The sequence below is a fragment of the Rhea pennata genome, chromosome 2 (assembly GCF_028389875.1).
Source record: "Rhea pennata isolate bPtePen1 chromosome 2, bPtePen1.pri, whole genome shotgun sequence".
Taxonomy (NCBI): domain Eukaryota; kingdom Metazoa; phylum Chordata; class Aves; order Rheiformes; family Rheidae; genus Rhea; species Rhea pennata.
Genome location: NC_084664.1, coordinates 142,007,497 through 142,079,585, shown reverse-complemented (window position 1 = coordinate 142,079,585; position 72,089 = coordinate 142,007,497). Strand labels below are relative to the sequence as shown.

General features: G+C 38.5%; 2 protein-coding genes across 2 annotated transcripts in view; both read left to right on the top strand.

The window, feature by feature from the left end:
• The window catches only part of LOC134136640 (uncharacterized), a 162,196-nt gene extending 145,366 nt beyond the window's left edge, over positions 1-16,830 (top strand). The window contains 3 exon segments of the mRNA XM_062568556.1: positions 16,346-16,428; positions 16,430-16,726; positions 16,728-16,830. Of these exon segments, the coding sequence (XP_062424540.1) occupies positions 16,346-16,428; positions 16,430-16,726; positions 16,728-16,830 (483 nt within the window).
• A 30,235-nt stretch (positions 16,831-47,065) lies between these two features.
• Positions 47,066-71,386, top strand: CIBAR1 (CBY1 interacting BAR domain containing 1). The gene is made up of 9 exons (XM_062568360.1): positions 47,066-47,165; positions 49,049-49,283; positions 51,064-51,132; positions 55,799-55,900; positions 58,310-58,315; positions 60,033-60,137; positions 61,245-61,358; positions 63,842-63,961; positions 70,535-71,386. Exons 1-9 carry the CDS (start codon positions 47,134-47,136, stop codon positions 70,640-70,642), a joined length of 891 nt encoding a protein of 296 aa, XP_062424344.1. The 5' UTR covers positions 47,066-47,133; the 3' UTR covers positions 70,643-71,386.
• The last annotated feature ends 703 nt before the right edge of the window (positions 71,387-72,089 follow it).

The window sequence follows — 72,089 nt, the reverse complement described above, 5'->3', positions numbered from 1 at the left end:
ACTCGGTCTCCCGCTCTCTACTCAATAAATAAACGTCTCGAGAGCAGACGGACTGCTGTTATTTATGCAGATTTCCATCGGAGTCGGGGACCGTGTCAGAAGCGCTCTCTGGCTTCCCCGTCAGCCGGCGCGGGCGTTTCTTCCCCGGCCACCGGGAAGCTCCGAGGTGCTCCCGTAACCAGCCCCCGTTCGGAAACACATGCAGGAAGGAGCCTCAGCTCGCCGCTGGGAAAGCTCGGAGAGCAGGAGTGCAGCAGCGCCTCCGGCCGCTCCGTCTTTCCCTGCTCTGTCTCCTGCCTACCGTAGCTCAGGGCTCCGGGCTCTTGTCCGGGAAGAAGGGAGAGAGGCGGAGGGAGGTCACAGAGGACGTTTGCAGGGACGAGCAGGAAAATGCTCCAAGCACGCCCCAGACGGAGGCTGAGTCCTCCTTCCCAGGCAGTCACCGCTGGAGCACCCTGAACCTCAGGCCTTTCCACCCCTTGCTGAAAGACAGGTCTCTTTTTTCTAGTCAGCAGCTTCTTCTGCTGGGGCAGTCACTGGTCATTCACTTCCACTTACAGTCACTGTAGATGTTTTCTGCTGCTCTGCCTTTGGGTATGGTTGGCCAAGTCCTCAGTCTTTGGGCTAAATATATGACAGAAAGCATTAGATTTCAATAGAAAGGCCGCTCAATCACATTTAATGCAAAACTTTTAAAAGTTTTTGGAGACATAGTCATACAACTGAAAGAACTGACCTCATGTAACACGGAATATCCTCAGTTTACCATTGTTTTTGGAAAACTCTTTCTAGGAAAGTTATAGATTTGAGCTAAAAATGCAGATCTTACAACAGAAAGACGTTTATTTATTTTCTGTTCAAATTATACTCTCTTTTTATTTAAATAGGTTCTTAAAATAATAATGTTGCTTTGAAATGCCAGGTACATAATAGCTTAACAGTAAAAAATAATTAAAGAAAAATTATAATACACATAATAAGATACAATCTTTCAATATCAGTAAGCATTTCAATCAACAGAGAAAACTAAAACTAAGATTTCAGTATGCATAAATCTGCACGTGTCATACTCTAAGCTCCAGTTCTGTATGCAGAGTACTACATGATCAGGATTTTATAAGATCTGAAAATAGACCATTAATTTCTACAAATGTTGATATGATAGGGAAGGAAGTGATTTTTAAAATGTACTAGATTTTTCTCCTCCTTGAACTGGTGAAAATCAAGACTAACTTGAAGCCTATTTCATCATCCAGGACTTCAAGTGCAGCTGGCAGCAAAATCTACCCAGTTCTGTTATCTTTTCTCATCACTGGAGATTTTTTAGCATTTTTATACTTGCCTATTCTGCAAATATGTATTTTTCCTCATTTATAAAAGAAATTTGAATAACATAATACTTATGGTTTATTGGTTTATTTTTCCATTAATATTCAAGCATAATCACTGATGGTATCTCTACTGATATTCTACATGAATAACATCATGTTTGGTCAAGGATAGAGTAGCGCTAAGATAATTTTTCTGCTTTTCACCACAAAATAACAAAAATATTTAGGGACAATAGAAGGTCCCTGGGAACCAAAAGCCTGACCTCCTCCCTGGGTGTTTCTGTCTACAAAATTCTCTGATGTGATTAATAACAGGCCCAGGCTGGAGCTTGTAATGAGGACAGCAGGTAACGAACACTAAGAGAACGTGCCTGTGAAGTAAAAAAGTAATTCCGTCAGTGTATTTCTCAAGCTGCACACACCACACCTGACCAACAGCTCGTAAGTGAGAAGCTTCAGGAGAAGCTGCCTTTCTAATCCTAAGAACACCGGATATCCTCACAGTATCTAATTCTCCCTCCTGTTCATCCTCATTGCACCTTCTTCGTAAGATCCAAGCTCCTTCCTTTCCAACAACCAGCCTCTTCAGCTTACCAAGATTCTTCCCTTCAGCTGCCTTTCTCAGTTATCCAGTCCGCAAGGCCCAGGTAGCAGCCTTTGAGTCCAGTCCATAGGTGGTTCCTATCTAACCTGCCATATCTCACCTAGAAGAGACAAGGACGGAGGCTCAGGCTGCTAACACTGCCTGAACAGCAGAAGTTCTCCTTCTGCAACTGCCTAAGTGTGATACAGAGAGCTGCAACGATGATGTAGTAGCAAATGTGGTTGTGAAGGAGGCCAGCTCTTCTCAAATAAGAATTGTACTGAGTTTGCTTTTCTTGAAACCATGAAACTCCAAGCTCAGCTTATTGCTAGGGAAGACCTAAAGCACAGGGCAAGAAAAAGGACCTCCTGATCCAGGAGTATGTATAAAGTCATTTGGCTTTTCTATCTCCACGTTCCCTACTGTGTCACATAATGCTTGAGAGCAAAAATTTCCGCTGTGTCAAGACTATCCTAACACACACTGGTAGCCAAAGAGAGAGATTTGTGAACAGAAATAGATCCATAATTCCCTGATTCTGTCACTGACCTCTGACAGTGCCACTCCATCGTATCGGTTATTACTAGCAAAAAAAATAAATACTAATGATGTTCCTGTACAACGAAGTCCCAATTTTTGTTGCATGTAAGTGAACTGTTGCAGTTGCATTCCACTTTGGACAAATGAGTCATTATCATAACTTTTTCTCTTTTTCATGTTTTTGGGCAGGAATTAAAAATGGCAGGTCAAAGAGGAGACCAAATTGAGGATTTGGTAACAGAATTCAAGGAGCATACTTCTGAAATAAGTCAAGATTAAAATCTGACCTCTGTTTTTTATTTCTTACTTAAATGACTCTCTACTGCAATTCCATTCAACTATATTGATGCCAAATTGTCACCTTTCTTCACTCTGTTTCACATTCTTTTCCTAACTCTCAGTCATGATAATATCATCTTCTAGCTGATGTCTTAATAAAACACAACTCTGTCATTCCAAGTATATCTCCCATTCCAAACATATGTTTCTAGTTTCAGTGACCCTGGTAAGATTCTGGCATCTGTATAAAACTCTTTCATTGTAAAACATTTTTCCTTCTTGTTCTCCTTTTTGTGACAGGTAGCATTTGGGAAAACTGTCCAATCTCCCTGGTCAATCCTAATAAATTTTGATAGCCAAGTACTCCTCCTGCATCCCTGCGTTAAAATTGATTTCTTTAAGCTGTTATATACATGCCTATCTATTCTGCACTTAACAGCAATGCTCCCCAGCAACTAGACCATAATAAATCCCATTTCCTTAATCAAAACCCTGCTTTCTATAACATTTGGATGTCTCTGAAGTACTTCAAAAGGCCCCAATGACATTTTGTTTGCTACATTTTCCTTTAAAGATGCTTGATCCACATCTTGAATTGTTCGTGCTCCTTTCCCTTTAATATTTTTCTCTTCCTGTTTAATCCCTGCTACTTTTTCTACTCTCTAAATCAATCCATTTAACAATATTCAGATTCTGGCATCAGTCAAATAGATCATATTTATATTAACTTTATTTCATCAGGGAAAATATCTGTCTCTAAAACAGAACCCAATTGCTTGCTACCTTCCATCTTCTTTACATATGAGCCTTACTAAGATTTTATTATGTACTCTAGAGTCACCACTTTAAATTCTGTACCAATGGTAGTAGCTAATAACAAAAATTAATGAAGTCATCTGTTTAGTGTTCCTGGCTTATACAACATGAAATGGGTAAATTCTATGTTGCCCACACTAGTGGAAGGTAAGATCTGTTAACTGGTATTTATTGTGATCTACAGTACTGAAATTTCCCAGTGCTTGGAACTGGACTGGTAGCAGTAGATTTTTTTGCCAAAAAAGTTGCACAATGTTTAGCCTCACTTTTTTAACTCTTTGTCATTGACCTCATCATCAGTCTCTTCTGCGACATTTTGCTACTCAGTTAATTGTTTCTTCTCTCATTTTTTTTAACTTCTCAGGACAGTTTCCAGGCCTCCATCTTCATACATCTTCCTGAGTAAATCTACTTGTCTCTCCAATCCAGCTATTTCTGATTTTGAATTTCCTAAAATGCTCCCATAAAATATGTATAACAGCAACCTTAGTAATCTTAAACATTTCCCATTACATACAATAGTTTAAAGCACATTAGTCCCTTAGGACATAGAGTAAATTGCTGTTTGCACTGTGCAGATGCCTGGATCACTCATCACTTTCCAACCAAACTGTATTCTTTTTCATTCATGGATTACTCATTTTCTTTCTCACCCCTGTGATGCTTCACTTCTAGTCTCTGATAGATGATTTATCTTTTATAACTTGCAGATATAACTTTCGTGCAGTTGCTAAGCTCATTTTTCAGTCACCTTAATCTGCAGTTCATGCTTACAGATTTCCAACCGAAAACTTAGTCAAAATTATTTTCAGGACTTCTGCTTTAGAATTATAATTAAAAAACTAAAGTATCTGTATTATTCCTCGCTGTTACTTAAAAATTCATTGAATTCACTCATACTTGGTGTCATACAAATACCTTTAAGTGTTTTAGAGGCTATTTTCCACAAAAAAGATACAATTTCTTAATTTCTACTTACTGATTCAGTAATAGCAATAACAGTTCAGAGTCTTATTTGCTACACTGAAAAAAATTAGTAGATTTACTCTTAGTTTCATCACTTGAACACAAATCACAGCCTGACCTGAAGTATGTAGCATCTCAGGAGGATCTATAACACAAAAAATCCAAAGATGTGCTGCCTTTCATCCGAGAGGGAAGCAAAGTACCAAAAGAACAGGCAATATTACTGGCATTAACATATTTATAGATATTTTATATTCTCAGCTGTGTCCAGGATCTGCGGGGTATAGCTAAAGAAAAGCTACTGCAAAGAAGCCAGTTTTGACCCTCAATTCCAGATCTAATTCCACCCCACTATCAATCCCAGCACTGATTAGAAAACTCTTAGGGCCACTCAAATTTTATATTTGTCAAGTGTAAGACCTTAGAGAACATCTGGTAACTGAGGGCAAGCCAAGCACAGCAGAGCCTCTTCATTCACGAAGCTCCCATAAGCCTGTTTCTGGAAGTGGTGTGAGGTTGGCCCGGAATAGGACACGCTTATCCTATGTCTCTAACAATAACTCTGTCAGGTAAGGGCCAGACCTTCTTTGCTGCTTGGGTAAAGCAAGAGGTCCAGACTCTGGTGAAGGAATCTGCCCTGAGCTTGCAGCTGACAGTACAGGTAGTCCCTCAGCTGGGTCACAGGGGATCAGGAAAGAAGTAACCAGTCTTAAATGTTGTACAGACATGAGCTATTGCAGCACTTCCACACTTGGGGATAACAGAGCACGCTCATGCCTCAAACCTCTTCGCAGATCCTGAGGGAATCTACACTTCTCACCACTCAACTCAGTTCCACATATCAGAAATACTAACCATGTTCTGGAGCCTGCAGGCCATGGGATAGGAACCACTAGATTAATTATTTTTCATTATGTCTGTCTGAGGGTGAAAATTCAGAATCGGTTTTATTTCTCTCAGCAGATGTTTGATACTGGAGGCAAAGAAGAACTTAATTACTTGCCTGAGTCCAGAATGAATGGGGGTTAGGCTGTGGTTAGAAGCCAGGCTGATCCAACTCTTCAGCAGAGTTAGCTTCATGTCTCTGAAACACAGGAACTCTAGTTATCACAGCAAGCAACGCTACACTTTAAGCTACACTTAAAGTTATGTCAATAAAAGTATTTATTGACGTATTTGATTAGTTCTTTATGATCATGAAAAATTACTATTATACTTAAATCCTCTAATTGAAAAACATGTTCACGACTTCTGCAAATATGTTTTACTTCATCCTCAAAGAGGGGATGTAATGTAATAAATCAAATATAGACTTTTGAATAGTCTGTAGTGGTTTGAAAAATGAAGTAGCAAAATTATCTGAAGTTTGAACTGGGATAATCTCTGAACTTAAAATTCCTAATTATGCCATTAGATAACTTAGATTCAAGAAGACCTGTTATCACATATTGTGTACACAGCATATAACTTTCATCTGAAAAGCAAAACCACTAAATTCAAACAGAAAAGCATTATCCGGAGAGATGCACAGCCTTCCCCTACAGGACAAAGGCAGGAAAGGGTTTCCCATAATGACTACAAAAGCACTTTTAGTTTGTGGCCATTATCATGATGACTTTTAGCCTTGAGAATTTAAACTGGTCTGTTTGTCCATCAGTCCTTTGTTTCGTCTGGTCTTCAGCAGGAGTCCTAAACAGACTACTATTCTTGCATAAGTCTCTATAGGAAGTGACATGAGATGATCTGTTTTATAGTTATCTGACGACAATAATTTCCAATAATCTAGAATCTGCATTTGAACAGATGATCTGCAGACAAAATTCTCTGTACTCCTTAACTCTGTAAGACAACTAGTCTCCTAACAGATTTTAACATGGTGTGTACTTTCACCCTCTAAATGCAGGTTAACTCCTGTAATGTTCAGTGGAAGAAAACAGGCTTTTCAGGAGCACTACTTAAACCAGAAGTCTAATTTTGTGTTTTAAGTTATTCTCAAGGAATACTGTTGTTTGGGAAACCTCAAGAGATTTTCCAGCTATTCCAGAAGGGCTCTGTGGCCATTCTTTGCTGGACTTGCTTCAGTATGTCCATGTCTCTCTCATACTGAGAGCCTACAGCTAGATACACTACTGCAGGTGCTGCCTTATCAGGCCTGAGTAGAGGTGAAGGATCACCTAGCTTGACTTGCTGGTAACGGTCTTCATAATACAGCCAAGGATACTTTTGGCCTTCTTTGCCATGAGGGCACTTTACTGGCCAATGTACAACTTGCCCATCAGAACTCTCAGGACCTTCTCTGCTAAATGGCTCTCCAGCTAGTCAGCCCCCAGCCTGTGCATGGGATTATACCTCCTCATGTGCAGGACTTTGCATTTGCCTTTGCTGAACTTTGTGAGATTCCTCTCTGCCCATTTCCCCAGCCTGTTAAGGTCCCTCTGAATGGCAATACAACTGTGTAGTGTATCAGCCACTCCTCTCAGTTTTGTGTCATCTGTGAACTTGCTGAGGGTGCATTTAGTCCCATCATTCTGGTCATTAATGAAGATGCTAAACTGTATTGGCCCCAGTATCAATCCCTGGGGAAGACCACTAGTAATAGGCCTTCAGCTGGACTTCACACTGCTGATCACAACCCACTGATTCTGGTAGTTCAGCCATTTTTCAGTCCATCTCACTGACCACTATCCTAGACCATACTTCATTAGGTTGTCTACAAGAATGTTACAGGAGATGGTGTCAGAAGCCTTACTAAAGTTAAGGCAAACAACATCCCCAGCTCTCCCCTCATTCACCTCTCAATCATCTCATCATAGAAGGCTAGCAGGTTGGTCAGATATGATTTTGCCTCTATATATCCATGCTCACTACTTCTGATCACCTTCCTAGCCTTCATTTGTCTAGAAAAGTTATCCAGAATTAGTTGCTCTATCACTTTTCCAAGGAACAAGGTGATGCTGACTGGCTTGTAGTTTCTTGAACGCTTCTTTTTGTCTTTCTTGAAGATAGGACTGACAGGACTTGCTCTCTTCTAGTCCTTGGGAACCTCTCATAATTGCCATGACCTTCCAGAAATAATTGAGAGTGCCTTCCTAATGGCATTCAGCATCATCGTGGGTTCATCCTATCAGAGCCCATGGACTTGTGTATATCCAGCTAGTTCAAGCATTCCCTAACCTAATCGTCCTCAGTCAAGGAAAAGTCTTCAATACTCCAGACTTCCCCACTGGCCTCAGGGCCTTGGGATTCCTAAAGACTAGTCTTACCATAAAGATTGAAGAATAGAAGGCATTTGGTACCTCTGTCTTTTCTATGTCCTTCGTCACCAGGCCCACATTTTCCCCAGCCTTCCTTTTACTGCTTACATACTTACAGAAGTTTTCTTTGTTGCCTTTCACATCCCTTGCTAGTTTCAACTAGTTTCAATGGGTTTTAGTTCTTCTAACCCCATTACTGCATGTTTGGACCATTTCTCTATATTCCTCCTGGGTCATCTGTCCCTGCTTCTACCTCCTGTATGCTTCCTTTCAATGTTTGAGTTTAGTCAGGAGCTTCTTGCTCATCCATGAAGGCCTTCTGCTGCCTTTGCTTAATTTCCTGCTTGTTGGGATGCACCATTCTGTAGCTTGCAGAAGGTGATCCCTGAATACCAACCAGTTCCCCTGGACCCCTCTGCTCTCCAGTGCCACAGCCTACAAGATTCTTCCAAACAGATCTCTAAACAGGCTCTCCTAAAGTCTAAGGTTGTGATCTTCCTGTTTGCCCTGCTCCCTTTTCTCAGGATCCTGAACTCCACCTTGCAGAATGACGCTTGCAGTCACTGCAGCCAAAGCTGTCCCCAACCTTCCCATCCCCAACCAATTCTTCCTTATTTGTAATATGAGGTTCAGCAGAGCACCTGTCCTCATTGGCTCTTCAATCACCTGTGTTAGGATGCAGTCACTAATGCACTCCAGAAACCTCCTGGATGGCTTGTGCCCTGCTGTACTGCCCCTCCAGTACATATCAGGGTGCTTAAAGTCATGAGGACCAGGGCCTGTGAATGTGAAGCTTCATCCAATTGTCTGAAGAAGGCCTCCTCTACTTCCTCTTGATCAGGCAATCAGACACCCACAAGCCATTTAGGCTTTGAACATGATATTTCATCCGTAAGTCATAACTAATTATAAAGAGCTCTAACAAAAGGCTAGACTGCAGTGACTCAGTACCCTATGTACTAACACCAGTGGTGAAATTCTAGATCCACTAACGTCAGTAACTTCCCTTTGACTGAAATGCAGCCTTGCGCTGAGTGAACTAAGAAAGTCTTCATGGTTAAAAAGGTATCAAATTCCCAAGTCTGAAACTTAGGGTTCAGGACATGCACAGAAACCACATACTCATGACAACTGTGTACAATTCTATAAAATTACAATAAAATGCACCTTTGCAAATATTTTTCCAGAGAATAACAGAAAATTCATACAAGTTATTCCAAACTTTCTCATGCTTAAATTGCATAAATGTGAAATAATTCCATTGGAATTCATGAAGCTCCAGGCCTGTAAAATCTGTATCAGTGATCGTAGACCTAAGCTTACTTATTTTGGGGCATATCCATCAACTTTTCTATATCTGACTAGACTTCTAGGTGTAATTTAACCGAGAGAATGAGTATTACTTGAATTTGTAGACTAAATGATTGCATGTCCTGGGAAATACTTCTGGCAGGTGTGCTTTCTTCTAAAAGAGATATAGCTGGGGCATCATTGCTGAGATTGTTGGCACCTGGCTGTTTATTATATAACAATCTAGTAAGAATTATGGCAAAAGAGAGAATCAGTTTTGGAGCAGATATATGCATTAGGCTCTAGGTATGTGTAAACCCAACATTATCCAGCTGCATTCTAGTCATTAAAGAATTATATATGCCCACTGGAAGTGTACCACAGTTCTGGCAGAAGTTCAAGAATCTCTGAACTTATATAACCCCCAGAAGAGCTGTTTAATAACCAAAGAGAAAAGAAGGTTAGCATCTCAGTAACTCTTGCTCTTGTATAATAAGGCCTTTTAAGCAATGAAATCTTGAATATGAAATCACTAAATTAGTTTTCAAAGAGGAAACTTGCAGAAAATCCAGACTGAAAAATCCCAGAAAGAAACTGGTCTGCAAGACAAAATGAAAAATGAATGAGTTAAAAAAGAGAAACAAATACAGTTATGGATATAATACATATATTTTAGAAGGGATGAAACCAAGTGGAAGTCAGATTGAAAAACTGATAATAGAGATAAAAATTAAGTATAAGAGAGTCTAATGCTGAATTTGTGTATGCAATAGGTTAACAAATACTTAATTGCTATAAACTTCATTCGCAGTATGTCAACTGAAATGAAGTGTATGCGGTGTCAATAATTCATGCCAATTTAAATATGCTCTTTATTCCTCAAAAGTTAGTAGAGCTGGCACACCGCAGATTCTAATATGACTTATACTGATTTGACTTTGTATTTTCCCACTGACTTAAGTGTCTGTGAGATCGCAATCAGGCATTGTTCTTGAAGTTGTAAATCTAGGCAGCAGGCCATTCACAGCAGAGACAGACAGACGAATTTCGGGATACATCCACTACTATGCAAATCCAAGCAGTGATCTGTAGCAAGTTCTCACAAATCTCTTAGCCAAACATCCTGGGAATCTTGGGGGCCTGACAATGGCGCCCCTACACCTACAGGTGGAGTCAACTTCTTTAAGTTCAAAGCATATCCTGGTTCTTTGTTCTGGTCGCTTTTTAAATTTTTTCCTTTTTTTCTTCTCTGAGGCTTATTTCAGCAGTTCTTTTCCTGTCTTAGCTATTACATTACTTTCCTTACCAACGACTGGTATTCTTCACTCTTTTAATTCATTCCAGTATCTGTCACTGTGATATAGAATTATCAAGATGATTTTGGCTGCTTCTGTAGCCTTTTCTGATAGTTTCTGTAAATTTGCATGTTCTAGCATTTTTTTTTACAGGAGACAATTTCATATCAGTTATGGTTGGGGTTATATTTTGATACAGGTTACTGTTTTTAATGAGTAACCAACTAGAAAACACAGGCAGTTTAAACAAAAAAAATCACAGCATCCAATAGCTATATTGGAGCCATTAAACATAGTTTGATTATTAATTCCATTAATTAAATCATATTTACATATTGTTCTGAAACACACATACCCATTTCACTCATAAGCTAAAGCTGTTTGTTATTCCTCTGCAGACTGATCTCAAAATGACATACCATTTCTCTGGAGTATCAAACTAAACATTACTCACTTAAAGGTATTCAGAGGCACAGATTTCATTCAAAAATACACACTTGATTACTAAATCTCGACTACCATTTCTAATTGGCACTCTTGCCCTCATTCTGTGGTCTGCTGAGTTCACACCACAGAATCATTCTCATTAATTGCCAGTGGATACATCCTTTTGATGTTGACCACCACTCAACACAGGCAATCACTTAGCTAACAGCTTGGTCCTGGATAAAGGTGAATAGTCTCCATTAAGTTTGTATTTGTCACTCTTTATCCACAGCTGAATTCATCTCTCTGATCTCAATGGGGAGAAGTCCACTGTCTCTGTCTCTCAGTGCTGTATGCAAAATAAGAACAAGGAAGCACTTTTTTTTTCAATATCCAATGCTTTCGACAGCACTTGATCATTTCATTTTATTTCCACTCGAGCAAAACATTTCCTACCAACCACTGTCCAGCTTGGCTATTGTTCAGTTAGGAGGATTTAGAGGTACCATACATCACTGCAGCCCCTATTCATGGTGGCTCAATGCCTCAAGCCTTCCAATAAACAATGGCTTCAATAAGCATGCTACTGACTGATCTACTCCAGTTTGTGCTCCTCTCAATGCCATGGCCAGCAAGTCAGGATCAGCCAGACCTCTTATGTGAATCACCTGTGAAGCCAAGCCAGCTATCTGGTGTAGACAGAAAAGGGGTATTACATGGCCTGTGTTGAACCCTTGACAAGTTTAAACTTTTGGATTTTAATTTCATACTTCTGTATTTTTATGTGGGCTTCACGACTTGGCCACTCTGCACAATTCTTTGCGTGATTTTATTTAAATATATGCTGGACTAAGACTCCTTTGTCAGAGTATCTTTTTAACTGTGAACCTCTAAACTTATTACAAGGGCATATATTTAGTGAGTGCATCCTATACTCAGTGCTACATACCTATCGGCAACCAAAGTAAACACTGAAACTGCAAACTCAAAAGGACTTCCCTGTTCCAAAACAAGGCTAGGGATGCTGTGAGGTTTACCTTTTTTCTTGATTCCAGTCAGGCTCCATTTTTGTTTTTCTCCAAAATATAAACAAGTCAAATCCTTGGTCCTATTTATATCCCTTCCATGCATTTAAATTTGAAAAATGGAACGATTTTTCTAGTCTTCCTTCCCCTTTCATTTCTTTGTAGTAGGGCTGACCAACTTGATATTTCTATGAGATCCTATACTCTGAGGTCTCAACATGTGTTTTCTCCTTTGGCTCTCAGACTCCAATATTTCATTCTAGTGGGTACAACAAGCACGCTACTTTATCCATCTTTTGAACATTTGCTTCTAATGTATGCCTGGCTACCTGGTGGTTTGTAGCTGACACTGTCTTTAGCATGCCTTGATTCCATCTGTCTGTTGCACCATATGGTTGTAATTTATCTGGCAGATGCCCTCCTAATCACAAGTGGAGCATTCTCAAGTCTCTTCCATTTCATGATTTGCAGCAGTTCCTCATCACAGCGTTAGGATTATCAGGAGATTTTGGTTTCAGGTTTTCCCCTGCCAGTTTACTACTTCCTTCTAGGCAGTCTTCAACATCCAATAGTCATCTGTCTCTGGGGATGTCCAGCAACGTGAAGCCCTTGCATAAACCTTTGTACCAGATGCAACCATTTAAAATTCCTCCTGTGACATGTAGGCCTGGGTGATAGTTAGCTTCTATCAAAATCCTTTCAGTGCCCCAGCAGCTGTGCTGGCTCTCTTGCTTTAAGTTGGAAATACTTCTGTCCATCTGGTAAAACTATCATAAGATGATCCTTGTTTCCTCACACAGTTTGGGACAAAGGTACCATTTACTACCTGCTCTATCATCTAGAAATCCTCTAGTGAACTTCTTATTACCCTAGCACACTCTCCATCCCAAACTTTCTGATTTTTCCACTAAATCGAACTGGTTTGGGTCTTTTCTTTGCAATGCTAGGTTTTCTAAGCCCTCTGTCCTTCCTCATTGAGATGCTGGAGTGGCCCATCCCCTAGAGAGTCTTTGGCCTTCCATACTGAAGCTAAAGGACGTTTACCCTCTGCTGACTGCACATCTTTTTCCTTCCAGATTGCTAGCCAGTCCAGTATTACCCTCGCTACACATTTTGAAACAGGATCCTGACGTTGACTGATCCTGTGGTACGTCTTGTAATGCTGCCACTGCAACTTTCCTTTGACTATTTTGCTAGTACTCACACCCCATGTGAGATCCTGCCTTTTCATAGTAATTCGCCCACATACAAATCAACCAGTCTTGCTTACTTTGTCTCTTTAATATGGCTATCAAAAAAAGAATAGTTTCTGTAGTCTGGTTTGGGGAAGAAGCATTCATGGTCTTCCACTTCTCTTTCTTCATCCATTACCTAATCAAAGATTAGTGAGATTGATTCTGAATTTCTACTATGATTCTTCCATTCAGCAGAGCACTTTGTTAGCCCAAGGTTTGATACACTGCCTTTATTAGCTTTTCTTGACAACAGATGCATCACCAGGTATGCCTCAGGCTCCTGGCATGCCCTACCTGATCAGATGGGAGGGATGTGTATTTGAAGTATGAATTGCTCTATCTTCCAGTTATTTACAACTTCTTTTATAATAATGTAAGAGGAGATCAACTGCTTCTATTTCAATAAAGTTATCTTAACACTGGCACCTTTCTTATACCGAGAGAGGGAAATTGCAGGGCTTCAACCCTCTAATCCCAAAAGGTTATCTCTCTCAGTTCACTCACCTTCAAGCCCACCCAGAAATGCCAAATTCATTGTCAAAGCGATAAATGTGGGTAGTGGGCAGTTGACAACTGAGATAAAGGAAGCCTGTTCTCTAACAGACAAACTTTACTGGAACATATGCAATTATGCAAAGCCAAGCAGTGATAAATGGTAGTCTCTGTTAAAAAATCTCACCAGTCTGTTGGCCAGATGTCCTGTGAGTCTTGAGAATATGGAGATGGTCTACAGCAGAGATCATGTAGATTCAACTACTCCAAGTTCAAAGCATTCACAAGTTCAAAGCTTTCACTCAAGTTCTCTGTTCTGGTCACCTTTTATAATTTTTTTTCCAGTTCTTTGTTTGAAGCTGGTAATGCCTCCGCTCACCCCAGCAGTCCCTTTTCCTCCCTCAGCTGTTGCATTCCTTACTTTATCTTTCCAAGGAGGCTTTTCCTGGCTTTCCTTATCTCCTTCTGCTCTACTTAGAGAGTCTTAGATAACACAATGGCAGCAGCTACTCTCCTTCATTAGGAAAGGGGGCAGAAAGTTCAATCATAAATTACTTATGCTGGTTGTTGCTCATGCCAGCTACAGGCTACTTGGTCCATAGCCTACTGACTTAAAATAAACTGTAATTTAAATATAGCTTTGAATTGTACCAATAGTCACACTTGATTAAAGGATAATAATTCTTTACTACCTCGGTATGTCAACAAATATCAATAGCTTTTAAAATCTAAGCAAATTACGGCCATCAATTCTGTTTATCTCTTTTTCTGATGAAGTATTCAAAGGATTCCTACTTTACAAATGAAGATTTTCCTTTACATAAGCATTGTTCATATTCTGTCATATGTCATCTGGCTGTTTTATAACTATTTGTAATTAGCATTTCACTCGGTTCATCAAATACATAGGCAGCTGGAAGAAGCCTCACAATCACAAGCCCTGCTTCTCATGGGGGACTTCAACCACCCTGACATGTGCTAGAAGGACTACACAGCAAGGCACAAACAGTCCAGGAGGCTCCTGCAATGCATTGATGATAACTTCTTGTCACAAATGGTGGAGGAGCCTACGAGGAAGGGTGTCCTGCTGGACTTTGTCCTTACCAACAGAGAGGGACTTGTTAGAGATGTGAAAGTTGGGGGCAGCTTTGGCTGCAGTGACCACGAGATGGTGGAGATCAGGATCCTGCAGGAATAATTAGGGCAACAAGCAGGATTGCAACCCTGGACTTCAGGAGAGTGGACTTTGGGCTCTTCAGCGACCTAATTGGAGGAATCTCATGGGTTAAGGCCCTAGAAGGAAGAGGGGTCCAGGAGAGCTGGCTAATATTCAAACATCACTTCTTCCAAGCTCAAGAGCGGTGCATCCCTATGAGTAAGAAGTGCAGCAAAAGGGGCAGGAGACCTGCATGGGTGAGCAAGGAGCTCTTGGACAAATTCAGACAGAAGAAGAAAGTACATAGAATGTGGAAGAGGGGACAGGCCACTTGGGAGAATTATAGGAATGCAGTCAGAGTATGTAGAGATGCGGCGAGGAAGGCTAAGGCCCAGCTGGAACTGAGTCTGGCAAGGGATGTCAAGGTCAACAGGAAGGGCTTCTTCAAATACATCAGCAGCAAGAAGAGGACTAGGGAAAATGTGGCCCCACTACTGAATGAGGCAGGGGCCCTGGATACAGAGAAGGCAGAATTACTGAATGCCTTCTTGGCTTCAGTCTTCACTGCTAAGGGCAGCCCCCAGGAATCCCAGAGCCTGGACGTGAGGGAGAAAGTCTGGAGAAGGGAAGACTTTCCTTTGGTTGAGGAGGATAGGATTAGAGACCTTCTGGGCAGACTAGACATCCACAAATCCATGGGCCCGGATGGGATGCACCCACGGGTACTGAGGCAGCTGGCAGATGTTATTGCCAAGTCACTCTCCATCATCTTTGAAAGGTCCTGGAGAACTGGAGAGGTGCCTGAGGACTGGAGGAAAGCCAGTGTCACTCCAGTCTTCAAGAAGGGCAAGAAGGAGGACCCAGGCAAATACAGGCCGGTCAGCCTCACCTCCATCCCTGCAAAGGTGATGGAACAGCTCATTCTGGATGTCATCTCCAGACATATGGAGGAAAAGGTGGTGATCAGGAGTAGTCAGCATGGATTCACCAAGGGGAAATCCTGCTTAACCGACCTGGGAGCCTTCTATGATGGAATGACTGGCTGGGTAGATGAGGGGAGAGCAGTGGACGTTGTGTACCTTGACTTCAGCAAGGCTTTTGACACTGTCTCCCAGAACATCCTCCTAGAGAAGCTCAGGAAGTGTGGGTTAGACGAGTGGACAGTGAGGTGTCTTGAGAACTGGCTGAAAGGCAGAGCTCAGAGGGTCGTCATCAGTGGCACTGAGTCTAGTTGGAGGCCTGTGGCTTGTGGCGTCCCCCAGGGCTCAGTCCTGGGTCCCATCCTGTGCAACTTTTTCCTCAATGACCTGGATGAGGGGACAGAGTGCCTCCTCAGCAAGTTTGCTGATGATATCAAACTGGGAGGAGTGGCTGACACACCTGAGGGCTGCGCTGCCAATCAGAGAGACCTGGCCAGGCTGGAGAGCTGGACAGAGAGGAACCTCCTGAGGTTCAACAGGGGCAAGTGCCAAGTCCTGCACCTAGGGAGAAATAACCCTAGGCACCAGGACAAGCTGGGGGCTGACCTTCTGGAGAGCAGCTCTGCAGAGAAGGACCAGGGAGTGTTAGTGGATGACAAATTGACCATGAGCCAGCAATGTGCCCTTGTGGCCAGGAAGGCCAATGATCTCCTGGGGTACATTAGGAAGAGTGTTGCCAGCAGGCTGAGGGAGGTGATTCTGCCCCTCTCCTCAGCCCTGGGGAGGCCTCATCTCGAGCGCTGTGTCCAGTTCTGGGCTCCCCAGTACAAGACAAACATGGAGCTACTAGAGAGAGTCCAACGTAGGGCTACAAAAATGATCAGAGGGCTGGAGCACCTGCCCTATGAGGAACGGCTGCGAGAGCTGGGCCTCTTCAGCCTGGGGAAGAGAAGACTGAGGGGGGATCTGATCAATGTGTACAAGTACCTGAAGGGAGGGTGTCAAGGGGATGGGGCCAAACTCTTTTCAGTTGTCCCGTGTGACAGGACAAGAGGCAATGGGCAGAAATCAAAGCACAGGAAGTTCCACCTGAATGTGAGGGGGAATTTCTTTACTGTGAGTGACGGAGCACTGGACCAGGTTGCCCAGAGAGGTTGTGGAGTCTCCTTCTCTGGAGATCTTCAAGGCCTGCCTGGATGCAACCCTGTCCAACATGCTGTAGGTGACCCTGCTGAGCAGGGAGGTTGGACTAGATGATCTCCAGAGGTCCCTTCCAACCTTACTGATTTTATGATTCTAAGTTTTATTGACCTTCAAAGGACTGTCCTAAAATTTGCTACCATTCACAGTTTATGTGTGATGGTTTTAATAACTGGCAGTTTTAATCAGAGATATATCCATGTTAGAAGCTCTAAACAGTATCTTTGGACGTCTTTGGAATTCTTGGGATGTTCTATCACACAGTCCAGGATTTTGTTGTTGTTGTTGCCTCTTTATTTGAAAAACTGGTCTCTGACATTATTCTGTCTTTATTACTTGACACAAGTAAGAGCAATGTAGCAATGTGTGACTCCCACCCAGCTTCTGAGAGGAGGAACTATGCAAAAAACATACTCAGTTTTTGGCAGCATGTTCATCTGTCATAATCATCTGTTTAATTCCATGATAGTCAGGAAAACCATCACTTCCTTTATAGGTTTACTTTTCTTAATATGCTCAAAGGTTTATTGTTTTTTTGTGCTAATGCTTCTGGATTCACCATATTCCATCTAATCCGGGGGAAAAATGGGCTGTAATTAGTATGTACTCCATATAACACAAGGAAACTATTCAAATATGTAAATGTTGAAAAACATGAAGAACAAGACTGGGAACAGCCAGGCCGCATGGAGTTACTAAGGGCTGATTCTGCCTGACTAACCTGATAGCTTTTTATGATGTAATGACTGGCACAGTAGACAAGGAAAGAACAGTGGATTTCTACATGCGGACTTTATCAAGACTGTAATTGTCTACTATGGTATTCTTATGGCCAAATTGCTGAAATATAGACTGTATAAGTGGATGATAAGGAGAATGGAAAACTGCTTGAATTGCCAAGCTCAAAGGGTTGTGAGTAGTGTTACAAAGCCCAGTCAGCAGCAGGTTACTACTGGCATCCCCCAAAGATCGATACTGGGGCCAATACTGTTTGACATATTTATTAAAGACCTGGAAGATGGAGTGGAATCCACCTTCAGCAAATTCTTAGATGATACCAAATTGGGTGGAGTAGTCAAGACAGTACCAGCAGAGTTGCTACACAGAGACATTGACGGGCTGAAGAAAAGGACTTACAGGAATCTCATGAAGTTTAGTGAAGGCAAATGCAGAATTCTGCAACTAAGATGTAATAATTCCATCCAACAGTACAAGCTGAGCAGCAAATAGAAAAGAGGAGCTTTGCAAAGAACCTAAGTGTCCTGGCAGACAAGTTGAAAGAAGTCAGCAGTATGTCCTTGTGGCAAAGAAGGTCAACACATATTAGCCTGGATTAGCAGCACAAAACAAATATGGACATACTACAGCAAAGGGCCAAGAAGATGGTCCGGGGCTGGATCACAGGATGTACAAGGAGAGGCTAAAAAAGCTGGATTTGTTCAATCTGGAGAAGAGAAGGCTCAGGGAGAATCTCACTGCTGTCTTCAGATATCTAATGGGAGGGTAGACAGATGTGGCCTGACTCTTCTCAAAAGTGAACAGTGATGGGACAAGAAGCAACAGACACACCTGGAACAGGGAAAATACCAATTAAATATCAGAAAAACCTTTCTCACCCTAAGAATGGTCAAACCCTTGACCAGATTGTCCAGAGAGGCTATGGAATCTCATCTATGAAGGTGTTCAAAGCTTGACTGTTTGCAGCCCTGGCAACCTGATGTAACAGGACCTGCTTCAAGCCTCCATGCCAGCCTCCATCTGTCAATATTATATGTCCAAACTGAAAAGCTCAAATATCCTAGCCTATTTCCACTTTCTCTGAGATTTTCCTTTGCAGTCCAAAGTTCCTGAATATTTAGTACCTAAATCAAAATTGTCTCAGATATATCTTCTCCACAGCAATCACATTTTCCATCTGGTACTTATGCTTAGCTGCAACCTCTCCCACCACTAGTGATAGGAAGCAGGAGGGTAGTGGCTTAGTGGCAGGATTTCAGGAGAAGTTCTCCATCCCACAGTTCAAATCTCCTTTGCTTTTTTGTATTCTCTTCTCTGACAACACAACTGATTCAAGAGCTGCTCTGAATTTCCACCATGGTAACTGAGAACATCGACACCTCTGTTACAACCATTCTCCCTCTGTTTTTGTGGTCACTTTTGAGAGGAGACAAAGGCACCATCTAGCTACTATTATTTACATATGTTTTGGAGGGAAGGGATGTGCTTCGGGGTTTTTTCCCCAAAAGAAATTATATGCATAAAACCTACTAACTCAGATAATTCGGTTTGGAAGGGACAAAAGTAGATTTGCCATTTATACTCACACTCTTACATTGTTAATCAACAATTTAAAAAAAGCCAGTCATAACAAAACTCTCCAGTTCTTCAACAGGCTCTTTAGTCTGGTAGGGTCCTTGGTCCACAGGCAGTAGCTGACACTGCAGGAACCGGCATTAAAATTAGTTAATCAATTTTGTGCCATGACATGAAGAAGGACAAAAGTTACCCAAACAAAATGAGTAGGTCATTTTCTCAGCAGTGGAGCTAATGACTCCCTACTGATTTATGCCTCAAGGGGGGAAACCTTCCGTGTGAATTCTTTGATGTCTTATAGTAGCCTTTCCTTTGATGCGTAACCAGAAAAGGTTTCTTTCACCTAGCATGATTTCTATTTTTTTAAAAAAGGTATAAGAATGCAGTATCTCTAAGACCTATATCCATTTATTAAATTTAGTTGACATTGTCCACTGGATTCAAAAATGAACTGCACAGACAAGCGTAAAAGCACGTGTACTGATGTGCCTTCAAACATACACAGACACACAAGCACACACACAGATGCCTGTTATCACATCTCATTTCCTTAAGCAAGCAAGATAAAAACACATTCACAGAAATACATAAAAAAGGCCAATGAGTAATATATAATCCCTATGCTTTCATTAAAGAAGATGATTTTTAACAAAACAGTAATTTAGCAGCAATTATTAATATTTCATATGAGCGGACTACCCACTGCCTACTAACAGAGACTTCACACAACTGTGCTATAAAACTCCAGGAAACAACAAGAAGAAAAGTGAGGTAAATCACCTCCTTTTATTTATGTTATTCATACTCTTCCAACTATGAAAATCCATTTAAGGGATGACGATCCCAGCAGGATTACAAAGTCTGTGTCAGCACTTCCAGCTGTTCCAGCCCTCCCAACAAACACACACAGTAGCTGCTCTCAATTACTCAACATTCATTGCACTCACCCCCACTTTCAGCTACTCACCCCACTGGAGAGGACTCCACGCAATGATATCCTCCTCTGCTCCCATGACCTAGGACAGTATGGGATCAGCCACAGCACCACCTGTGCCTGCTACCAAACTCATACTTCTAGCTGTGCCCGTGGGACAAGCATTAAAAACAGTTGGCAACACTGACAGTTCTAAGTCAGAATTTCACAGGAGGCTGTTTAAGGTTGTTTGGCTGTGCTTTTGCTCAGTAATCTCTACTCTTTTCTGTGTCTGTGCAAGGAAGCAGCCCAGCACACCCACCCACACCAGACCTTCCCCACTGCCTTCTTGCTGCCCTGATCTTTCTGCTGCTGGTACCCTGGGACCATCCGCCTCAGTCAATGGAAACCATGAGTGGTGACAGCTGTAAGAACCAGGCCTGCTGCCAACAACAGGCTGAAAGGTGAGCTTCTGTGTGTAATATAAAAAAACTGAAGGTCTTGAAGCACATTACAGCAGTAAAACAAATTGATGCAAAAACAGAGACAGATAAATTATTGTAATTGTGTATTGTAGACTTAGCTTGCATCCTTTTTGTTTGTACCAGTATCTATCAATCTGAATCAAATTTTAGTCAATAAAAAAGAACCCTCACAAATAAATTTCCACAGATTTATCTAAAAGTGTGACTTAAATTTGGCTTGATTAAACTCATGTAGGTATTGTGTCTAGAATAGGCATAAATTGCTAGAATGATCTTTCCCACTGCTAGAGTAGAAAAATTATATATTCTAAAAGAATACTAATCATCTAGAAGAATTCTAAAATTATTCTAAATGAAAATTATCATCTCTTTGGGAGATGAAAGTTATAGAGGAAAACCTCATTAAAATGCATAATTATGTACTGGAAATACAAAAGACTGATCATAAAGCAGCACAAACTAAAACCCTGAACTCCTGAAGGTATTCCTGAAGGATTAACCCAGAGTCTTAAAAAGGTGATTAGGAGTTGATCAAGAGGTTGTAAAACAGTGAAGAAAATGAGTAAAATTTGGGCTACATTTATGCCAGCAGGAGCTTGGTAACTTAAGTGTTGTAAGGACTTTGTTCTACATTTAAAATGTATAGTGAAATTTGCACACTGGCATTCAGGATGAAAGCAGTACATAGACAGCTTCAAGTTATATTTATCCATTTTTCTATAATGTCACAGTATGAAGGGTGTTTTTCCTTCACCTTCCATCCAGCAGCTCCATCCTATTCAAGTCAATATCAGAAGTTCAATTCCATTATTTTGTCTTTGAGAAGTCTAGAGCAAGAAAAGTAATCAAAATAGCTACATTGCTGTATTAATACCTCAGTGCATTCCCATGTTGCCATGTTATCGTCCTTCTTCTCTTGCATTCCTTGTTGTCTAACTTTCAGGCATATGATGAGTACCTCTTCGAATGTAGCTCTCAGGACAAAGATATCTTCTTGTTTTATACAGTACCTATCATATTCTCAATGCTTGCCAAATTATGAATAATAATATTGTGCAGCTACATATAGCCCCCTTATCTTAAATCTTTATCAGTAATGGCCAATAGTGTGAGTTAATGGGGGAGCAGGGAGCTTAGTGAATAGAAGGATGGATAATTAAAATAATAATTTTCATAAGTTTCTCACAGAAATGAATTAGTCCAACATACAACATAACACTTTCTCTGCTGGCCAACTAAAATAAGTATAGTCATTAGTCAAACTGCTTATAAAGCTGTAACTTCATCCTAAGTTCAATTAAAAACATCTCTGACCATTAGGCTAAAACAAAGCCTGCTAAAGTTAGTTCAGATGAGAGCAGTTTCAGAAGACTCAAGGAGAAAGGACTCTGTACTCGGACCAAGTCTGGTTCACTCTGAGCAGAAACTTCATGAAGCCACTGCTGCCTTAAAGCCTCAGTAAGCTTCAGAGATCCTCTGCTGGTAGAGGAAAGTTGAAGAAAAAGAGATTAGGCTGTTTATGTACATGCAGATCAATTCTCTTTCTGCTGAAATTAGAAGTTTAGAATTGGATGATTAAACCTCTTGTTTAAATGCTCTCTGAAGGACTGTCCTGCAAGATTTCTACACTCATGCATCTCTAGTAACTGAAAAGGAGCTGACCTGAGCTTATCTTATCTTTTGTTCTTTATAATATGTAACTCAAACATACGTTCAGAATTCAAAGTGTGATCTTCTCTGTACCAACTCTATAATACAGCAGCTTTTTACTATCCATGTGCTACATATACATATTCCACTCTAACGTAGATTTCTTGAAATGGCATTGCACTGTCAGCTTCTGCCCAGCCCTCTTCCCCCCTTCCACATCTCAGCTGGGACCAAGATCCCAGCAAGGTAGGGCTGTGACGGCATCACGCAGTCAGTGGCTCTGGCACGTGTGATATTATCAAAACCTGTTCCGTTGTCTCACCCACAGTGTGCAAACCCTCACAGAGCACATACACATCTGCACTGAGCTCTGAGGTTACACATGTGGATGTTGCAAGAGAGTCTCTCCGCAGTGTATTACTCTGGCAAGACAGACATTGCATTTAAGTATTTTTTTCCTTTATCCTCAGCCAAAGGATGTTTACTCTCTCTTTTGTTTCATATTCTGTCTTAACTAGACTTTTTATATTTTTCACTGAAAGTGAGCAATTTCATCCTGGAGAGTACAGAGTTCTCCTTTTCTGTTGCATACATATATTAAATCTAATTTGTAAATATATATAAAAATTCCTTGGGATGAAAATCAGTTTTATCTTAAACTATACAGTATACTTCAAATATAATATTTTTCCATGAATCAATGTGTACTTCCCTTTCCATCATTTATTACTAGGATTACCATCTGTATTCAGCTTTAAATTCCACCAATTAATAGACTCAAGCCTGATAACATTGTGGGTACAGCCTTCATAATGTGCAAAATCTGATAAGCAATTCATTTCACACTAAGGAATTTAACCCAACACCAAAGACATTGTAAGCATAGATTTATTGCAAAGACAAAATAAATTGATTTAGTTAGATGAGACAACTTTCACAGACATTCATTTAAACACTAAACTTCACTAGCTGCAGAGGGTTAACAAATGTGCTACAAAGCTCTTCAACTCCCACACAAGCTGACTCACACAAGATAACAAAACTATTAGTTCTTGAAAGAATTCTGTATTTTCCTTTATTGTTCCAAAGATTTCTTCAGTTTTGAGGGGCACAATTTCAGAGATGTACAGTACAGAGAAAGTGATGTTTGGAAATGGATGGGTGACCAGCTTATAAATCAAGGAAAAAAGTTCTAGTGACAAGTGGTTAATGTCACCATCCTAGCTGCAAAATTCATCTGAAACTCAGGAATTTATCCAGCTGCATCCATTATTTTTACAACTAGCTAGCAGCCCATTCCAAAACAAGCACAATCATTGCTTGTTTAGTTCCTTCTTTTCACTGCATCCCTCTCATGTCATCCTTCTCTTATTGCTGCTGTCATTTCAAAACTTGTGTTTCATGTCCTCAGTTAATTCACTCACATTATTCATTTGTGGGTCCAAAAGTCACTTTCTATGACTCACATACTTTCTTCTAATACCTTTTATCTATGTTGTTCTACAATGAAAGGCTTTTTTTTTTTCAGTTGGATCAATATAGACCTGCCAAACCCAAGTCTGAAGTTTATGATTTGTACATGTCAAAATTAGATCAAACATTTCTTTCACTGTTTTCCATTTTGATTTGTTTTTATTTTTGTTGGTGTTCTTTCCTAAACAGATCATCTGAGTCCTAACACTAAGGAGAGGTCATACAGTTCTTTGTAGGAACATTATTTCTGTGCTTTGTGTAATACATCTGAATGTACTGTTACTAAAAGCAGAGACTTACAAAGCAGGTGATGGAAATGAAGCCATAAGTTTTTCTTCTATTTTGTCTGACTTGGACAGAAATAGGTATAAATAACAGATACAAAATAACAAAGTCCAAGGGTGCTCTGGCCTTTCAGACTAGGTCCAAGCTGGGGCACCTTGGGGCACTTTGGAGCACTTCCAACCTCCTCAGGCTGGAATATGCACTTCAGAGCTTTAGACTTGGGAAGATCAGGTACACAATAGAAGTTCCTTCATCCTGACATCCCCTGTTTCCCCTGGAGTGAAAGCCAGAACACAAGTCAGATCTAAACCGTGATCTGAACCTACAGGGGACTACGACTGCAGGAGCAGTGCTGTACCACATGCATCATTAGCTTATACATAGCATTAGGAAAATAATACAAATTATTGAACTGTATGGGATGGAGTAAGGCTTGTACAGGTAACTCATAGAGATAGCCAAGAATACCAAATAGCAGGCCAGAATGAAAAAGCTGTAAGAGAAAGCATGTTGTTTTAGTGAAAGGAAGTAGAAGGACTTGCAGTTCTCAAGCAGAGGTTTGTGGTAATGCAACAGAGAGAAGATGAAGGAGGCTCCACAAAGGAGCTGAGAATAGGTACCCAGGTGGCACCTTAAGAGGAGCAAGTGCAGAAATTCCTTAATGAGCCATCAGGTACAGAAAAAGCTCATAACATGTCTGAAATGTGAAAAGAAGGAAGGGAGTGAAGAAAGGGGGAAAAGATTGAGTTTGGTTTAAGATTAAATTTGAATTGAGAATGCAATTTGAATTGCATAAATCTAGATGTGGTTATGGGAAAACTGCAGAAAGGAAAAGAGATTATGTAGCAGGTCTGATACCTTTTTGGATCCATCCTGTCATCAAGTATGGCAATTCTTGGATCAGTCCTGAAGAGGCAAAGAAAAACAAACAAAACTCTGCTGATCTGTACATGGATATGTAGAAATAAGATTAACTGCAACTAGCACATGATCTATTGATTAGATGCCAGCAGATGATGAACTGCAAGCTAATGGCAAGCTATTACCCAATCCAGTCCAGGAGCAGTGGAATGAATCAATACATAGCAAATATCTGACTTTTTTTTGCTGCTTTTAGGGGAGGAAAAACTGCAACTTGCAACATTCTTTTAATTATGTACAATGCAACTTAGGAACTACCTTTGCTCTTAGATGTATTGAAACAAGTTTGGTTTTTGTTTTTGTTTTTCCAGAGGACTCTGGAGCACTGGACCTTCATTATGAGAGCTTTAATCCTAGAAGCATCCGCAGCTTCATTGTTCAAGCTACACAATGCATTTCTGTCTGAGAGGTGAAAAGAGGGATGCAGATAATAACTGCAGCTTTTTCATAGCTGTAACACTCAAATCAAGTCAACTGAGGAATTTTGATTAAAATTCTGGAGCATGTGGCTTTTATCCTGTTCCTTATTCAGAGATTAGACCTTATTGCCTTTTAAATTTAATGAGTTTTGACAATGTTTATGACATTATTTCTAGGAGATGGAAGAAGAATATTGTTGTAATTGTCACTGAATATTTGGGAAATTAGCTCTCTAAAGTTGAAATTCCAATTTTTAGAATCAGCAGTATCAGTGGCAAGATGTCATATACTTCAATGTTGGGAATAAGTAATATCTTATTGCCTCTACAGCTTTAAAAATTTATTCAGATGACAAAAAAGAAAGACATCAAGTTCACTGTGGCTTCAAATTAACATCTTTCATTGCAATAAACTATTTTTCACCACAGACAGCTATCTGATTTTCCTACTTCATTAATAATGGTGAAATATATTTTTAAAGATTTAGGTTAGGTTACAAATGATCAATTGAAAATTTCAAACTGTCATTCAGTGACCAGCTTGACTATGAGACCATAACATATATTTTAATCTACAACTTACTTCTCTTTCCTTTCCCACAATAATTAAGAATTAATATAAAAAGAGATATCTATCACCTTCACACAGTATCTTGTCAATAATTAAATGAATTTGTGGCTTTGTCTTAGAATGCATAGAAGCTAGAACAAAATAAATTTATTATTTCAGGGAATTTCTTTGTGAGAAAGTGTGGTTTGCTATCCTTTTTCAACAGTGCACTACCAAGAGTATCCTAAATCCAGACAATTCTCTCTTCATGACCACTAAAAAGCATCTGGAGGATTGTGTCCTATAGGGGATCCACAGTACAAGAAAGACATGGACTTATTAGATCATGTCCAGTGGAAGCCCTATAAGATGGCTGGGGGCTGGATCACAGGACACATGAGGAGAAGATAGAGAGAGATCTGGGTCCGTTCAGCCTGGAGAAAAGGAAGCTTAGGGGGATCTTACTGCTATCTTCAGCTACCCAGTGGGAGGATACAGAGAAGACAGTGCATGACTCTTCCTGGAGGTGAACAGGGATGGGACAAGAGGCAATAGCCACAAGCTGGAACAGAGGAAATTCCAATTAAATATTAGGAAAACCTTTTCACCATAAGGGTGATGAAACACTGGACCAAGTTGCCCAAAGAGGTTGTGGATCCTCCTTGGAGCTGTTCAAAATACAATTGGATGCAGCCCTGAGGAACCTGCTCTAATGGACTCTGCTTCAAATATATAGTTGGACTAGATGATGACCCCAGAAGTCCCTTCTCATCTCTAAGGATTTTAGAATTTATATTCCTGCACTGTATTTATTTAGATACCTTTGTAACCACCTGTAGAAGATACTTCCCTTTAGGATCACCTTATGGACCTGCTTTCCACAAATTTGCTCAACCCTTTTTGAACCTGCTGATACGTTCTCCACAAACTTCTGTAACAAGAAATTCCAAAAGTTCCCTGCCTTCTAAGTTAAATGGTACTGTGTTTAATCACTTTTAAACCAGCCTCCTATTGGCTTCACCATATTCCTCTATTTCTAGTGTTGAGGAATTTGGTAAAGAGCAGTTCTATCTTCAGCTTATTCAACATCTTCACAATATCCTAAAGATTAATCACACCCCTACAGCTTTATTGTCTCCATTTTGAAAAATCTCACCCTTTATAATTTTTCATCATATGGTAACTACTTCATCCTCTTAATCATTTCAGCCATCTTCTCTGCACCTTCTCTCAGAGTGCTCTGTCCTTGACATACAGAAGCCATAACTGCATTCAGAACTCAAGATGTGGATGCTACCAGATTTTATATACTGATAAAATAATATCCTCTGTCTTATTCTCAATACCCTTTCTGATAAGCATCAAGTTTTGGAACAGCTTGGAAGCTTCTTTATGTTGCTACACATTGATCCAATAAATAAATTAAATTTGTTTTATTTTAGTCATTAAACGAAAATTTATTTATCCCATTATGCTATGCATTAGCCTTTCAGAGCTATACTGTAAGCTTATTGATTTATCTCAGCCTCAGTCTTGATAGCATCAAATTGTGTCATGTTTTAAATAAGTTTGCAAATTCCTCATGACAATAAATGTCTCCTTTTTATTGTGAAATGTCCATAATAATCCTGAGCATCCTTCAGGACTGACATAGTGGGAATAAGAATGTATAATATGACATGTAAATTACTGTCATTATTGGAGCTAACTTTTGCTATCAGTTAATTTACTAATATCAGAAGGAGAGAAAAAATGAGTTTTTTAATTGATTATATGATTGATCCTAATCAAGCGTATAAACCTTGGAGGTGATTTTGGTATGAAATATGATGCAATTTAGGACTGATCAGATGATGTAGAAAGAAGTATGTATTGGCACTACTGCTGATACTAAATCCTAATTCGGAATGCTATGCATTAGCTTGGTGCCCATTTTCATGAAAACTAGAAAAGATACTGGGAAGGACTATAAGAACAATCAGGAAAGAATATAAGAAGAGTCAAAGAGCTTGGATTATTAATCCAGAAAAATGGGAGTCTCATTGGAGATACGATTTCTCTGCGGGGATATAGAAGCAGGTAACATCAGGGTTGGAAAGAATTATTTACATCAAAAGAAAACACTAATACCAACAACTATGAATAAACGTAGATCAGATTGAAAGTTTCTAACCAGAAGGAAGAAAGCAAGAGGTTGCTACAGGAATGTAACCAACAGGAAGACTTGCTGTGTTGTGACTTAATAAAGTGTTGTCCTCTCTCTTCAGAATTGTGCAGATTCAGATGGACAGCTCCCAAGAGCAGCAATTTGCCAGTCACCTTCCTTTCTGCTTGGGATAACCTAGCACACTGACTCACCTGTCTGCCTGAGCAGGGTTAACAACCACACAGAAGTTTCTCCTGGGAGTACTGGTCTCACAAAGAGGCCCCCACAAACACTAGACCTCTAAAATTCCAGAAACTAAATAGTAAGAAAAAGCTCTCCCATGAAAGATTACAAGAAGGTACAAACGATTCAAAACAAGATGGATATGTTTAGTTTAAGAACTATGGATTTCGTTGATTTGCCAGGTTCCTGCTGTCTATATCTGCCCTGAACCTGATCCTCTCTCTCTCTCTCTCTCCATAGAAGGGATGCTACAGCAGAGGAATTCTGTTCAGCAACACATTTGTTAGGTCTCAGCTAGAGAACTGTGTTTAACTGTCTTCAAATAAATTTTGAGAGAGCTCAGAGAGAAAGCAGAAACACAAAATTAGTTTTGGAAAGTATCATCTTCTAAAAGGATAGGGATGCTAAGCCTGCCCACACTGGGGAGAAAATGTGTGTTCATTCACAGATACCAAAAATCAGGATGTTTTAAAGGGAAAAGCTCTCAGACAGTGAAATGACTTAAGTACTTCCTTGTTAGTGGAAAATGAAGTGGTGAACTGCAGAATGGGACTTCACAGGAAGATGGGAGATCATTTACAAAGGAAGAATCAAGGATTTGATTCTAACAGTTATAAAACCGAGGTTGAACACATGTGCCAAAAATAAAGGTGCAGTCATGTATTTCCTTTAATTATTTTCGGATTGTCCGCAAAGTCCATTTTTCACTCAGATTTTCCAGAGTCAAATATGGACAAGTACACAAAGTTTGCAGTATCCCATTCCTCTCACTACAGTGCTTACTCTGGAAACCAAGGAGGGCTTTTAAATATAAATTTTGTTCTTTACAGCTCCTGATGATGTAGTTTCTTAGTACGCTAGAGCTTCCAGGAGAAACTAACAGTTTCAATTTAATTCAATCTGCTCTCCTATTTCAATGTTCCTTCTTCTTAGAAGTCATTGCAATAAAATTATTTCAGTTGCAAAATTATTTCATAATTTTCATAGAATCATAGAATCAGCAAGATTGGAAGGGACCTCTGGAGATCATCTAGTCCAACCTCCCTGCTCAGCAGGGTCACCTATAGCATGTTGGACAGGGTTGCATCCAGGCGGGCCTTGAAGATCTCCAGAGAAGGAGACTCCACAACCTCTCTGGACAACCTGTGCCAGTGCTCCGTCACTCTCACAGTCAAAAAATTCCCCCTCACGTTCAGGCGGAACTTCCTGTGCTTCAATTTCTGCCCATTGCCTCTTGTCCTGTCACATGGGACAACTGAAAAGAGTTTGGCCCCATCCCCTTGACACCCTCCCTTCAGGTACTTGTACACATTGATCAGATCCCCCCTCAGTCTTCTCTTCCCCAGGCTGAAGAGGCCCAGCTCTCGCAGCCGTTCCTCATAGGGCAGGTGCTCCAGCCCTCTGATCATCTTTGTAGCCCTATGCTGGACTCTCTCCAGCAGCTCCACGTCTCTCTCGTACTCGGGAGCCCAGAAATGGACACAGCACTCCAGATGAGGCCTCCCCAGCGCTGAGTAGAGGGGCAGGATCACCTCCCTCAGCCTGCTGGCAACACTCTTCCTAATGCACCCCAGGAGACCATTGGCCTTCCTGGCCACAAGGGCACATTGCTGGCTCATGGTCAATTTGTCATCCACTAACACTCCCTGGTCCTTCTCTGCAGAGCTGCTCTCCAGAAGGTCAGCCCCCAGCTTGTCCTGGTGCCTAGGGTTATTTCTCCCTAGGTGCAGCACTCGGCACTTGCCCTCGTTGAACCTCAGGAGGTTCCTCTCCACCCAACTCTCCAGCCTGGCCAGGTCTCTCTGTATGGCAGCGCAGCCCTCAGGTGTGTCAGCCACTCCTCCCAGTTTGATATCATCAGCAAACTTGCTGAGGAGGCACTCCGTCCCCTCATCCAGGTCATTTTCTCAGCCTTGTGCTTGGATTTATCAAAACATACAGCAGTTCTAAGAAAAATACAGGGAGATAAATATTAGCCTAACATAACAGTTAAAGCCTATGATAAAACTCCTCCTGAAATCAGTGGGAGCATAACTAGGTCAATCAACTGCTTTGGGAAGTCCCATCCTCAAATCTTGGTTTATTCCGCATTGCTCTATCCCTTCATTTTGATAATTCCAGATAGTAGGACAAATACTAATTACATATCAGCAAAGTACTTAAATTGACTCTTTCCCCGTGGCCTGAGGAGGAAATTATGATCATTGAACTATGAAATTTCATAGAAATCCTTCATTTATTGAAAAATGTAAAATTTGTATTGAGTATGTACACAAGAATTTGCCCCTTCACAACTTTTCAAAAGTTACCATCAGGCACAAAATGAAAATATTATGAACTGGATTCAGGCAAGTCTTCCAGGAAAAGAAGAGAAAAAAATCAGAACTTGTGTACATGCCTTACAAGAAAGCTTTTAGATCAAGATCCATTCTGACTCATTTCTGGTGTCAGGAAAGAGTAAGCTGACGATCCCTTTGATTTTTTCAAAAGAAGCCCAGTTGTTTACTAAGGTTATGCATAGTGTCTCACTAAGCACATAAGGGTTGTGGAGTTGCACTGTCAGGACCTAATCCTGCCACAAGTAGCAACCAGGATTACTGCTGTGACTGCATCTCATAAAAGCTACGAGGCTTTCAAGCAAACTTCGAAGTCTACTATACACACGGCATGTTGCACCATCCAGGCCTGTTAGTACAACCACTGATCTTTCAGGGAGTCAAGCTCGAGTGCGGTCTCTCTAGTCATACCTTTCCACTGCTGCAGAACTGTGACTGACACTAGTCATGCACCAGAAACTCAACAAAAAGCAAAATCTCAGCTTTCAGTTTCAAAGTTATCCCACACTCTGTAGCCTTCAAAAGAATTCTCAAGAGCTGGATGTCTTTGCCTGCCTGCTTTCAGGTATAGTTCCAGCCATCAGCCTTCTTTTGTTATCCAGTATGCCTCGCCTGCACTGCGCTCAGCCGACGCAGCTGTCTGGCTGCCTGCTAGGTCTTGCCTTCAATTTGTGCAAGTGCAGACAACTCCTAACTAGTGAGGCAAACATTCACATGCATGCCTCTCATCTGAAAAGACCTGTATACACAAAGCCAATGCCAAGTGTACAACTCTCAGTCTTAGGGACCCTGCAGAAAGCGAGAGGAGCCCACACAAACTGCTGCAAGCCGTTCACCCTTAGCTGGGGCTGCAGCCTTGTGCCTATTGGCCCTGAAAGGCAAAGGTGATGGAAAGCTTTTCAACTATACTTCCCAGAGATTTGATGACTGATTGGATCTTCTGGATAAAATCCTCAGAAACAAAGGAAAATCTGGTGATCCCCTGACAGCAGGGAAATTGGTGGCGTTCCACCAGAAGTTTCCCAGCTTTGCAGCCTACCAAGATCTTCCCCACCTGGCACAGAACAAGACTAACCAAGGAACAAGATGCCTCATGGACCTCACTGATGCCTCCAAACTTCTATATCCAAGCAAGACTTTTAAACTTCTCTTACTCACCCAAGATCCTTGCCTCTTTACAGTTAAACACACCAGCACCTCATTGCATTTTCTCTGTAGTCATCAAAGTTTTTTCTATTTGAAAAGACAACTGTGAATACCAGTAAGTAGTTATATAGCTGTAATTTGAAAAAATATATAAAAAACTCAAATTAGGCACATTGATGAGACTGGCAATTAGTGTAATTCAAAAACTTAGTAAAAATACCAGTGTGCTGGTATTCTCTACTCAAGAGAAGAAAAAAAGGATGCTGTCTAGTTACCCTTTACTCTAGTAAAAAACTAGAGCCAGCGCATCAAAGTATAATTTACTATCATTTAATTATTCAGTGAAGTGTCCTCTCTGTTTTTATTTGATATTATCCCAATAAAAAGTTCTTGATTTTTTAAAAAAAGAAAATCAAGAATGGGTGAGTTGAAATAGTCAAAAATAAAAAGCAGTAGTATTACCCAGTGGCATTAATCTGTTTCACATGCAACAGATCATGAAATTTGAGGATAAGAATTTTCCTTAAATCAACTCTTTTTTGTGTGCAAAAAAAATAATCATTTTGGAAAAAAGGAACAATGCTTCATTTTAAAGAACATTTTAGAAAAACATGGTTTCTTTTAGCAGATCATACACTTTTCTGTTAAGCATGCATTCCTGTTACTTTCAAATGTAAGGTTCAATCACCACAAGCTTCCATTTATTATTTAAATGATACTTAACAGTTACAATATCTTTCACTCTCTTTTAGGTTTCTAATCAATTTTTAAAACTTCTTATGTATAGAACCAAAATTAACTTAAGTTCAGCTTTAATAGAATCAATCTTTAGCAGATTTCTGTAAACTGCCCAAGTGTGTTTTCACTAGGAATGTATCCTCCTCCTGCTGCGAATGAGATAAAAATGGACTTATTGGCTCTTAAAGCGAGCACATAAACATAAATGAACTTCTCAGAATGCAATGTTCTTCTATCTTCCATCTTTTTTGCAAGTCACTCTCCTACAACAATGCTTATAATTTTCTAAATTACCAGCACTTTTTTCACAACTGCTTTTCTATTCTTCATGGCAAAACAGAAAAATGCTTAAGAACAGTTATGGTCAAAATAGTCATAAACTCTTTGTTGTAATTTACCATTCAGTTAATGAATTATGTCTGAAGCTCCAGCATGTACAAGAAGAAACTGCTTTAATTTTAAGAGTGTATCTGTAGAAATCGTTTAGCATATTTTGAAAGAAATATTAGTATCTTGTCACTGAAAGCGCCTCTCCATTGCCCTTATTTTCATTTCTCTGAGCGAATATAAAATTGCAATTGTGCAGTCCTCAACTAACCATAATTTATATAAGCTACAAAACATTTTAAGCTTCTTGCAACTGCAGAATATAGAACTAACCACCTTGTGGGGATATGCTTCATTATTTCCTCATCTTTGAGGCTGACAGAATTAAATCTCTCTTGTAATTCTTAAACTCTTCGACAGATGAAGTACACTATATGAAAACTTTAATTACAAAACCTCAAGAAGAAATAATGACTTTGTTGTATTATGTAGTATATGAACTAAACAATCAGTTGAAAACAAATAATCTTTCAAAATTTCCATTAATCTGTAGACACTTAACTTCAGTTTTATCTGTTAAAAACAATACACTATCATGATGATACATTACCAAAGCTCAAAACTGGAGATTATAGTTCTCCTAAGTATATCTGCTTATAGTTGGAGATACTTGGAGATACTACTAACAGAGTATTTAATAGTGTCTTGAAAATAAACAAGCATATGGGGATGATTCTGATCTGCTTTGAACTGTGTAGTTAAAAAAAATCTATGGGAAACATTCTGATATTTCCATGATTTGAATCCAAAGTTAAAAATATGCTTATTTCAAAAGTCTTTGTTTTCTCAACTGAAACAGGATCTAATATACTGTTAATATACTAAGTATCTGTTATACCAAGATTTATCCTTTTAGGCAAAATAATCTTGGAAATCAACACTAATTTGATATCACTATCAAGTAAGCTATGTGGCTGACTATAAGTAACACTGTGACATTCTTTTGTTGATTCTTCTTCCAACCTTATTTTTATACCTTTTAGCAAGAAAAAATTTTGTGAGTTTCATCTGAAGCCATGCTCCATGCTCAAATTTTTAAGACCTACTTTTGCATTGCATCTGATTAACTGAACACTATGATTAACTGAAAAATTTCTGCATAAACTACTGTAAGCCTGTAGTTATATGCTACATTACTGTCTTTACCAAACCAAGCAATTCATTTCTCCTTTCCTTCTAGAAAGCGTAACCTCTGTTCCTTTCCTCTGTGTATCTGTTCGTTTGTGGGCTGAATGTTACCATTGCACTCAGAATCACAGTCACAATCCAGATAAGAATTAACACAACCAGATAAAAATATATTCTGGCAGTAATCTCAGTGCAGAACCTGAAAGAGTCTGCAAGTGCAGAACCTGAAAGAGTCTGCAAGCCCCTTCCAAGAGAATCTTCCTCCCTGTGTCTTCTTCTCCTAAGAGTAAAGGAAGCCCATTTCTCTTTCTGCTTCCACCACACGTCTTCTGAAACCCTCCTTCTGCAACCTCCTCCAAAGATCAGTACAGACCAGCTGTACTTTACAGCAGTCCATGTGGTAGCTAGGACTACTCTTTACCTGGAAGTCGTGGAGCTGGGCTGAAACTTTCTCTGGAAAAAGCTCCATCTCAAAAGGCTCTGCTATCATATTTCATATTTCAAAGCCTTACTACAAACACTAGCTGAACCTTTGCAGTAAACAGATTTTGTCTCGGTTTATATATAGTCATGAGTAAACCTTCTGAGAAGTATTTTTCTTGAACATCAGTTCCTTACCCAAGTTTAAAAAAAAAAAAAAAAAAAAAAAAAAAAAAAAAAGGCACAGAGGCTGGGTTCAATATCAGGTTTCAAAGGCAAAAATGAACATTTTTTTTTTTGTATGAAATTCATTGCAAGACACAAAGACAATCTTTTATTATACCATTTCTGTGGTGTGACATTTTATTTTTAACATTGAAGTTAGCTTTTGTTAAAAGATTAGATTTCTTCACGCTATCTTTTACACTGAAAACAGGGTTTAACCAACAGTTCCACTGCTTAGTGTTACTCTCTAAAGGTTTGCTTCACTGAGTCAACTTTTACCTTCCTCATGCAACCAATCAAATAAAAGATTGTACCTTAAAGTAAGGGATCTGTGACCTGTAGAAAAAGATAGTCTAGTATTACTTCTTTATCTGATGACAGGTCTTTTACCAAGAAGTATTTGAAATGAAAGCTCACAGAATGTATATAACAAAGTTATTTTCATTGCAATTGTGGCAAAAAGTCTCTGCTTAATATGTTTCCTATGTCTGCTTAAATTAGAAATGATTTTTAAAGATGGTGTGTGCCTGCCTGTGTGCGTGTACACATAAAATTCCATCAAAATATACAACTGGACAGTTTGTTCATCATTAAGAAACTGGAATGAGTTTATCACAGTTCATGTTATTGCACAGCAAAACTGCATCCATATGTGCTATGAGTGAGAAATTGGATGGATTTTCTAGCGAATTCAAAGTAGCAACAAACTAATTTTACTCCCTTTACTCCTGTCAATCTCTGGTGGTTTTCATTGGCTTGTAAAGATGGCCAGTTTTATTAAAGTAGAAGCACTGATTCCCACTTGTTTTCAATTTTGTACAATAAAGTGGGAACTAATCATAATAATTTCTCTACAAAAACTGAAGGTATCTCCTGTTCATAGAACAGAGCATCACACAGAGACTTCCAGGTGAGCTGACCCATGCACATCACATTGCTGTGCAGCAACACCAGCTCGGATCTTTCAGCTCTTTTGTTCCTCATACAGTGCCAGCTTGGTACTCTGCACCTCTTTGCACTGCACTTCTAGCTCCAAAGGTAGCACACAAAAAGTTCTCTCTCCCATTTTTCTGTCCACAGTATAGCCATGCCTTTATAAGCATAGCTTACAGCATAGCTATAAACTGAGAAGTTATTGGCATCTCTGAACTTAATCTCAAGTTTTCCTTGGTAATTTTGGTCCATAATTCCAGACTGCTTTGTGTACGAGCTCATGCCTGTCAAGCTAGTACATTTACTTGTCTTCTCATGCATCAAAGTAAGACTAGTTTAAAAGGGCTGAAAACAAAGTCTTGTAAGCTGAACAAAACAAAACAAAACAGAGCAAGAACCCCTCTACCCTAATACAGCCATATAAAAACCACACTTTCTATCATGAGAAAGAAAAGTGTCAGAAATTCCCAGATTTTTATATTATTCTTACTGATTCATTAGTATTTCATTGCTGAAATGAAAATAAAAGATCGAATTTGCTCACTGAGACCTATTTAAAACTTTATTGATAATATAACATAGTAATTGTATAAAAACCTCATTTTGAAGAACAAGATATCCTTACAAGTAACATCTTACTAAAGGAAGAGAAAGAGCTGACAGAGCTGTCATACAGCAGCATATTCACCAAATACACTTTCTGCACTGAAGCTCAGCAAAGTAACACTGATGTTATATTTTCACACTGTCAAAGTCAATTTATATTAATTTCTTGTTTATATCCTGTCAGTGTATTATTAACTTAGTATTTCATTTGTAACTCCAAGGGTTATACTAGAGCAAGGGAAAGCACTAGCTGGCCCTGCTTGTGGACCTGAGTTTATGCAACTGATGCGCAGCCAGAGAAAGCTCGTATCAGTATTGGCACGAGCTATACTGGTTGTGCCCAGCTAATGGAAGGGGAAATAGTGAAATTTGCTTATGTCACTAAACGGATGTAATTCAAAGCCTAGAGGACTTATTTGTTGAACTAGTTACTACTAACTTAAAATCATCACTTATCAGAGTAAAACCACACTTTAAATATGGAAAATGTTATCTGATATGTATGTAACACTTACTTACTAAGCATAATTAGAGTTGAAAGCCACACAACCACACTCAATGCTACTGCAAGACTATAGAACATTTCTGTGGCCAACACAATAAAATACCATATGCTGAAGACATACGCAGCTGAGAATTAATATACTTAGTAGCCTAAACTACAACATGCTGTGGGTCAGTATCTGTGCAAATATTTTAGAATGAGAAACAAATACTTATTCTGAGAAACAATAATACAACTGCAAACATCATTGTTTTTAAATATGTAGATTGCCAAAAATTAAACACAAACCTTGAGAAGAAGAACAAAAACTATCTTCTTATGGGTACAAAATCCTGTGGTATTTCCCTCTTTGAGACATCTCAAAGATATCACATCTAGCTTAAATATTTCACCTCTTGACTTTTGTAGAAGGCTTGCTGCGATCTTTTCAGGCACTAAGTCACACAGAATATTCTATGTTCCCTTTGTACACTTCAGAGGTAGACAACAAAAGGTTTTTCCCCTTTACATTATGTTTTATTCATAACCATTGAAAAGAAAAATTGAAACTATGGTGAGAGTTACTCTTTAGACTTGTCTCTATTAGAAAATTGAATCAGAACTGGAAATGGTTTCAGGTACAGATTCTCAGGACTAGCACTGAAATCAGAGAGTGAGAACTAATGCAGACTTGAAAAAGGTAGTTTCATTACAAGTTTAGAAAATGTAATTTAATGATATGTGATTTGCACCAGAGTTGCCACTGAGATCATAGTCACTGGTGAAACAGGTAGACAATGTCTTTGAGACAAAGAAAACATCTGCAGGCTTCAGCAGACTCCAAAACAGCCATGGTATATACTATGCTTCTTACTTCCTGTGGTTGCTGTTCTGGACACAGAGCACTGTCAAAGGAATTAATTTCTTCAGAAAAGCCTAACGATAGCATTGACAAGGGTGCTATAAATATGATCCACAGTGGCTTTCCCTTAACCAGAGGCATCTTATCTGATGCTTTGTGATGTTCGTGAGCTAAAAGAGAGTTCCTTAGTCTATATTTGAACAATCCTGTTTCTTGACCCCTATAGCTTTGAAATAGTGACAGCCAGGGCCTGATTCTCAGTTACACTGACTGTTCTTTCTGATATTTGGTCACATTTGGGGGGGGGAATAAATAAAAAAGCATCCCAGGCCAGGCCATCTTTTTCAACAGATGTAAAACTCATGCAAAAAGTTTTATACAAGCGAAGAGGAAGAGGAAGAGGAGTCTAGCTTAAGATATTACAGTGTCTGGAAAGTAACTTCTAGTGAGTTAGACCATTGATCAAGAAAAATAAAACGGTCACAGCTCTTCAGATTATAAGGTGTTTGAGTAATATATCACCATTTATACTAGCACTATCCATTTATACTAATGGCATATCTTGCATGAATGAGTCTTTTAATTCTAGGTCTCTTTCAACTAATTTTACATATGTACTATCCCTCTTTACTAATTTTAAAATATACAATCACTATATAGGCTGTCACATTGTCCTAAAAAAATACTGTAGATAACATTTTCTGGATCATAAGCAGAATGGCTCACACTAGCCAATGCAGTTCGTTAGACTTTCTATTATTTTTTATTAAAAATGACTGACATATTTTCCTTTCCCTGCAAGAAACCCTCACATCTTTAAATCTATAACCCTTGCAGCAAAGAAATGAATAAACTTGCCCCTGATAAAATCATCATCTCTGAGACTATTTTTAAAAGCAAGCATATATGTGGTTAAACAACAGTATAGTGAGAATGGCTATAGAAAAGCTTGTCCATAAATAAAAGTGAATTACATTTAAAACATATCTTTTACTTATCATCTTCCTTTGTTTTTACTGCAATAAGCAATGCTTGCAAATTTTTCAGCATCTATTTCCAAGAGAAGCACCCCTCTACTATTCTCATCTACCATGTGTGGGCAGAGCAGAAAATCATTCACATTCCTCTAAATGCCACAAAACAAAACAGATTAAAAAAAAACAATGAGCTAATATTTAGATAAATACTATTACAATTACGTCATGCACTTTTTTTCTGTCAGCTGAATTGTGGCCTCCAAATGCTAATAAGAAACATAATGTTTGCATCCATAGTTCATTTCACTCCATTTAAAACAATAAGGGAAAGACTGATAACAGGAGCCAAATGTATTTTATGAACAGTACACATCCATTTAAAAAGTGGGAGTGGGATGACAGCAAGGAAAGCAATAGTGACCTGATCCAGTTCCCATCAAAGAAAATGAGAAGTTTGCCATTAACTACAAGATGTTGGGTTGTGCCTTTGCTTTGCTTGGCAAAGCTGTATGTCAATTTGGTATTTTTTCTTGTGGCTAAAAAGCAGTCATTTGCTGCCCTCTAGAAGCAGACTACTGCATAATCTTTGGTATTCTGCAGAATAGTCCTGTTGCTAGCTTTAATTTTTTTAATGTATATAAAAACAGTGCAAAGCAATGTGGAAACATTTTATTTATCTCTGCATAAATAGTAAATACTGCATAACAGGACATAAATATTAGAGATTAACTTAATGATCATGAATTTCTACTGTATATCTCATTCAGATAGAGTGCTATGAAGACAGCTATTAAAAAGAAGGAATGGAGGGTGTGACGAACTATGAGGTACTGAGGATTTTGGAGTGTCTTCTGAATTCACAGTATTTTGATAATATGTCTGATCATTCTGGTAGAAGCCTGGAATGTTATCATATGTTTCTCCTAAGATTACCAAATGGAGTTTACTACTAAGAAGAAATGATCTCAGACTATTTTTTTACCTTGTTTAATAAAATTGAAAATTAGCAAGACAGGATCATGACTCTTATCTTTTCACACATAACCCTCACCAAATTAATAAGGTCACACAGAGGAAAGGAAAATTCATCAGGTCTTGTGAAATCATCACAAAATAACTCAGCAAGTTTAAATTGTATGTAATTTTTAATAGTTTTTTCTTTCCCCTAAAAATAGTAAGGAATTCACTTATTAATAAAAAGTACTTGCCTATTACATTTATAGAACCTTTTGTTCAGTTTTATTTTATTTATATTAGCATAAACAACTAGCAGAGTGCTGGGAAGTGTCTGGTTTCTGCCAACTCTCCAGTGACCTAGGAATGGCTAACAAAATTTTCTTTAAACTTTCAGAAAAAGACAACCCAAAAAAGACAGCCTCAGCTCCAAGCAGAAGTCAAATAAGAATTTATGTGTAAGAGCAAGTAAGAGTAAGATTTAAATGTCATCTATCACTCAATTATCATAGCATAAGTCAGTTAGGTAATGAATATGCAGTTTTCTTGGGCAAAATATATTTTATCTTACTACCATCACAAGTTGATTTTATGGGTGAAATATTCAAAAGTACAAATATTGATCTAGTACCATTCCACAACCTGACAGTTGTCATTTATTTAGATCTCACACCATGCTCATTTCTATAATACGTTTCCTAAAGCAATCAGTCACAACAGGTGTCTCTTTTTGTAGGCCAAGTCTTAAACAGTTGAAAAGCTCTTGATTCTCCTGACATCAGACTAATACCAGCAGAAAAACTGCCCACTTAAGGATATCTGAAATTAGGCACTGAAAATCTGATGTTGTCATATTTACGAGCCATTTAATAAAACTTGCCTTGTACCTTTTCATGGTACTTTGACAAGAGATATAATGAGGATGGGTTTGCAACTGCAGATACTAACCTACAGTGAGGTACTCATGTGAATTAAACATATGAAAAGGTTATGCCACATGTAACTCTAGGTCATCAAGGTTGACTCTGTAGTCAGTGGAGAGGGACAGTTACCTCTAAATGAGATTTTGGTGGGTGAAGTGTGTTTTTAATTCTGATATCTCAATTAAATGTGAAAAGTCAAGTAAATTGAATTTGTAGCTGCTTACATGCTGTCTCTTCATAAACCTCAGTTTATTAGTAGTGCTAATGTTACACACTTCCCAGAATGCGTCTGAATCCCTTCCTGTGGGAAGTGCAAATCAAAGTTCAAGAACTCATATCAAGTACACTTTCTCCTCATAACCAGATCTATGCTATTTTGTTTCTAATTGAACAAAATCAATGCTTGTTTTAAAGTGAGATGCATGACAAGGTCAAGACCAAAGGGCCTTTATCCAGGTTTTCTGTAAATAAAAGAGAGTTGCACAGTCTTCCAAAGAACAAGACAAAGACAGACATTAAATTAATTACTTCACTTTGATTATTTGATTCAACTGCAATGTCAGTAAATGTTATGTACTCTCACAGTAAAATATAAGTAGAAAGTGAGTCAGGACATGTCAAGCCCTGAGTATATTACTCAAGAATACTGTAAAGTCAGTGATTTTAAATACTCCTAAAGAATGTCAAGCAGCAGTTTTCTAAGCTTGCTGGCAGTAGAGTTTTCAGCTAAATAAAGTGTGGAGTGGATGCCACCAAGTGGTAGCTGTTATCACATAGCAGTATCTTTAGCATTATTTCACTTTTGTCTGCCACTACAGCTGCAGAAAACATTCCTGGTATAGTAGTTTGTTGGAAACAGAATACTACTATTGTAGAAAGAGGAAAACAATTCCCTGAGGATAAAATTTGATTCTTACTGCTAATAAAAAAATGTCACCAACTTGAAATCAGCATGGATTTCTTTTTGAAGACTTAGAAGATATTTATACATTGTATTTTGGTAGCAAATCCAAGGTTACCTGAAAGACCAGATCTGCAGTTCATGTAGACAGCAAACCTGCAAGAGAGGTGCTAGCTTTTCTTACTTTTCTTACTTACTAGACTTTTCTAAGCCTAAAAGATTATTTGGGTATACACTACACTGCTAAATGAACACACTATCTACACTGCTAAATGAAATAGGGCCACGGGACAAAATCAATTATTGCATAATTGTCTTATCACTTCCTGATTCTGGACAGTTCCAAACTGCTCTTTCTCAGACAAAGTATGGGCACAATTCTGAGAATGATCACAGAAGTCAGTATGGTTGAAATTGCATCAGGTTTGCTTCTTCCACTCTCCAGCTGATTCCCTCCATTTTCTACAATCCTTTAACATTATTGTAGCTAATTTTAAAATACCCCAATAGGTTCTTAAACCACATCCCAGGAGATATATCGCCTCAGTCTCATGCTGTAAGCAACACTCTGGAGGGCTGTTTCATGCCTTTGCATTATTTCAGCCACAATGGTGCCAAAAGAGGCCCACAGGAGATATCCAGACATGTACAAATGCAACCACTCTGCTGTAATACTAGTACTGAACTAGTAATTACACTGAGGACATAAGCCAATCCATGCCTCTCAGCCTTGGGATCCCTGGGAGGCAGTTACTTCTACAGGAAGCAATTTAGGAATATGCCCTGTCTAGAGTCATATCCTTCAAGCACAGTATAGCAGTAACTCAAGAATCCTGCCCCAAATACCAGTCTGGTATCGAAAAGATGAAGAAACTTCAGTCAAAAGTATTGCACCTGGTACGTGTTACAGACATCTGGTCCATTCAGATAAGCTCGCTCCATCTCATTACTCTTCCAACCTCATCCACTTTAATTTTAAACAATCTGGGAGAAATTTCCTACCTGTTGAATGGGACAACAAAAAACCTTCTACTCTCTAATCTGCTTTTCAAGCAGCAAAGTGACTTGCCACCCATTTTGTATTTTAATAAATAAGAAACTGAAAAGGCAGAATTCTAACTTGTTCTTCTTTGTTGACTCATACTCTTTTCAGTAATAAAATCCGTTTGGAAAATAACTATTTATTAGTTATAATGATGCACCATGTCAATAACACAATTGTCTGTTTAATTAATATGTGTACTAACACAGTTATCTGAAAGCAAAAGGCAGATTAGATTGCTTCTGGCACTAGCCTGAGGGGAATGGCAACACAGCCTGGCTTCACTGCCTACTTTGCATGAGTCAGAGTCCTGGAAACCAAGGGGGCTGCTTCTGGTGCTGCAACCAGGGAAGATGTGGCAGAACAAGCAGCAGTCCACTCTCTAAGGCTTCTTTTCCTCAGCATCTATATTCTAGTTAAAAATAAACCTTGTTTTTTTACTAAGGATTCCCATGGAGAGATGTAATAACAAGTTTGCTTCCAGGCTTCCCCTCTTCCCTGTATTTTCCGCAACACAAGCAGATTGGTGTGGGCTCTTCATCTGGAGGCATGAACATTCAAAGCATGCTTGTACTGCTCAGGAATATGGAGCAAGCTTTGATAAAGCACTTTAATTTCTACAGTGCTACCACAATAACTGGAGAAGCATTCACTGATAACACGAGTAAGAATATTCAGGATAATCTCGACCACAGACCTGGGAAGCAGATGTTTTACAATGCCTTCTCTGACACATGAATCAGTCCTTACTATAGGTAACCAAGATCACAATCTGCATCACAACAAAGGTATACTTTAAACAGCGTATCAAACATAGAACAGTGTCAACATAGAACATCTTCATCTGTCAATATCTGAGGTTTTAGGGATAAATCAGAAGCCATGTGGATTAGCTAGACTAACTCAAGGAAAGTTGAGACCAACTCAAGGAAATACTGTCCAACTTCAGAAAAGAGAATCTGAGAAAAACAAGTCTGAAAATGTAGATGATTGATACAAACAGTAAGAATGAGTAAAAGACTACTTTATTACAAGCCACTGAAAACAAGAAATATCAAAAAGTTTGTATAGCAGTATGTTCCAGGTGTATTTTGCATTTCACCTTTGAATTCACCGTTTGCATAAAGAAAAGCACAAAAGCAGAAATACATCCACAAAAGTAAGGAACCAAACAAAAGATCTCTTATTAACTTATAAAGAACATGAGAGCATAAAATCATATAAGTGACTGTACTGAAACATCCTGCTAGTCTAGTATCCTAACTCTGACAGTGGCCAAAGCTCATTTAAAGAACTAAGAACACATCAAGCAAGCACATAAATCATCATGAGGCTTATATGCTCTAACCAATACTGACAAAATGGATGACAGAAGGTTATACCTGCCTACGGGTATTAGCCTGAGGAAATGATGTTTTACTGTTTTTTTAATTATGTTGTCAATTTTTTCCCTTTAACAAACTAACTGATTTTTAATTAAGATATCTTGAACTTGGTACTGGAGACTTATGCATTGGGGAACAACTGTTCCCAGAAACTGTCTCTTAACCTTGAGAAAAAAATAGAGACAGGAATAGGAGCAGGTCTCGTTCCTGGATTAAGTGAGGGAACTGCAGACTCAAAGAAGTGAAATGACAGGAAGAGGGGAAACATAGGAATAATTTTTAAAAAGGGTAGAAATTATTAAAACTCAAAGAACAATCTCCAATCCACTGTGAGCTAAACCCTTATGCTAAAATTAATATTGTTTGACATCCAAGGTCTACAGTGATTGCCTTTGCATACATTTTTAATAGAGTTGGATAGCATAGGCATAGGTGAAAACAGAGAATGATAACAGAGTTTAAAGATTGTAAAAAATTTTCTGCAGACTATGACTGAAACAAGAGCATTCTAAAGTTACAAACCATGCTAGGCCAAAAGAAGTAGTCACACTAACATATGTGCAACTGACCAATTAACTGCCTAAGCTGTTCTGCAAAGATGAACCACTGGACCTCTATGAATCAGTTTGTAATCACTATATACGCAATATAAGTTAATTTTAAATGAAAGTGACTGAATACTCTGTTGGTATTTTATGCATATATCTATGATAAACTCATTGATGAAATGTTAAATTCTAACTCAGAAAAATGGCTTTACTTTACCCATGACTGAAGTGATCCCTCAATATTACAGCATAAATTCTATCCCAATTTGTGTGCTTGAAGTTGCCACAGACTCAGGCATACTAAAGTTTTTTTTTTAATTCAACAATGACAGACAATTCATTTCACTGCTGCTGAAAATTGCTGGAGCGTTACATTATTGTTCAACATAACAGTGCTGAGAATTCACTCAAGTTCATTTCAGTCAGGAGAACTCTCTCGGTAAAGTCCTATTGAGATTTCCAGATGTGACCATTTCTAAAACCAGTTTCACAAAATAAATAGACCTAATCATGAACCCTGTTAGTTCTTTATGTTCTGGAGGAATACTAGAAAACACTGTCTAGTGGATATTTCAGACCTTTGTTATCTTCAGCCTCTGGAGAAGCTAGAGTATCTTTTCTAGGATGTCATTGGCAGAAATTGTCACTTGTGAGATGTCTTCATCTTTACTATGCTTTTCTGGAAACTTGCTTAGAGGTAATGATCAGGAAATTTGGAATTACTTTCAACACAATTCTCTGTAATTATTTCTAAATCATAGTATAAAAATATTTTTCCACAGTATGATTTATGCAGCCTGTGCTCTATGCATTCTGCAATGACTCAAAATTTCAGCAGGCCCTCATGACATTATAATAATTCTTTTCAATCTTTTATGCGCAATTGAAGCTTGCAGGCCATACATTCCAAGACTATCTGTTGTATCATATTAAGAACTATTAAGTCAAATCGTGTGAAATCAGTATATACAAGTCTTCTAAATGTCTGTGCAAAGGTTTTCAGGACTCAAGTAGATTCAGTTTGTAATAGCTGAAGATTAGCTGTCATCCTCTTTTGTGCTTTGTTCCAATGACAACTCCTTTTTTCATTTCATTTACAGGTAACTTTTCCCTATTTTCAAAGTATTTTACCCTCTTATTAAGTGTCCAGACACTAGTTTCTGTCTCTTATTGGCTCATAATTTGAAGCAAATAACTTTGTACTTCTTACAATGTTTATACAGCATCTCATACAACAGCGCTTTACTCTGTAAGAACTTCTTGGTGTTCTAATACTTGCTTTGCTTTAGTTTTCCTGGGTGAATGTGTTTAAATACACTCTTAGTAGAACAGATGCTTTCTACTTTTTGGGCTCCTAATGATACAGAACCAGGTTAGAATCTGTGAACAAGAAGTGCTGCGTCAAAGCCTATGATCTGCAATTAAGCACTGAAGACCAGGATGCTGTGTGAACACAAAAACAGAGAGGTAAAAACATGTAACAGGATGAGCCTTGTTCAGGTAAGTGGACTGTTCACACACAGGATAAAGTACTTACACTTAACTGGAACTAGGAAAAGCAACCAGGGCTAAAGCAGAATGATATGTCTCAGGGACGCTGCAAGATAAACCATCTGTACCCAGTATGGACCAGAGAACTGAAAAGAAATTTGAGGGACTTTGGGGCTTTGCAAGACCACCAGTACCTAGGTAATCAAATTAGTAGCAAAGCCAAAATTGCCTTGTTAACAGTATCAAACCCACCAAATTTGGGTACAGATGTAGGAAAAGCAAGAAATAAGGGGAAAATAAATTAAGGCAGGTTATTTGGGAGGAGATTTGGCAGAAAAGGGGAAGCACAAGCACAGTGAAAAAGTAGATCGAGTGACAGAAAAAAAAAGGAGAATAAACTTTAGAATTAGTCAATGAACAGCAGAGGTTTGCTCTCCCGACCGCAAGAGTGCGGGTGCAAAGCCGACCTGCAGACCAAGCCCGCCGGGACGCCGGACGGATCCACCCTGGCCCACCCGCTGGACTCGCGGTCGGGTGGACGCCCACACCACTCGGCGCGAGAGGACAGCACGAACGTGGGTAGAGCTGCACCCCAGCAACGAGCAGAGTGAGAGGGTGGAGGGCGGCGACGGAGCAGCAGTTCAGCAGTAGCCGGGTGCAATAAGCCTTAAGAGGGATAAACGGCAACACAGTAATTACAGCACTGTGAAGAATGATAAAACTGTAAATTAATAGCAATGTGATTATTAGTTTATTGGTCTTTTAGCTGATTTATTAGGCTATTAATTGCGTGTTGATTAATCAATAAACCTTAGACTTTCTCATCTTAAGCCTGTAAGTGAAAGGAGGAAAGTAAGATCTTGAGGTGACGCTGGACATTCACCCATGGGTCCTCTGAAGGGCATTTTAAGATAGATTTATTACTCTCTCACGACTTTCAAACCTTGGGGATGAGTTTTACCATTGACTTCATAAGCTTTTCTCAGAGAAAAATGATTTTTTTCTTTTTTTTTTTTAAGCCGAGCTGACTCAAAGAACTGGTTAGATCCTCGCTATTTAAGAGATACTTTGCTTTCGCTTAATTAAAACTTCAACCTAACTGACTCGGCCCTTGGCGCTCCGGAGCAGGGAGCAGGGCCGGGCCGGGGCCGGGCCGCGCGCGGCCCCACAACGCCGGGACACCCCTGCGCCGGGGCGGCTCAAGGCCCGGCCGCCCTGCGGCGGGGGCCGCCCGCACGGCTCCGGGAGGCCGCGCCGCCCCGGCCCCGGCCCCGGCCCCGTTCCTGCCGCGCTGTCGCGACCGCCCGCCCCCTCCCCGCGGCGCCGGGGGCCGGCGAGAGGCGGTGGCGCCACCTCCTCCCCTCAGGGCTGGGGCGGCGCTTGGTGCCCATGGCAACAGGGCGCGCGCCGCGCCGCCTCCTCCCCGCCGGCCGCCGCCGCCATGATGATGCTGGGCCGCGGGCTGGACGCCAGGTAACGGCGGCCGCGGCGGGGCGGGACGGGGCCGCCGGCGTCCCGTGTCCCAGGCGAGGGGCAGGCTGCTGCCGTGCTGCGGCGGCGCCGCGCCTCGGCGCCCGTGTGGGGCCTGCCGCGGAGCCCAGGGCTGCGGCGGGGCCCTGCCGGCGGCGGCGGGGGGAGAGCCGGGCCCCGCCGCGCCTCGCCACCGGGTGACGGAGCCCGGCGGGCCGCCGAGCTCCCTGCGCCGCGGAGGCTGCTGCAACCGCCGCGTTTTAAAGCGCTTTGTAGCGCGGTGGCGGCTGGCGTAGAGGCAGCAAAACTTTGCTAGGCTTTGGGGCGCTAAGTAAAGGCTTGCGGAGAGGGCCAGCCTGCCGCTAGTGATTTTTTGATCTCCTTTAAGCGGTCTTTAAGGACGAATAATTAGGAAGAAAGAAAAAAGACCACCTTTTCCACACTCGTTTCCTGTGCTGGGGGCTGTTTCCACGAGATGACTGTGGGGTGAAAGCTGCGAGGCGTGTGTGCAGACGTGCTGCGGGCGGCTCGCTCCCGGGAGGGAAGGGGCGGTTTTTAGCGTGAAGACCCGTGCCAGCCAACACAATAGGACAGACCCCTTCACTGGAGACTTTGTAAGATACTGTTAATGCTGAAAAATTACTTCAGTACGTAACTGAAGTACGTCTTTCCCACTTTTGTTGTGATATCTGTGCTTTTCAAATGATTTGAGAGTCAAGCATGTCCTGGAGAGCTGAATAATTAACTCAGTGATTTTTTTTCTTCTTTAAAAGAACAAAAACTGTTATCAGCTACCTCTTTAGACTGCTTTTTATGAGGCAGCATAACTGGTCTTTGTCCGTAGCAGAACTTTTTCCTCAGATATTTTAACGGAACGATCATCTGCATTGACTGCATCGTTACTCAGTCTCAAAGTACTAAAGTTTTTCCAGTATTTCTGATTTTCATGTGTTACGATATTAAGTCAATATTTAAATATTGGTCACTGTTTAGATCTGGGATAATTTCAGAATATTAAGGGCAACTTCATAAAGAGGAAGGAAATCTTCATTTCTGTACCTTGCCAGGAGAGAATTAGGAGTGAATTCTCGTGCTAAAAATTTGGGCACTTTGCTCAAATCACTTCATTTAGACCATGAGGACTTCTTAGGAGCCAGTATACAGCAGTTACTGTTTGCTAATTGATTCTGTAGTGCTTCAACTGGAACAGTTGAATGAATTCACTGACACTGTGATCTGTTCTGTGCATCACCTTAAGCAAGAGACTCAAATCAAGAAGAGTGGATGTGATGGGCATTCTTCTTACTACCTGCTCTTGTTTTTAGAGTTGTCACCTCTGTATGTTTGTGTCTCTCTTTCCTAGGCATCTTTACCCTCAGTAGTGCTAAATCAATGTAATTAGATACCTGTTCCTAACTTCAGAAATGTAATACCTTTACAAAATTGCCCTCTAATGCCTAATTTTAATTTTTCCAACTACTGACTTGACTGTTTAGATTGCCAACTGGGGAAAGGTAGCTATATGACCAAATCTTCTTTGAGATCTGCTGTGTTAGTAACTAGTGCTTACAGTAATAATGAGCTATTGCTTAACCTCAGTAGGAAAATTTCTGAGGTCATTTTTTTTGTGATATGGGGTTTCCACTATTGAATCTTTATTTTTTAGCCAAATATAAATGCTACTTTCTATTTTTTTCTTAGTTCATCACTAGGCACAGATTACATCAGATTGTTAAAACATTATCTTTTTAAGAATAGATTTTTGATTTACACTGAAATGAGATGTCCTAAATCATGTATAAATTTTCTGTGGCATGATCATACAGTTTTTTATTCTGTACGTGTTCGCCATGTTAATTTTCATTTATTTTTCCTTTGGTGTCTAGAGACAATCAGACTAGACAAATACGAGATGCTGTTTCAAATGTGGAAAAACATTTTGGTGAATTGTGCCAAATATTTGCTGGATACGTACGTAAAACTGCCAGACTACGAGATAAAGCAGATCTTCTGGTAAACGAAATATATGCATATGCCGCTACAGAGACACCAAACTTAAAAGTTGGATTGAAAAACTTTGCAGATGAATTTTCCAGACTTCAGGATTATCGCCAGGCAGAGGTACAAGATTAAAGCTGTACATGTTGTGTTTGCCAACTGAACTTTTCAGTTACTCATCCATGATTAAAACGGTGATTAAAGTTTTATATACTCTTTATATGAGTATTTAAAAAAAGTATACTCTTCAATCTTAAGAGGATCAAGGAGAAAGCACTTTTAAATGTATTAGTAGCACATTGTGATAGGCTTCCAAAGCATTTTTAGTCTACTCTGCTGAAAACTTTAGTGAAAACTGCCTGTCATTAGTACTATTGAATACAGCAAAGCTATCCATGTGAATGCTAACAGAATTTGAAACAACAAGCCTTTTGCAGAGCATATAAATGAACTCTTAGATTTTTGGATTATGATTTATGGTTAATAAATTCTTTCTCATTTTGTGATTTGAGTTGTCTAGCAGTAACTGTGATAAAATCAGACATTTTTTCCTTTTGTTGAATCTGTTACCAGAAACAGCAGGGAAGAGAATACTGACTGGAATCCATCACTGGGCTCCTTGATAGCCAGTATATGCAGCTGTCAGGGACCACTGTAGGCTTCTGTAAGGCTGTGTTTCAACATTTGTTACTCTAGATCACGTCAAAGTACATGCTTGATTTGGACAAGGTGTGAAACTACAGTCACATTTCTGCTAGATTAGAGAGAGCCCAACCAGGCTTTGTGGCAGCTATAGATCTATGTGTGAGGCCATTCAAATTGTAATTTATGATCCAGAATTTTAAATGTAGAGATTCTTTTTATTATAATTGCTTCACAAGTATGCAAACCAATTTTTGGAGTACATGTTTTTTTTTCTTTCAATAGGGTATAGAAAACATCCATGTTTGGTTTTGAGAAGCTAAGAAGCATTAAAATTGAAAAAGGGAGTAAAGTACTTGACATTCTCAGTGTTTTCCAATAGGATTTTTTTAAAGGAAATATTCTAAGTCATCGTTATGTAGTAGCAAAGGATAAAATATACTTTTAAAAGAAGTTAATGAGATATCTAGTCTTTCTTACAAAGCAGAGCATTCTGAAAACACAAAAATACACATGGATCTTTCACTGTGTATTTAGAGACATACTTTTAAAAACAGGTAAGAAATCCAAGGATGTGGATTGTGGGATTTTCATAGGCTTTTATATACTTGACTCCCACTGTGCCACACACTGATCATTATTTTCTACTGACATATAGCAATTTCTCTGTATATTAATAGAGTAAATTTATATTATGGCATAAGATACATGTGAAATCATGCTGCATGATATCTTGGTTCTTTTTCACCTTTGAACAATGAATCTGTAATTTCAAGAGAACTGAAACAAAAATTCAGATGTACTCATTCATGAGAGCATTCATGTGTTTTGCACAACTTGTGGTAGGTTTTTGTATTATTTTTCAGTACCTGCAGTGCTGTTTCTCTTAGCCTTAAGAACAAAAGGGTTACGTTTCTTACAGCACATTTGACAGCAAAGATATTTCAGTCTATAATGTATTGACAAGTTTAAAGCAAAAACATTTATTTTTGACTTCTTAGGATAGAAAACTGTAGACACTTGAGATGCATTGCTGATCTTATTTGGCACTCAGTTGTTAGAATTCGTATTTTATTTATCCTTATGTGTTACAACTGAAATAAGAGGAATTCTTCTATAAATCAATTTTAGCTTCTCAAAATACAAATGACTTACTGATCCTTATTTTGGCAGTACTTCTTAAACTTTCATTCCCACTGTTTTCTGTTTATATGCACCAAAGGTACAGATGACTTTAGTGACCTTGTGATGTCTTTTGTAGGTGGAAAGGCTTGAAGCCAAAGTTGTTGAACCTCTGAAAAGTTATGGGACCATAGTAAAACTTAAAAGAGTAAGTTAAATGTGTATCTTCTCACAAAATGTTCTGGCCACTCAGAAATTTTTATTTTGCAAGAAAATTGTTTGTGATTTTTCTTATTGCAATTATAAATGTAACTAAAATATTTATATAAAATTACATCTGAGCTGGAGCTATGTATGTGTTGGAGGAAGCAGTTTTGATGTGAAGACAAGGATATGCACACTTTAGGCGGACAAAAACACACCTTAAAAAAGTGCCTTATGGATAATATAAGACTTTCTGGATAGTACAAATTCAGGTGAATGATATTTTCTTTATGAACAGTGTCAGTGTTATTTATTTATTTATTTAGAGTTTCAAAAGGTGAATGTATGTGTAATGCTTTTGATTTTTAGTCATCTATACACTGGCGTGGAGTATAGTTGGAGGCCTGTGGCTAGTTGAGTTCCCCAGGACTCAGTACTGGGTCCCATCCTGTTCAACTTTTTCATCAATGACCTGGATGAGGGGGCAGAGTGCCTCCTCAGCAAGTTTGCTGATGATACCAAGCAGGGAGGAGTGGCTGACACACCTGAGGGCTGTGCTGCCATACAGAGAGACCTGGCCAGGCTGGAGAGTTGGGTGGAGAGGAACCTGCTGAGGTTCAACAGGGGCAAGTGCCGAGTGCTGCACCTAGGGAGAAATAACCCTAGGCACCAGGACAAGCTGGGGGCTGACCTTCTGGAGAGCAGCTCTGCAGAGAAGGACCTGGGAGTGTTAGTGGATGACAAATTGACCATGAGCCAGCAATGTGCCCTTGTGGCCAAGAAGGCCTATGGTCTCCTGGGGTGCATTAGGAAGAGTTTTGCCAGCAGGTGGAGGGAGGTGATCCTGCCCCTCTACTCAGCCCTGGGGAGGCCTCATCTGGAGTACTGTGTCCAGTTCTGGGCTCCCCAGTCCAAGAGAGATATGGAGCTACTGGAGAGAGTGCAGCGTAGGGCTACAAAGATGATCGGAGGGCTGGAGCACCTGCCCCATGAGGAACGGCTGCGAGAGCTGGGCCTCTTCAGCCTGGGGAAGAGAAGACTGAGGGGGGATCTGATCAATGTGTACAAGTACCTGAAGGGAGGGTGTCAAGGGGATGGGCCAAACTCTTTTCAGTTGTCCCATGTGACAGGACAAGAGGCAATGGGCAGAAATCAAAGCACAGGAAGTTCCGCCTGAACGTGAGGGGGAATTTTTTGACTGTGAGAGTGACGGAGCACTGGACCAGGTTGCCCAGAGAGGTTGTGGAGTCTCCTTCTCTGGAGATCTTCAAGGCCTGCCTGGATGCAACCCTGTCCAACATGCTGTAGGTGACCCTGCTGAGCAGGGAGGTTGGACTAGATGATCTCCAGAGGTCCCTTCCAATCTTACTGATTCTGTGATTCTGGAGGGTTCTTAAGCTGTAGACATGATTAACTATTTCAGCAACGTACTTTTGAACTAGAACTGACTTCACTAAAGATGTAGAAGTCTAAATGATTTTTTTTCTGCCTACTGCCATGAACTTTGGTTAAAACTTCAACTAGCTGGTCTTCATTTATTGTTTGCAAACACTGGGCCATGTTTAGTGAGAATGTTGTGTCTCCTTGTGAAAAGCTAGCACAGGGCTATAGCTGTAGGACTGCTTTATCTAGTAACAGCATTAACTGCATTAAGTGAAACGAGACAGAATCTGTCATTAAGGCACTTTATAAAAAGGGAATGTACTTGTTAGTTTGTATACATTCTGGAGCAGATTCACTATCTTAGTGCTGTATGTAAAAAGAACTTTTGCTATTTCCTTCAAGTTGTCAGTGTGCTATGATACTAGATGTTTTAAAGAGGCCCAGGTCAGTCAGAATGAATGTTTGCCCTTTATCTGCTGATGTAATAAAAATGTTTTCAGTTGCATGTCCTAGTTCGAGCTGAGCAGGTTTGATTAGACATGCTGAATAGCTCCTTGGAGCAGGAATTCACAGCCTCAATGCAAAGCTAGTATGGTGTTCTCGTCCTGCAATGCAGCTTCAGTATAGCATTTTAGGATTTCTTTCTTTTTCGTTGTTCTGTACATCAGCCTCCATTTTCTGCTTTTTGGCAACTCTGTTTCTTCCTTTTTTTTTTTTTCTTCATATGGAACAGGACACGATTCCCATGTAGAGGAAAGGATTGGTTTGGGTTACGATCTCAGCAATTAAAGCAGGTAATAGTATGGTGATGAGGATTTACCAGCTCCTTGTCTGGTGGGCAGACACTAGCTGTACTTGTGATGCTTCGGAATTAGATGGTTGAACAGAGTTCTTGTATGTGAGTTTAAGAAATCGATAGCTCAAAGCAAGAGGGATTATGAACAATTTAATATTCTTCATACATGTCCTTTGTATCTCACAGGCTATTGCATTCCATCCAATTACTTCTTGGTATTAATTAAAGCATATTTTCCAAAAATGCACCCAATCTTGGTTGAAGACACTGGAAGAGAACATAGAATTCTTTGTGGTGGTTTGTTCTAGTGGTTAATCGATCTCAGTACTGTTGCTTCATTACTGGTTTTAAATGAAAGATTATTAATTTGAATCTGTCTAGCTTTAGTGCCGAATCTCTGGTTCTTGTTATGTACTTCCATTGTGACATTAAAGAAATGTATGATATCGTATCTTTTCTTGGTGAAAGTATGTAGATGTTAATCAAAATACTTTTCTTTTTTCAGTTTAGACTCTTAATTCTTTCATGACAATGGTATTTTCCCCAGCTTTTGAAAAGTTTTTATGGCTCTTCCTGTACTCTTTTCTTTTTTTCAACATTCTGCATAGAATATATATGTCTTCTCTTTACCCTATCTTTGTACATCCAAAACTTATGTAAAGCTTTATCACTATAACCACAGCAGCATCAAAACTTTCTGTCAGGCTTTAGCTGATGCAGAAAACTGCATTTGAGAGAGAGAACAGAGGTGGAGAAGGAACAATGCAGTCCTTGTAGAGATTTCCAAAGCCATTATGTGCTGGAAAAAATACTGTATTTTATTATGGTGTCCTCGGCATTTTTAAATATTCTCTGGATGGAGATCAGAAGCCTTTGAGCCGTTAATTCTGATCAGCTGTTTCAAATGAGCCTAGGAAGTCAGTGTTGTTAATGGAGCCCAGTCATTTTATAATGCTAAACATTCAGCTGTGACCATTAGATACAAAACTGCTTTGTTCTATGGGGAAAAAAATCTATTTTTGCCTCTTCCCTTTCTGTACTTTTAATTAAAAATTCAAAGTATAAACCATTTTAAAAGTTTATTATTATTATTATTCCTTTTCTTGTACCTACACCATTTTCATAGAGGATAAACCCCCCTCCAGCAGTCTTTTAGATGGCATTAAAAATAGCGTAACTTTTCTTTTGAAATAAAAATACAATATTAGTTGTGATAGGCTAAAAATATAATTGCTTTAATTATTAGAAACTAGTTCTGTGTCTTTAAAGACAAAGCACAATGACAGTCGCATACACAAGGGCATATAACCAATAAGGATAGAAACAAAAAACTTCCTATTTTGATGCTGACCTCATTTACAAACTCATTATTGAAGAAACATGCAACACTTCGAAACTTGGCAGGCTTGTGTTTGCGTTATTGCTCGTGGTCATAGGTTCCTAGAACTTTGGAAGAGATGCTCTTGATTTCATATCTTTCTGGGCCAAGTGAAGGAGACCTTCTCATATTAAAATTCTGAAGGAATTCCAGGGGACGAGCACAGGCAATTGTTGAGATGATAGTTTTTATTATATTTAATCCACTTGTCCTTCTGGAGTGGTAGATAAACGGGAACCATTCTTTTTTAGAGGAGATGATGGTTTGAAATGTATGCTCAATTCCTGCCTCGGTTAAATTTGATAAGGCTTATTCCTTTAGGTTTTGCCCTAAAGTACTGCCCCTGTAAATAGGAACCATCAAAATTAATGACTTCTTACATACCGGGAGCAATGGAGCAATATCTGACAGTAAATTTAAAGATCTCAAGTATACCAGGGTATTTACAAAATGCAGCTTAATAATATGATCAAGAATTTGAGAGTTGTATGTAAAGAGATTCATCTTTTCCAACTACATCATTACTAGGATGTGTCTTGTTCCAAATATATTTAAACACTTTTCTACCTATAACCCTTTCACTCATGGATTTTCTCTAATATCTTAAGATCTGTGTACCAGTTTTCTGTTCTTTATAACTTCTATTTCGTACTGACTAATGATTTTTTTTTATGTTTTCTTGAGGTTTTTTTTCTTTTACTGATATGTTATATGTCACTGTCTAGTTTTAAATGCCACCTTTACTTCATTGCTAAGTCATGGGGCTGTCCAGTTTCCGATTTGGGAATTTCAGGTTTTGACTATCTACTGCACTTTTCTTGAAAACTGTTAATTTCTTTTTCTTTTCTTTCTTTCAGTCTTTTTTTTTTTTTTTTTTTTTTTTTGTCACATTTTAAAATCTAGTCTGTGATACAGACTTGTGCAAGTGCTAAACTCTATCAGTCCCCGTTGACTTCTCTTTCAGGAGATCACAGGAAAACAGGAAAAGATCACTAAAATCTGGTTTTGTTTAAAACAGAAGTTTTGTTTGTTTTCTAGGTAATCCATATATGAAGAAAAACATATTTCATATTATCCTAGATTTCAAATATGTCCAAAACATTTTACTTCCAGGATGATCTTAAAGCAACCTTAACGGCCAAGAATCGGGAGGCCAAGCAGTTATCTCAACTGGAAAAGACACGTCAGCGGAATCCATCAGATCGACACATTATTGTATCCTCTATTTCTAGTGACTATAAGAAAAGGGTTTTTTTAAATTTCACAGGAATTAAAGGTAGAGTGTTTAGAAAGTAGTATGAAAGGAATATTCTTTGCAGAGCTCTTTTCTATGTTGATTTTGCATCTCAGAGTTTGTGATAATGTTGCTTATAATAGCTGCTTTATTACCTACTCCTTTTTTGACTGAAAAGAAACAGTGAAGTATCTGATGTATATTTGAAAGAGAGGTAGGCATACATTGCATCTAGGATATTAGAAGTTTTCTAAAACAAGTCTAATCAGACATTTCCTTTTCTTATTTCTGCAGATTTTGTGTTTTGTTGTTTTTTCTCTCTGTCATTTTGGTAGTTATCATTCTTCCTTGTACCTAGATGGAATATGAATTTCCTCCAACTGTGAGATTAAGTACGACAGAAAAAGCTGCAAGTCTGTTAGCAGAATACTCCACCAGACTACTCTTCCTCCCAAAAGACCAGTGACCTTCCATAGTATACTATTCTGTATCACAATGAAAAATTAAACCTCTGCAGAATTTCCATAAAAATCACATAAAAGATTCAAATTCTGAAACAATCAGAATCTACAAAATGTCAGATTTAAGGTCATCGGGGCAGTCTTAGTTTAGTCCCCTTGCACCCATATATTATGACATGGCAGTTAAGTAAATGATCATATGCTTTTTTTTTTTCCCTTGCATTTTGGAGTTAGACTCAGGACTGTGTAGTGAAGCAACCCAATTTGCACCATCTCATCAACTTTATTTCAGAAATGAGAAGCAATATAGTGTTTGTTTGGGCATGGGACTTCACAAAGAGACAAAATGGCTATGATGACGAAATGTTACCCTGAGAACTGCATTCTATTTTTGTCTCTGCCAAAGAGTTCCTATGTAATACTAATCAATCAGTTAAAGCAAAGGATGACTAACTAGTGTTCCTCATGTAATGAATACACACAGATATCAGCCTTAAGGTTGGAACTTGAGTTGTGATGCAGAGTTCTCCTCCTTTAGAATTAAAGGAGTAAATAATAACACTAAGCTATTCTCCCTGAAGGAAGACTGTGCCCTTCCTTCCTCTCCCTTCCCCTCCCTCACCTCTAGTAATTCCCAGTTGATTTCACAGATATATTGCTGACATCTAGCTTGTTTTTTCTTGTTTCTTTGCTGAGCTGCTTCCAAATATCCTTCTCTAGTGTAGTTTCTTAGAACAGCTGTGTTTTCTGTACTGAAGACTTTGCCTGAAAAGTTACTAAATCTCAGTAGAGTCTACTTTTGCATATGCCCAGCGGCACCAGATGCTATACGCTCGTATTTTAAAGTGATCAGAACAAAGTACAAAAATAGTATAAGGAGCAGGAACCTGTTGTGTGACTTTGTTAGGCTTCCTTGGGCCTGGAAGAAATAAAACACTATATATATAGCACTATAAATGCGCCCTTTGCATTGTTAGAGAAAGGAACAGCCCCGGTAGAGTAACTTATATGGCAGAACTTGTGGTAAAGAAATTCTGCTGGGAGGTGGAAACAATGCATTTGAGCATTTGTAGACTGAAAAGAGGTCACATTTCTTTGGGGTAAAACTTCTTGTCCCCATCTTCTTTACTGATGCCCTGCACAGTGTCCACTGTCTAGCCTTTACTTTATGGCACTTCAGTCAGTTTCTCTTCCATGCTGCCTGGGTCCCAGCTAAAGTAATATTCAGAACAGATGTTAGCTGCAAGATATTAGATGCAAACTTAATTCCTATACCTGCCACCCCCCATTCACAGAGATGAAACATTTAATTTATCTGAGTTAGGCTGGAATATGTTTGTTTGCTTTTGGAGAATGTATGTGGGTAAGCTTTTTTGGGCCTGAGAGAGGCTTGACCACATTCACTGATGATAGCATAGCTGTTAGGTCCCGGTCTTGGTTCTGTTGTTGTTGTGCAATTGTAAAATACCAGCAATTATCAACTTTGGCCATGCTTAGCAGAAGATCTGTACTTGGTCCCACATTGCAAGTCTGTATTACAAAAAGTAGGGGTAGTAGAGCTTTGCAAAGAAAACCTTATCAGATTTTTTTTAATGCAAATACATTTTTAATAAAAAATCATGTTCCAAAATGGTCTACCTAGGTTATCTGAATTAAAAAACAAGCAAACTCTCAGTCTAAGACAAACACCTGTCATGAAATATTTCAGCCTGAATGCTCGAATTCTGACAAAGTTATAATAAATTGTAAATACCATCCTATAACAAGAAGTTTTAGACACTTTAATGATAGCAGCCTCTATATATGTAGGTATTTTCAAATATCTGAAGTAAATACCTCACAATATATTAAAAATGAATGTGGAAATAGCTATTTTGATAATGAATATTGATCATTATTTTGCCATTTTTCCTTTACTTATATTTCCAGTCACAGGTTGGTATTGCAGAAGAGAAAACATCAGAATAAAATCTTTAATTTCAAACTGCTATTCTGCAAACTCTGCAAGTTCTGAAAGTTTAAACATTTTACTCTACAGCAAACAAATTCCTTTCTCAAAGCATCAGCATGCAAAATCTGCCCAGTCTATTTAAGATGGATCAAGAAGATACATTTCATTATCACAGAAAAAACATGTAGTATTTGCATGTCTAATGACTGCTTATGCATAACAGCTGCTTTCTTTTAAAAAGAGCAAATGATTGTTATAATTGAGAATACACAAAATGTCTTGTCTTGGTCTGTTTCCCTCCTGTTTGGGGGGAAAAATCGAGAAAGGGAAATGAACAAGACCAAATTCAATACTTAAGATCACTATCAGTTTTGTTTACCCAGTAATGGCAGAATTGTGTCTGTGCAAACTTTTAAACTTTGGAAGGAGATTTTTTTTTCAATCCTGGAATAGTAGGTTAACAGATTTTAATCAAAGGAAAAGAAGCAACAGAGTATGTGTTATGCATTAGGTTCCAAGAGACAACACTAAAAAAATAGGTCATGGGAACTGGGCCCATGGAATCTGCTTCCCTGCCACAGCACATGTAAAGAAGTTTTTCTCCAAGTTGCATTGTTGGAGAAATAGGAAGAATCCAACATTTTGATCGTAGGATCAATTGCTTGATGCATACACTATTTTCAGTTTCCAGGGCAGAATAGATTCCTGAAGATACTCACTAACAGAGCTTGTAATTAAAAACTGTCTTGGCTAATCCATGATGTTTCACTGTCATTTTATGGAAAATACTTAAGACCCAAATGTTGCAGTCTTCAAGTGCGAACTCTTACACCTTTGTAAGAGTACACAGTTCTTAACCAAAATAGCTTCAAGATCTTTATTTAAATGGTACTGTGTTGTTTTTTATATATCTAATAACTGTATCAAAATGCATGTCTTTTATGCTTTTTATAATAACAAAACAAGACAAAGTGTATCAGCATTTTGTATTAGGGATTGGTTGGTGTGTCTTTTTCCCAGTGTCCTATTGAACTTACTCCAATTTTTTTATAAAATAAATGTTTTAAAACATTTTTATAAAATAGCCAAAATATTTTTGGATCTGAAAATGATACTGACTCTCCAGTCTATCGATACTTACCAGCAAAGTGCATTAGTTCCAACTGCTATATAGTCCACTGACTATTTAAATAGTCTACAAAGACCAAGTTCAGCACTACAAAAGATTTGTTCTACAGTGAGTTAATCTACACTCAGAAGAAAGAGTGGTCTCAGTCTCTCATCCACCACTCTGGCCTGCGCACTCCTGCCCTCTCTTTATAACAGCTCTAGAAAACTATTAACTTTTTTGAAGGGTAAACCTATCTGCATGGTTAATTCCCTGAACCTAGTCACTGTGTAACCAGGTAAGGTCAGGAGTAGCGTAGTGGAATTAGCAGATGAGCATTGCAGAAAATGGATTGGGGCAGCAGGACCTTCCCTATTGACTGGAGCTAGTCATTTTTCCTGTTTCATGTTGAAGACATGACAGTATAGAAAATATTTATTTGTTTATTAAGCTATAAGCAAATATGCAGATACAGTAACCCAGACGTCTAATATTTTGAAAACCCAAATTTAAAAGTTTTCGTTGTAATTATAGCAAATAACTTTGTATGTGTCAAATACAGGACAGATTTCACCTTTGTATTGTTTTATCAGGCTGAAAGTGAATTGCAGAGAGCTTCACTGGATGCAACTCGAACAACTCGGCAATTAGAGGAGACCATTGATAATTTTGAGAAACAGAAAATAAAGGACATAAAAGTATGTGTGCTCACATTTCAGCATATGACATCACATTTCATCTTGCATCTTAAAATTACTATAGTTACTCTTTGGCAAAATTAATGTAACTTAGCATTTAGTTAAGTCTATGTAAATATAAATTGTATGATATTCACAAGTATTTCCTAATCAAAAGAGTATGAAATTGCATGTAATTACAAAATGAATTATTCTTCCAGTTTTGTCGGCTTCAAGATTTTCCTGGATTAGATTGTTTAGCATCTGCAGTGCCCAACAGTTTTTGTGTTCTACTTTGCTAGTAGTTGCATTTGTTAGTTGAATGATATGTGCATTAAATCAGTAAAATAAAGAGTAAGAGTGATAAGTAAACAACATAACTGTCCATGCTGGAATTTGGTCACATTACTGGAATTAGTCTTACTGATGCAGAAAGTGTCAAATGTTTAGTGACTGCTTAAGTCCCAAAGACTATAGCAATTGAGAAAGGCTTAAATTATGTGATCTCATATTTAACTATACAATTGCTGAAGTGAAATACTTTTTCTTAAAAAAAAAAGAAAAAAGAAAATAAATATGAAAGAATTAAAATGAGTTAAAAAACAAACAAACCCACTAGTATTTGGTGGAACATGAACAAGATTGTGTTTAGGAGACACCATTGTAAAGGGAAGGATTTTCCTATACATATATTAAAATTATTATATTATTATATTTTATATAATTATTTCTAAATTAAATATATTTTTAAAGTTTACAGATAATTTGTTCCAAAAAAGTTAAAGGTTGCTATCAGTAAGGCAAAAGGCAGTGAATGGTTTTTGCAAATAGATTTTGTGATCTCCTTTCATTTTCTCCTAAGAAGTGTCCTCTTTGCTTTTCAAGTGTTTATTTAAAATTTAGTATGAATTGACAATTTGGTAAGTGACAACTGGATAAGTGACAGCCCAACTAACACTGTATTTAAATTTTAAAATTCAGGTCCAACTTCTTACTACAAAAAATACTTGGTTTTGTGCGGTCATTTGTATAATAAAAGTATCACACACACAGTTCAGTAAGTTCTTGTATTTGAGTAGAAATGTACTTTACTGCATTAAGAAATCATTTGTTTTCGTTTTCTTTTAGAACATATTTTCTGAATTTATAACCATTGAAATGTTATTCCATGGGAAAGCTTTAGAGATTTATACCGCTGCCTACCAAAATATCCAGAATATTGACGAAAATGAAGATTTAGAGGTAAGAGTAATTAAGATTTACTTTTCAATTTATTTAATACAGTCATTTTTTCCACACTCTGAGCTACGTATGTTCCAGGCAAAAAAATGAGGTGAGCAGAACAATCTGTCATTGTACATTGAGCCATTTTTGCACCATTCTGACAAGGAGTTTACAGACCATACAAGTTTATAAACTCAGAAATTTTAAAAGTAGATGAGAACAGCAGTGACTATCTAATCTTTTGTACAAAATACAGATAAGAGACTTTTACTAAATTAATTACTGCTCCAAGCCGAGTTCAGTTACAGTTATTAAAAGACAGCTTCTAGGACTACTTCTGAAGTAAATCTTGCTATAAAGATGCACAGTAAAAGAAAATCTTTTCATTACTCTGATAAGATGTTCTAAAGACTAATTACTCCATTAAAGATCTGTATTTTCTTTCTATTCTGAATTTTGCTGTTTTCATCCTGCAGATATTGTTTATTAGGCTGTTGCTAGAGTGAAGAGACATTTGTTACCATTTTTTTTTGACATGTGACAGCTTGCCTTCAAGTCACCTTTAGTCTTGAGATACAATTCTCATGGACATTGGACCTTTAAACTTACTATTATTTAAATGGATACTGTGTGCATGTATTCAGTTTGTCAAGGAAATTGGACCATTCCCAATACTTCTGTCTTTTGTAAGTCTTACCAGTAGTAATATTACTTCTCCATGACATTGTATAGGACTAAGGATAGCTATAGTCAATCAATGTTCAATCAATTAAATCGTTTACATATGTAAGAAAATGATTCTTTTGTAAATCTTACTAGTAGAAATATTATTTTTTCCATGACATTGTATAGGACTAAGGATAGCAGTATCAATCAATGTTCAATCAATTCAGTCATTTACATGATTCTTCAGTGAGGGTCATATTTGTGACTCAATAGCTTTCTCTTTTGTTAACTTCATTTAAACTGTGCCATGTCAATGTTACATTATTCTAATTACATAGTTAAAATACCATGTATCACTGTATCAAAAAAAAAAAAACCCTCTAAGTCAGTATTGTATCTTTTGCAACCAAATTTCTGACTTAATAACTTCTGTTAATTTGACACCATTTACTTCCCATAAAAATATTGACTGGTCATAATTCTACCATCTTCCTTCAGTTTATTAAAAAATTCTTGCATCAAATACTGTTTTCAATATCAGGCTGCTAGTCCTATAATTTACTATTTGAATAATTGAAAGAATTAGTAAATACAATGAAGACTGCATTTTCCCCTGTATTTAAGACTTTTCCCAAATTGTTCTTGAGCTGCATATGTCTCTTAAGCATTTCAGGTGAAATTCTTGTGACGTAACTGTGATTGGCAGCAAAGATTTGCTGGTGAAAGTGCAAAGCAATTCACCTCCCCCCAAAATGGAGAGCCTGTCTGGGGGTTATCATTTCTAGCTGGGATTGATATTTCTAGCTCAGCATGAAACTCAGCTGCACATCTAGACTAGGCCTGCCTTATACTACACAATATGTGCTAAGACTTCACAGAATCATAGAATCAGTAAGGTTGGAAGGGACCTCTGGAGATCATCTAGTCCAACCTCCCTGCTCAGCAGGGTCACCTAGAGCATGGTAGACAGGGTTGCATCCAGGCAGGCCTTGAAGATCTCCAGAGAAGGAGACTCCACAACCTCTCTGGGCAACCTGGTCCAGTGCTCCGTCACTCTCACAGGGAAGAAATTCCCCCTCACATTCAGGCGGAACTTCCTGTGCTTCAGTTTCTGCCCATTGCCTCTTGTCCTGTCACATGGGACAACTGAAAAGAGTTTGTCCCCATCCCCTTGACACCCTCCCTTCAGGTACTTGTACACATTGATCAGATCCCCCCTCAGTCTTCTCTTCCCCAGGCTGAAGAGGCCCAGCTCTCGCAGCTGTTCCTCATAGGGCAGGTGCTCCAGCCCTCTGATCATCTTTGTAGCCCTGCGCTGGACTCTCTCCAGTAGCTCCATGTCTCCCTTGTACTGGGGAGCCCAGAACTGGATAGAGTACTTGAGGTGAGGCCTCCCCAGGGCTGAGTAGAGGGGCAGGATCACCTCCCTCGACCTGCTGGCAACAGTCTTCCTAATGCACCGCAGGATACCATTGGCTTTCTTGGCCACAAGGGCACATTGCTGGCTCACTGTTGCAGATTTACATCCCCCCAGATGTAAATCACTGCTAGGATTCTGCATTCCCACAGATCTCTGAAGAATGTACACCTGCCCCACATAAAGGTGTTGATATGTGTGGCATGTGTCTCAGGGTGAGGGATGTCTCAAGGAAGTTACTTCTGCTAAAAGTGATCCCAAGTGATCCATCCAAATTGGAGCTGATACATATTTCTACAGCAGGGTTTTGTTACAATTGTCAAGCGCTGCATTTCTTTTAAAGAGCTTTAGGCCTGTAGACTGTTAGCTTGCAATCTGTATCATTGCACCAAAAACACAGTTTTCTTCATCTGAACAGGTTTTTCGGAGCTCACTCTATCCACCTGACTATCAATCTCGCTTAGATATAGTTCGTGCAAATTCAAAGTCCCCCTTGCAAAGAACTGGCTCCTCAAAATCTTCATTGAGAATGCTACAGGTAAGAAAAATTAAATGCTGAATCATAGTAGGGAAAGAATGTCTTAAGCAGAGCCTTAGCTAATGTATAATAGGTAAAGGGACTTCCAAGCCTATAGAGATCCTATTAAGCTTTTAATAATGCAGACCAATAATAGCTGTGCAAGCAGCATTGTTTAGTTTGAAGATGGCCATTTCCAGTAATGTAATTTCCTTCAGTAACAAACTGTGAGTTCTTGCAGAGCAGATGAACACTAGGAGCTTCTTAGAAATTAAAATGATATTCTTTAACTTTTGTATAGTTAGTGACAGGAACCACCAGCTGCACAGTTCAGACTAGTAATACATTCTAGCAAAACAATGACCTATACCCTTCCCTTTATGCTCCAGAAATTCAGAGCAGGTGAGGGAAACGGCTGGAGTAAGTGCCACAGTTTTTGAACTAGCTGCCTTGCAAAAGTATTTGACTCATTTGCAGCAGTAAATTTGCAGGCGTTATCTCAAAATGGCTAAACTATTTTTCTTTATTATAGTTTTAATCCAGTAAGTAATATTATTCTTACTGGTATACCAGGAAAAGACAAGATGCCCCAATTTAAAATGCATCCCACCTTTCCGTTTTGGATGCAGTCACACACTGTTTGCCATACTAAAAAGTTAGTTTTCTTGACATTACACACAGCATTACCCTTTCTCTGCTCACAAGTCATACTGGATCATTACAGTTGAATCATTCTGTTGCTGAAAGCATGATTCATTCCATTTCAAAAAGATGAAAGAATGCAGTGTTTAAGTGCATGAAGACAAACCTTGACTTTGAATAAGCTGCCCACCCTCAGAGTCAGACAAGTAAATTTCAAGTACTGGCTTCCTTGACTGTAACTAATCAAGAAAGAGCTTGTTACTAAAAATCTAGAAATACCCAATTTCAGTTAAATACCATCAACGTTATTTTTGGTGAAAGAACAAATGCCATAAATAAAAGGCTAATAAACCCCCCATAAAATGAAGATTCATGCACTGGATGTTCAGATCTAGAGCATCTTGTTCTATGAAGTCATAGTAAAAGGCAGTGCTGAGGTCCAAAGCCAAATTATGAAACTGTAGTGTGCCCCAAATTGAAAGCCAGATCATTCATTCTCAGAACACTATCAAAATTCTGATAAGGCATGCAAACCTTTCTCAAAAAGGTTTAGTTGGATTCACTGTGGTACAATGTATCAAAATGACAGGACACTATTGTTCAGGACTGGGCATCTCTTAAAGTACTGAGTGCTGAGTACTGAGAACATAAAAGTTTTTACCTTTAGATTAAAAAGTAAAACCACACCTGCGTTGTTTATGACTCATTTTTCATATGTGAGATCCCTACTGGTTTTCTTTTAGGCTTTTTATTTAAGCCAGCCAGTGAAGCTATCTTATCATCAAAGTAAAAATTGGCTACCTGAAAGGTATGCAAGTGACAGTTTCCTTTACTTCAGATGCATTGCCTGAAGACAGTATAGGACAGCTACTGTGAAGCGTCCAATTTCTTCATCCCCCAAAAATATACATTGTAATTCTACAAATTCATAAAGAGTTCAGCTGTTTCGATAGTCTCTTTGGTAAACAGGTACATGCCTACTTCAGTCTAGGAATAAGATGACAAGTCAACCTTAGGTAAACTGTTGTGGTTGATTTAAAAGAGGGGAAAAAATAGGCATTGAGACAGGGTACCTCTAAAAAAAGCAGCTTTATTAGGTTCTGTCATTCAAAGAACTGAGATTAATGACAGTCTACTTGTTCAGGCTGACCAAAGTAAGAGAGTACATGGAAAGAGATTGTTTTTTTCTGTCTCATGGTGCACTAGGGTCATGATCTTGAAGAAAGGTTTATCAATTCATTTTTGAACACCAGAGAAAACTGGTTATTACCTGCTTTGAGAACACCCTGTAGCGCTGGAAAACAGTATCAAGGGTAGTAGAATCTGTAAGTTACTCTGAGGCACCATAGATAGTTATATTTTTTGGACTCTGTAAAAAACAGGAATCTGAATGTATCGCACTGAGATTTCTCCCGGAGGTGATAGAAAATTCCATTTTGGCTAATATACAGGTTTATTGTACTTTTCTCCTGGGCACCTCTTTTGGCTATACATTTTGGACGTTAATGTTCTCTTAACCTTGTATTTGAATACATGAGAAGTAAAGGGAGTTATCTAGAGCTAGAGGGAAAGCACTACACATTTCAAGATAAATGTCACCTTAATCTGCTATGCTGTATGTCTGAAGAAGAGAATCAGAGAGCAGAAGAAAAGAGGTGGAATACCTTACTTACCGTGGTCAGTAGAGGGCAATAAAGATGATGCAGGCATCCCATTCACCCTCTCACAAATAGCCTTTTTTAATTCAGCAAATAGTATATTGTAGTTAACTGCATCAGTATCTGCACCTTGAAACTAGGGGCCATAATCCCTAGATTATATGTCCTGCTACCAAATGTCCTGCTACCAAATAATGTTGTACTGAGCAAAATCTTCAGGTGACTTGTCTCACATCTTATGTGGATCTTACACTTCTGAAGTTTCCACATCTGTCTAGTTTCATACTACATAATGATCTTCTACTGACCATAATGCAGTAGTTATGAATTTTCAATTTAAAGCAGTTAGAGCTGGAATATGCAAAGATCACTTACAGACAAGAAAATTACATACTTCTGGTATTTTTTAGTTCAGTCTTCATAGAATCAGTAAGGTTGGAAGGGACCTTTGGAGGCTCCACAACTCTTCTCCCTCTTGATTTTCATAGTTTTCAGCTTTCACTCAGAGTAGCTGAAGAAATTGAATTCCTCTCATCATAGCTACCAGTCATCGTTTACCACACAGTACTATAAACCAGAAGGAGAAGAGCAATGGGCAGTCCTGCTAGGAAGGGTTAATGTCCCAAGCTGCACTGACAGTAAAACCATAAGACCTGTATTTTTTCACTTCTATGCAATTAAAATGATTAAAATAGAAAACATTAATGTACCAGAAACAGTATCAAGCTGTTATTCATAGGGTGACTCCCCATTGTGAGAAAACCTTTTGGGGGGGTTGGGGATTTTGTTTTTTAAACATGGAACTTACAGATATTTAATTTTACACACATGCTGAAAATCTAGGCAAGTTTTCATGACAATCCTTAGCAAATTCCTGCATTTTGTGTTTTACTTACTTGGCAATTTATCTTTGGTGTTTCATTTTACTGATTCAGATTGGTATGCTGTTTTTAGCCAGAACTATAGCAAAAGAGAATTCTGTTTTCCAAACTTTTTAAGGCATTTTAGATCAAGGTAAACAACACAATTTTTATCCACCTGCATTTCATATAGCCAGCTGTTTTGCATTTGCCCTTCTAGAACAGCAAAATCCTAGAACATCACGAATGAAACAGTGTGCCGCCAGGTATTCCAGCACTGCCTGCTGTATAGGACAGGAGGAGAACATGGCTTAAGAGAGACAGACTTACCACAGATTCCTCCATCTGACAGAAATAGCCAGATTGCCATCCTTTCTGTAGGACATGCAGCAAAATACGCAGCTAAACAGCCTGGGCAATGACAGCCATACAAAGACTAGAGAATTCATTTTCACATGAAATTGCTTATGATTAGAAGCAAAAAATTATCTTTTTTTTTTTAAGATCAAATTATTTTTCAGCATCAAGTAATGTAACATTGGTATACTTCAGCTTTATGGCAAAGTAAAGGTATTTGAGTCCCTAATTTCCTTTATCATTTTCCGTATTTTGATCCAATTTAGTTCTTAGGTTAGTCATTTCCCAGACACCTTACTTCCACCAGTGACAGTATTTATTTAATCTACAGCTTGGTCAAAGGTAGTTGACTAACGAGCAGAGAAAGCTTTAAACCCCCAATAGCACCTCTTATTCTAGAAAAGAGGAATCTTTTATTCAGAAATGTGACTGAAGCTCTACTTAAGAACTTCAGATGCTCTTAAATAAAACACACTTGGAAAATTAGTCTGTCAATTGAAATGAAGCTACCTTAACAGGCTTAATTTGCAGCACTTCCATTTCCCCAATTACAAATCAGTGTTGCTGTCTTTTTTTCTTTCACGGAAGGATAAAGGATTGCTTTTTTTAGGCACTTAGCCCAAAGTTAACCCAGTTTCCTCCAATGATTAAGTTAATATTCTGTTATATTTAGAGATGTGTAACTAAGTTAGTATTTGCACCAAGCTCAATTATCTGCATTGCCTCGGATCAAATTGTCTTTAAATATGACAGCATCAACAACCCTAAGGATTTTTCTAGTTCCATTATTTCGATGATTACAGTTTATGTACACACAAAAGCCTGTGTTACTGTTCCACATAGCTGTTCTACTCAGCTATACACTCCACGTAAATTATAAAATCTCAAAGTCAGAGTTTAATAACCAGCTTCTAAGAACTTTTAAAATAGGGGGCAAGTTTTGTCTTCAGTACTGAAGTCTACAGATATAAGCATATGTGAGAAAACTCAGGAATCATAACTGAAAAATTAGCAATTTCCTGAGCACACTATAAATGAGAAAATTCACAAACATGGTACGTAATGCCTACATAATCACTAGACTAATTGTGAAGCACTTTTGTTTAAGTACTGCTCCAAAGTGTCATATTCATACCTCTGTAAAAAGAACCAAGTTCTTTAAATGATGGAAATTAAAAGACGACTTTTTTTTTTTTAAGGCACAAAGAACTCCCTTCATTCCTGGCAGTCAAAAGACATGCAATAACCCAGCCTTGCAGAATAGTATTTTACTAGAATCGTTGCACTATGTAACACACAATAAGTACTTTAAATTATATATGTGTAGCACCAAATCCACTACTGGCTCTACTCACACATAAAATAAATGAATATTTGCTGCAGTGGCCATATGATAGTGATAATGCAGAATATGGTAAAAATAATGATATAATAGATAATATGTTTGTGAAGATAAGCCGTAGAGAGAAGATTTTTTGAATTTAGGATTATTGGAAAACTTCTCAGTAGAATAAATATCTGAGAGTCTTCATTATGCAGCAAGGAAATTGAATTTCATTAAACAATATGTTATTTCTTGTTACTTTCCTATAACAGTTCTTTGTATTAGTAGTACATCTAATAAACACTGTAAGTGGCAGTCATTTTTTTGGATTGATGGAAAAACAGCCTTGAACTGAAAAGATTTTAAAAACAAAAATAACCCCAAAACCAAATCCAAGCCTTAGAATGATAAATATGTTATGTTTTGTATGTTTGTACCTATAGATATTGCTTTAATATCTTTCTCTTTTGCTTTACAAATGAAAATTTTATTTTCAGTGGAAAACTAAAGAAGCTTTGCTTAATTACAATCAATCATATTCCCATTTAATGGATATTCTAAATATAAAGAAAGAAAAATTATTTGAATTAAGCAGTATTGACACAAGAAAAAATGGACCAACTGGCCATAAATAAGTATAGAGAATCACAAAATTATGACCAGCATGGAAGCTAGTTTCAAGAAGTGTTAATTAAATGGTGCGTGATTGCTTGCAACAGAATTGACATGGGAGCTATTCACACAAAACTTTTCTGTGAAACAAAAAAGGTCTGGTGAAATATGCCCCCCCCCCCCCCCCCCCCCAAAAAAAAGATAGCCTCATTTTGGTCACTATGACTCATAGAGCTCATTACACTGCAGTAGGCTATACACTAAAATAATTTTAAGCTTCAGTTAAAGAAACAAATGGAAAATTAGTTTGCTGTTCATGAAATAAATGAGAATTGATTCTTTCAAAGAACTGCTGAATCTAAAATCATTTTTCAAAAGCATTCCTAAATGCTTTTCAAAAAGTATCTCTATTGGTGTAGAATTTGATGTTCCTTTCTAAAATAAATAAATAAAAAAAAGCCCTGTATTCTAAGTTCTAAATGTTCCAGCTTCCTTGAAGAATACATCTTCAATAGGAATTAGCTGGGTCCCTCATTAGAAAAAAAAGTAGTTTAGATGGCTGAATCCATCAGATGAGCTGAAAGCCTGTCAGCAGTCATTTCTTGAATATAACATTTGATGAACTGAAAAAGGACTAAGGTATTATTCTGAAGGGCAAGCACTGATGGGCAGGAAAAGTTCATACATAAATCAAGACACTGCTAGTAAAGTTTCTGCTAGTAAAGTCTCAAAAACAGCTTAGAGTAGCATAATGTTGGGTTTTTCATTTAACTGGAAAAGTTTGGCATCTTCAATTTTTTTCCCTGACACACATCTTCAGCTTGTTATCTGAATTGCCAACCCAAAAAGTACCTGACTTACACAATGTTGGTTTTTATCGGTACATAGTTTTCCCTTTATATAATAGCTCTCAGAACCGTGTGGCTTTTTTAGATTTTAAAATTCATTTACTGTATTTCTATTCTGTACTAGAAGATGAAGTAGCAAGCATTTCATAAACCCTGCTCCTCCTCTCCCTACCCCTTCCCTCCCCCCAAAAACCCAGGAACAATGTACAAGTGCTTAGATTTTGAATGTTCACAGAACAGTTTTCCTTCCAGGAAAACAAACATACTTGATATATCTGGAATTGTGGTTTTAGCAGATTTCCAGCAGTCGACTAAGAAAAGATGATGAAGAAGAGGAGGAAGAAGATGAAGAAGAAGATGAGGAGGAGGAGGAATTAGATGCTACTAAGGAAGAGAGATAACAAAACTTTTCTAAGTCAAGAGGGGGTTTAACTGATTGGGAAAAAAAAAGACTTCACCTAATGGCTTGTATGTATTGATGAAAATTTTCACTGAGATTGTATTTTTAAAATTCCAACGGGTGCAAGAATTTTGTACTAACAGTACACTGTTCTACAGATTAGAAATGATCAGTTTTGAAGAATGGAAATAAATCTGCTGAAAATGGACAATTTCAGTAGACAGAAAATGAAACATTTAAATACACTTCTATGTTAGATTTGTGTAGCTGTTATATCGCAGTCATGTTTACATAAACTTTCATGATGAACAGTGTCCAAAAACTGCACTAAGCTGACAAGCAGTTACGAATGTGGGAGTTTGCTTGTCACTTTGCCAATATGTTACCTGATTCTCTAGACACGCACACCCCTTGGATTGCCTTCTAGCTATAACTGCCATTCTGGTTGTTCTACACCTTCAAATAACCGTAATACTCAAGAAATCCATTATGGCAGCAATCCTGCTACATTTCAAACCATGGCTGACAGAAAGCAGAGGGATAGTATTGTCTTCTCATTTTTATTTTCCGTGGGCTTGACTGATCTGATTTTTAATCAATTCCTTTACATGTATTTATTCATTCATGTACAGAATGAAGCATTAACAAAAGTATAAGGGTCTGGCCAAACATCACTTTTCATACTGCTTTGCTTTTAAATAAAAGTGCCTTCATAATAAAATTAATTTTACTAATTGACATTTTATATACAGTTGAAGTTTACATGTTTGACTAAATTGGTTGATTCAGTTACCAATTCTATCAAGCACATCTACTGAAAAAGTGTAATTTTTAAAGTTTCAATCCTATTTGGAAATGATGCTTGCTCTTGTTCATTTTTGAATAGCATTGCAATTGTCTGCCAGAAAGCTGCTCCCATATTTTTTATCTCCAACTTTAGCATTTACTAAATGCAGAGATTCATAAATTTTAAGAAAAATGAACATTTACAAAATGTTTTAGAAAACTAGAATTTAAACTGCTAACTAGGAGAATGATCTTAATTTATAACCAAAATATAGGTTCTATTAAGGAAATAATGCAGGAAATAATACATTTTTAATGTTACTTTTGTCCATTGATACAAAGTATGCCAAGCAAGCTTCTTTTCACAGGTGAAAAAAAGGAGGGGGAGGGGGTGTTGCCAGAAGTTAATGTGAGAAAAATACAAATGAAAAATGCCACAATAGAGGGTTCTGTTTTAAGACCATAAAATAATTTGTATTGTCTAGTAGAACTACATAATTATGCTCACAGAAGTCCTGTTGACAGGGAGTAAAATAATAATGACTAAATCCTAAGAAGTACCTAGTTAATTAATTTCCACCTAGTTCAGTGAGAGGGACACTCAGATACTCATGTCAGAACATCAGAATTATGATGATCACTTTACCATTTCATATTCAGTG

Coding starts and splice junctions, on each gene's coding strand:
- CIBAR1 (XM_062568360.1), top strand. CDS start 47,134: ATGATGATGCTGGGCCGCGGGCTGGACGCCAG. Junction 49,284..51,063: donor AGGATTATCGCCAGGCAGAG/GTACAAGATTAA, acceptor TGTCTTTTGTAG/GTGGAAAGGCTTGAAGCCAA. Junction 51,133..55,798: donor CCATAGTAAAACTTAAAAGA/GTAAGTTAAATG, acceptor TTTTACTTCCAG/GATGATCTTAAAGCAACCTT.